The 72,089-nt window shown below is 35.3% G+C and overlaps 4 protein-coding genes across 4 annotated transcripts; all 4 read left to right on the top strand.

Moving 5' to 3' along the window:
• Positions 1–12,401: 12,401 nt before the first annotated feature.
• Positions 12,402–16,193, top strand: LOC149807546 (complement C1q-like protein 4). Its single transcript, XM_089967573.1, has 2 exons — positions 12,402–12,696; positions 13,847–16,193. Exons 1-2 carry the CDS (start codon positions 12,483–12,485, stop codon positions 14,248–14,250), a joined length of 618 nt encoding a protein of 205 aa, XP_089823699.1. The 5' UTR covers positions 12,402–12,482; the 3' UTR covers positions 14,251–16,193.
• A 12,973-nt stretch (positions 16,194–29,166) lies between these two features.
• LOC149807545 (complement C1q tumor necrosis factor-related protein 3-like) lies at positions 29,167–31,257 on the top strand. The gene is made up of 2 exons (XM_089942159.1): positions 29,167–29,442; positions 30,543–31,257. The coding sequence occupies exons 1-2, from the start codon at positions 29,178–29,180 to the stop codon at positions 30,941–30,943; spliced, it is 666 nt and encodes a 221-aa protein (XP_089798285.1). The 5' UTR covers positions 29,167–29,177; the 3' UTR covers positions 30,944–31,257.
• Positions 31,258–42,650: 11,393 nt separating this feature from the next.
• On the top strand, positions 42,651–44,680 carry LOC149807544 (complement C1q tumor necrosis factor-related protein 3-like). The gene is made up of 2 exons (XM_089942038.1): positions 42,651–42,941; positions 43,962–44,680. The coding sequence occupies exons 1-2, from the start codon at positions 42,728–42,730 to the stop codon at positions 44,360–44,362; spliced, it is 615 nt and encodes a 204-aa protein (XP_089798164.1). The 5' UTR covers positions 42,651–42,727; the 3' UTR covers positions 44,363–44,680.
• A 19,929-nt stretch (positions 44,681–64,609) lies between these two features.
• LOC149807543 (complement C1q-like protein 4) lies at positions 64,610–65,011 on the top strand. Its single transcript, XM_089957763.1, has one exon. The coding sequence runs from the start codon at positions 64,610–64,612 to the stop codon at positions 65,009–65,011; it is 402 nt and encodes a 133-aa protein (XP_089813889.1).
• Positions 65,012–72,089: the final 7,078 nt, after the last annotated feature.

Here is a 72,089-nt window from a genome sequence, read left to right as displayed (position 1 = left end):
GCTGTAAGGAAAAGACAGAACTGTTCTGACTCGAGGAACGAACTTTGTATATATATATATATATATATATATATATATATGTATGTATGTATGTATGTATGTATATATAATGCTACATTCTAAAGATACATTTAGAAAGCCTTTATATTTAAAATACACGAAATACATATAAAATTACACTTTCCCAACCAGCTTGCCAACTTCATTTGTATAATTTCTGCCTTTAAGAATATAATACAGATAGTTAAATCTCGATTACTTTATGATATCCAATGAGTATAAAATTCAATAGTTGCGATTAATGCAACAATCATTTTGAAGAAATGTATTTTAGTAAATTTAAAATAGAATACTAATTTGGAATAGGTTCCTAAACATTACGCATTATTACTTAAAAAATCGTTTATTTCCAAATTAAATCTGAACATGAAGATGGTAGCGAATTCATCTTTTACAATAATACATCACACAAATACAGTTAGACATTCCATTATATTAGAATATAAAATATAAAAACTCACAAAAATGTTGGAAAAATTAGAATTTTACCGTTACAATCTCAAATATTAAAAAGTTACCATTATTTAAAGAAGTTTGCGAACACAGACGATTCTTACCTGTAAGGAAAAGACAGAGCTGTTCTGACTCCAGGAATGAATTAATTCTACGTTAGTCTAGTTCTCTATTTATATAGTTTGTACTTTCGCTCAGTCCCGTCAGAACAAAACTCTCGACCTTTCCCAGGGAAATCGTGTGAATAATCAGCATAACTCATCCATTATTGATTTAATAATTTGCCTGTTCTGCAGCTTCCCACCAAACCTAAATTGTTGACATTTAGATACAAGCGAAATGTATTTTATGGATTTCTACACCTGCTTGTAAAGCGCGATCTTTATAAAATAGCATACAGTTTTATTACACAAATATATGAAAATTTATCTCAGTATATTTTAGTGGAAAATTACATCCAATATATTTTAATGAAAACTTACTTTTAATACAATTTAGAGAGAAAATTTCAATCTTAATATTTTTACTTAAAAATTCTGTCCTAATAGACGCACTTTGATGACGGATACATTAATATTGGTTATTTTTTACATCTTACCTTTTTTGTGTACATTTTACAAATAGCCAGTTCTTGTTATCTGCTTTACTTTAGCGATGGAACTAATGTGCATGACTTTAGCGAACAATGGACAAAAAAAGCTGAATGCAATTCAATTTTATTAAAATGTTTAAAAGGTTTTCTAAAGATAATAGCGTTAATTTCCAAGTTCATGATAAACATAATTTCATTGCCGTTTCAGTTAAGGATTTAAATGGAATTCATAGAGGTTTATTTGCTATTCATTATTGTTAATATACATCACTGAGGGAACGAGGATCATAGTAAAGATTCATTTCTAAACTCTCACTGTTATATATTCAGTCTGTTAAGCAACATAAACTATAGGATAAATCTACTTTGCTGTCGAGAGTATCAGAATGCTGTCGCTGAGATTGTCTCCTGGTGTTAAACAAGTCTCTTCCTACAACTAAACACACCTGGATAGTCATCATTTCCCATGCATTTTAAATATATATAACTAAATGGTTCCATTAAGAAATGACGTTAAGACCCAAAGGCTCAGGAAGGTAGAATAAGAGGGCTAATGTGCCAAAGGATTACAGTGTTCTCAAACCATTCATTTTGTTGTACAGAAAGATTAAAGGATATAAAAATGCACAAAGCGTAGTCATTTCATTCATTGATTTATAATTTCAAACCTGATTATAGCCATGGAGTCCAAAAACTGTCAACCTGTTGGCGATCCCAATGAAAACGGAGTTTGTTTCGCAACATGGTCGCCATATTTGCTTAAGCCAGTCCTTTTTTTCAAGCAACAAATGAGATGTAGTTCACTGTCTTTGAAAATCTCAATAACCCCTACATTTTGGATTTACATCTCTTTGAACACATGTATACAACATTTACTCTTATTTATTTGTTTAATTTGGTTTAGAAATATTAAAATTAGACATTACCATTGTTGGACGCAGACAACAGTTTTCACTGAAATACACTGTTCTAGAAATGAGAAATGGATAGCGAGCGGCCTGTTTGCTTGTATACATCAGGAGCGTTCGCCAATAATTCGACAATGTTATGGACTCCTTGGCGACAGGCAGGTTAGAAATTATTAATTAATGAATATAATGACTAAATTTTGTGCATTTTGTGTAACCTTGATGCTTTTTGCTTTTAAAATCCGTAGACGGGTACCAAAAAAAAAAAAACAAGCAGGAATGCGAATACTAAAGGTCTCTTTGCCGTCTTTGTTTTTCAACATAATCCAATCTTTTCTGATCTGCTTCACTGCATTAGAAAAGCATGCATTCCCTATACTACGATTCTATGGTCCTAACATAAGTAATAGAAAAGAGTGAGAAACATCAAACTTGGTACAATTCAACAAATATTTTCTTTTTCATTGGATACAAAGCGAAACATGTAAAAAGATCTTGAGATATTTCGAACCAAATCTCAAATAATTCCAGAGCTACAGACACAAGTCCAAGTGATTAAAGGTACGAATAAACTCCAGCAGAAATAAAAACCAAATCCAACGCCGGAAGTGCTGCCAGTGTCATGATGATGAATAAGCAGTCGTTTGTTGAATCACACAAGTACAATCCGGGAATAAATGTTTAATGTGAAATCTCATTATAATTCAAGTCTCTATTTCAAAGAATATTATTTTGAGCACTTTGTATTTCCAGAGAAGAATCACTCGAATTAAATAATTTGAATAAATAAATTCTAACCCAAAAAATCTATAGCATAAAAAATAACACAACTGATTCTGCCTCAAGATCATATAGCATGCATAAATAATTATTCCAGTAACAAGATTATATAGTCCTCTACCTGACCTCAGGTCACAATCAGTATTTTCTATAAACAAAATCTATTAACTAATGGGAAATTTTATTCTGGAAAGTTTCAGATGTTTACAAGATATATCAATCTTAAAATTAGAAGTCTATTACTAAAATTATAATATAAAATTTAGTAAGCCACAGGTATAGACGTCATTTCACGGGGAATTTTCAAATAACAAACATCCATGCTGGCATCAAAATTGTAAAATGACTACAGGGTGAAGAACGAATAAATTACTCATGTAATACAGAGAAGTCGATAAATCTTTATTCAGTTGAGTTTGCAGTACAACTCGAAGATCATGAATATTTTACAAGGCCAATCTACAGCCACCGAACGAAAACATAAAAGCAGATTAAAAGGGCATCCGATAAAGAATATATCCACCCTCTACCCAACGGGCTCGGGATTGTAGAATATGTTTGATACATCCTACTACATGTAGTTAGACGCAAATGGGAGGAAGCTACCCGTTTGCAAATAATTGTTCCGTATAGGTGGTGGGGGTGATTCAAGTAGTTGAAAGAGAGGAGAATAGGATGATTGCAACGTCGATACAACACACTATTCTGAACACGGTTTTGGTTATACGACTGGATAGAGCAGCTTCCATGAATCAAAACCTGGGTCTATTAACCCTTTAATCACTAATCCTTTGAGGTGCATTAACTGACAGACTAACGGCAACCATAAAGATGGTTGCAAGAGAAAACCAGTCTGTCCCAAATATGGGCTGGAGGATCACGATGGATCATCCTATACAAAGCATTTTGTATGTATTGCAAGGGATATGTGGAATTTCGTGGGCAGCACCCAAATAAAATTGATAAAGTACATAACCAGTGTGGTAGTGTCGCAGATAAGAAACCCAATGCTACAAATGAAACACCACTTAAATCTTGTTAACGTGAAGAGAGAAACCATTAGCGACAGTGGTTATAGAAAATATGAGATATAAGGTATAAAGTTCATTATCAAATTAGATTCCGTCATCAACAAGCATAACACCACCAGGTTCAGTAGAAAGGTGCTTCTCTAAATCTAAGTAAGAATCGCATTAATGAATCTAGTAGATGTAGAGGAAGGGTGGAGCTGACAATACCATCAAACTCTTAACGAAGTATAAAAGTTTAGAAAGTACGGCTATTGAGAATTCCTGAAACCACGATTGGGACATCTCCCAGAAATCGTGTATTTCCACGACTTTCATAAACATGTCTGACACCATAATACAATAGAATTGCCTAGGTCTGTACACAAGTATTCACGAAGAAAGCCTGTTACACCACATTGAAGTACTGGATAATAAATACTAGATTTCAACGTTCCGGAGAACTTTTAGAACTTCTGTCCGTGCATATGGAGCATTGCGTTATCTCATACAAACAAACTCTTCTTTTAAAAACTACTACTAAATTCTCATGAATCTAGGCCCGATTAGCAAACATTGTATATTCAGAAACAAGACCGCGTGATACCGTTTGGAATATTATTTCATTCATACATACAAGAGGCACTTATCAATGTTGGAAATATTGCAACATTCCGTATTCATAAATCATTATGTATGATCTTTGCAAACTCCAAAATTCCCCGATAAATCTTCTTGTTTCTCAAAGTAAATTGAATCAAATAATATCCTCCTATCTTTCCTGCACACAGATGGTTCACAAGAAAGAAGCAAAGTGGGAGCTGCCATTGGCATCATCTCGAGCCGGTTGCCCCACAAAAACTCAATTTTAACCGTTGAAATTACATCCATTCTCAGATCTTTGAACTACAATGCAACTTGAAACCTCCCAAATGGTAAATTGCGCGATCTTGTCGGATTCTCTTTCAAAACCTAAAGCCGTCCAAAAACGCAATGAATGAAGACCCGTTAACTTCCCAGCTTTTACAGAATAATAATTTGCTCTTGCAGTCTGGAAAAAGGTATTATGTGTTTTTAGCTGCATAATAGTAGCGGTATTAAGGGCAATACAAGGACAGATCAAAAACAGTCAAAGCTATACTGACTTCGAAGTTATATAAATCAGCATGTTGTCAATACTTGGCAACATATATGAAAGACAACTCCAAACATACAATTCATCACTGGAGGATGGTAGCTCTTATATAGAACGAAACACAGAAAGATGGTATTGTGGGCACGCACTCTTCAGACATTACGTAATTCTGAGAGAGAGAGGTGGGTGTATGGTGAAATTTATGTATGCAATATGTACAATAGAGACAATGTTGGCATACCTCTATTCTACTTTTATGTACTGTGGCTAAAATTTCTTTACATATCATGCTTGTGGAAATCGTAAGATTTAGTTATTAATAGTTATTAAAATTGGGACGACCAACTTTGCCAGAGTATGCAATGCCAGCTTCTGAAAGTGCAAGGAATGAATTACAAAATCTATAAAAACTAAAGACAGTTATCGCTCGTTTTTTTTTAAAATTTATCTTTGAAGTCAAGGAAGAGAAAATGACCAAATGAAGCTTGCAGTTTTTCGACAGTTGTAAGTAAGGTCAACCTGCATACTCTATAACCCATATTACACCCATAAATCATACACCAAACATACAGAAAGCAAACGTTCTTTGGAACAATATCTAAGATATACAATATTTGTTTTAAATAGTCCGGATAACTAGTGAGGAAATTACGGACATTTCTTTCTTTTATTTAAACGCTAGCCCTATGCAAAATCCGAAACTGTAAAACGCCACCTTTCAGTCGATATGTATTGAACACACATACCTGACTAATGCATAGATTATGAAGGGTAACTCTCGACCAGACTGAATTATCTGCAAGGGTTCGCTAACAGCGGAACACATTATTCTCTGGCGTATCATCTTCCACCCTGTTAGAAGCTTATTGATGTGAACTTGTTGCGGGAACATTATAATCAAGTAATACCTGATAAACTTTATTTTTAGCTTTTGTTTTCTTGTATGAAAATAATGTATTGCTACCAATTATTGTACATGCAACAACTGAAAACTTTAACGAATGCACTTTCAATAAGTCTGAAATATCCGTTTAATTACAAAGTAGAACGAGATTAACTAGTTATATTTACAGGGATCAAGATTGAATAGCTAGGAGATGTAAGCGTAAGCTAGAAAGATTACCTATTAATACTATAGCCATAAGATAAAATATTCATTTTATACTCCAAATGAGGAATGATTTATGTATTGTGATAGTGTATATCTTTTGATGGTATGATCTTATTAAAATAATTAGCGCCTCATATGACATTGCGAAAAGTATATAGCTTAAGCACAAGTCCAGAAAATGTTTCTATTTGCACGCCATTCGTCTCACCTACTAACAATCCATCACTTTTACTCTTAGCTAATGGTGTTTGGTATATGGTCTACAATTAGAGGGGATGTCTTCAGCTTCACACCAACAAAAGTATATAACTGAAGCTTTTGTGTTCCGTATGGTCTTGGATAGCCTTTCAATCTGGTAAAAAGAATTTATTTTAATCTGGCGTTTGTTCGCTTGCAGCTTCAGAATCAACTGTTTCTTTATCAACTCAAGAAGAGTTCTTGTTACACCATCTGATTATTAGTGGATGATTCTATCTCATCCACATTAACTTGGGCTAGTATGTATTCACAAAAGGAGCTTAAAGAGTACACAATAGTTGTCATCTTCCTCACTTTATTTTTCTTTTTCCATGTTTTTCTCCGTATGTGTTTGCTGAATGTATCTTTATGAACTGATAATGTCCATTTATGGATTCAATGTTAGGACAATAACTAAACGTCATACCCAAAAGACTCTCTCAAAATACACATCTGTAGGGCATGTATTTTTATATTTCGTCATTGTCTGAATCTAACGTTTGTTACTGCAAATCTGCTTTCTCCTAGTGATATACATTTCTTGGAATGGGGCCAAAACCTAACGACATGCTCTTTTTCGATCTGTCAGGCCAACTGTTTCCTACAACGTGGCCCAAGTCATTATTTGTTTCCTATTTGTCATGTACCATTAGGATATTTTGAGTGTTATCTATTCATCTTTTGTCCAACCGTATATAGTCTTCGACACATATTCTCCTGAGACGACAGACTTCAGTAACTTTATGCACTTGTCTCTGCTCCTCTTCGCGTGGCCAAGATCAAACCGATTTCGTTGCGTCTATTTGCTCAAACTCCATGGTAGCGTCTAATCAGAAGCTAAAATTATGGGATGTACTGATCTGACCATGCTTCCATTGTCTGTGAAAGTGACTTGACTGAAATGTTCTACCAACAGTAATATGTAAAATCCAGCATAACTGTAAGATCCATTCAAAATTTAGAATGGCAGTAAAACTTCACACGATAGAAGTAAGCTGTATCCATTAGTGTCTCCTAGTGTTTCTTCATCGGCGATGGCTACAATGTCATCGGAATGTCTTGTGTATCAATTTTTTAAAAAACTACTATAGTTTGCTTTTTTCTATTTCACCTACAAAAAGCGAATCTTCTTAAATGTGGGTAAAGGACCAGATAATGTCAACCATGCTATAAATGGTTGGGTTTTTTTATGTTGTTGTTTCAAACTTTCTCAAACATTGGCGTTATTAACAGTTACATACCATTTAAAAAACCAAGTCATATACAATGCAAAATTGAAGTCTTTACAAAAATACTAATTGGGTTGTTAAACGTTTCAACTGTTTCTTCCAATGTTTTAAATACAATTAGAAGTATCCGAATTAGGGCTTATAAGTTAATATCTGTTTTCATATCGTTTTATATATTCAACTAAATTCGCAATACATTACCACCCATCTTTGTCCTTTCGATATGTGCTTTAAGTCTAAAATTGCCATTACATATTATGCTTAACCCTCTTAAATTTGTTTCACGAGAGTTAAAACTACATCTAAAATCCCACATTTTTCTCAATATATCTCTCCTGCTTTAATGTAAGGTGAGTATCTTATAGGCAGACAATACTATATGTTCTATCTTTAAACACTTAAAGGCAACCTTTCTCATAGTTATCATTCCCAATCCACGACAGTCTGTAGATGCTTTAACATTAAATAATATTAATTATCAACTGTAAAAAGGATACAAGGCTTCAATTCAGTCAAAGTCAGAATGGTCGCTCCACACAAATAGATGTATCATGTTAAGGTATGGCATATATCATAGTTTCGACATTATTGTTCAGTCTGTACTTCAAGTTAGAAACATTAAATACTCTGCAATTATGATTTTATAGCATCTGTTTTTATAATGAACTTTATCCCTGTCCGTTGGTTCAGGGTATTTATTATTTATATTTATGTCCATAATAAAGCACGTCTAGTACTTGGACTGAAATTTTATGAATTTGATATTTAACGATGGTCCGTATATCATATTTACTTTGCTATCCATGTGTTTACAAATGCAGGTGATAAATTATGTCATGTCTACTATGCTCCTCGTGTATTTACAACTGCAGGCTGATAAATTACACTCACTTGTGAATATATTTGAAAACCGTGAAATTGTCTGTTTTTAACTAGCCTCATCAAATTGAAATGTAATGCTCAACAGCAGTGGCCAATTTAACTTTCCTTTTCATTGTCTGTACTCTTTATTTGGAGGGTTAAAACATTGCTTGATAATTGCAATTAAGCCGCTATGCATCAAGAAGCAATGTACGTCCATAAATGTAACACTGAAATTGTGATAGAACATTGCCATATAAAAGATTGAGACATTAACAACAGTACAATTTTATAACGTCAATGACTTATTTCAATAAAATTCAATAAAATGTGTGAAAAGGGCCAACACTCAGATAATATTGAAACAGAAAAAACATCAACAACTAAGTATTTTATCCTCCTGAATTCAAGAGCAGGCATTTATTTTACCTGAATCCCAATGTACGTTAACTATTAAATCCTGGAATATCAATACTTACTGGAACTGATCACTCTAAAGAGAAAATAAATGTTTAAATGTCTCGACATTCAAAATGACAACCCTAGTCTCAACACACCCCTTTCATCTTCATAACACAGCTGATTTCCTAGTTAAAGTAAAAGCCTCGAAACTTTGCCATATCTTTATCAGGGAATAACACTGTACAAAGATGCATAGCAAATAATGCACAAGAAGAAAGAACGAACTTGTCATCTTGTCAGCATATTAGCAGTATTGCAATGAAAACAAAGATTGCTCACTGGTCAGCAAACTGGAGAACCGTCTCATAGCCGCCAGTGGCTTCTTGTTATTAAATGCATTGAAAAGAAGCCACGCAGTGGAAAAGTAAATCTGAACGATTCTAGCAATAAAAAAAAGAAATCTACCATCTGTCAGCTTCTCAGCAGAATTTTCAGAAATGAACCTTTAATTTCTTGGAGTCAACAGCAAAATAAATAAAATGCTTCATCGTCATGTACAATTACTCTTAGCCAAACAGATTATTATCAATACTGTCTCCCGTCTTTCTGCTACCGAAAACACTGCAATCAAAACATCGACCTAATAAATTGTAGCAAGGTTAAATTGAACTAATACAGAAAAACTCAGATTGACGCCATGGTAAGTCGAAAATGTAAAATTGTGACGACCTTTTACAGTACAAAACAAGGGAAATATTGAAAACACTATTCCTACTGACTTTCATCAACAATGCTTTCATTCTTTAAAAGCAATGAGCGTCAATGGTCTACCACTGAGTCATCCAAAGCACGAACAGTCTTTTATCCAAAGAACCAAATCATAGTATAACCGCAGACCACAATTTCTGAGAGACATCGCTGTCATAGAGAAACTACGCCCACCCAATAATCAAAACGTGCTTGATCGTATGACCATTACATTTATGATATATGCAAAAGCATGATAACAACTAGCGTTTTCTCCAGTTTCATAGCAGCACCATTGGATGAGGAACACGATAGTTTATGTTTATTTCAATCCTATACTAGGGGGAGACCGAAAAACTAAACAGGATAACATATCTGCCTTGATCCGACTGGTGTACTACACACATTTCAAGAAGCCTCATTGCAGAACGCTTTTCGTTCCTGGCCACCATTTTACTGTTGTTGTCTTGAATAAAGTAGCCCACAATCAAAATTTAAACCTCGAAAGCGGAAATCAGAAGAGCAAACAAAACGTATTGAATTCGCCGACTAAGAGCTCTCAAGGATGTTTGCACAATTCTTGACTTTAACATTTGTAGAACTTTACGTTCAGTTGAACTGGATAAAGATCTATGACACTTGAGAACGGCTGAGTGTATAAAATGAAGAGAACAGGTCCAAGAACAGACCCCTGTGGAATACCACAGCATAGATTAACTGGGCTGAAGTGTATTCCATTTGCAGACACAATTTGCGTCCTTTTGACAAGTAGGACTTGAATCACAGTAAGGCTGTATCATGAATGCCAAATACATGTTGGACACGGTGAAGTAATATATCATGGTATATTATGTCAATTGCTGCAGACAAATCAAGGAGGATGAGGACTGTAATCTTTCCGCTATCAAAAGCAGAAAGAATGTCACTAACTACTTTTAGAAGAGTAGTTTCAGTACTGTGGCAAGGACGATATGCAGATTATACATTGCTAAATGGACTGTCTGAATTCAGATACGATACAAGCTGGGATAGAACAACCATTTCTTAGATTTTTATATGAATGGGAGATTAGAAACTGGGCGGTAGTTCTTGAAATCGTTATGGTCTAGTGTTGCTTTCTTCAGCAGACGCTTTACAATTTCAGTTTAGAAAAATGATGGGAATTCCCCGGATGAGAGAGGGGTATATATAACATCAGTTAGTGAAGGCAATACTGGATCTAAGCACTCAAGAAGCAGTGATATTGGAAACGGATCAAATTCACATGACTTTGTTGCACTCTTCATCAGGATTGTACGTACAAAATCCATAGAGACATGTTCAAATGCTGCTAATGGTTGACGCTGAAATTCTGTATCCCAACTGTATGGTAACGAGGAGTGAGTTGAAAGTGTGTTGTCAAGCTTATCTCTAATGGTTTGTACTGTGTCACGGAAGAAATTTGCAAACAGGTCCGGAAGATCGACTGGAGAGAAGGTAGTTGGGAGTTGTTTACATTTGTTCTTTGACATTAGCTTGTTAATAATCTCGGAGAACTCTTATATCTGTATCACTGCGATAATCTTACATGTTTCTTTTGTGTTGGGTAGTTAAATGAACAAGCTGATGAAACGTTGAACATAAATATTCTTCTTACCTAACTGCGATGTATAATATAATGTTCTTTGCTCCATTCGCACACCTTGCATATATATATCAAAATCGCTTGGCCAGTTTCTGGAACGTACTGTACCGTGCTTGCCATGATGGTTTCCGTTTTAATGTTTCCTTGACAAAATCAATCTCTTAAAGACTCAGTGTATTTAGAATGATTAAAATCAGATCTCCACTGTCTTACCTGCAGATCCGACAGCAACCACTTAGGGTCATGGTCTGGTGACCGGTATCATTACCATAATGTCATATCTTCAGATGGGATGGTAGAGATCTAATTTTTATCTGAGTGATATGTCGATGTGCGTGTGTGGTCTGTATTACATCACGTATGAACTACAAATGTTCTTTTGAATACTGTTCCGTTCAAACCTCATCATCTTTGTAAATTATTGTCTTTTTAGTCTTGAACATCATATAGATGAAGATACATGATCACGTGATCTGAATCACTTTTTTGTAGCTTTCTATACTGTTTAAAATTAATTAAAATATATTCAAATATGTAATAGACTCATTACCAGGTGATGAACAGTTTAGCGTGACAGAAAATGTCCGTTACAAATTTGTTCAACAAGCGCTCGGCCAGTTTCTCTGACGCCCTTTACCTTCCTTTGTCATGGTGGTTTCCGCTGTAATGTTTCTTTTGCAAAATCAATCTCTCATAGACCCGGTGCATTTCAAAAGATTGTCATTTGCAATATATCGATGTGGGTATGGTGTATTTTCTATCATGTATGCACTACGAATGTTGTGTTTAATAGTTTTTCAAATGAACTGAATCAGCTTTGTATAATATAAATAAATCAGTGACCATTTCAGTGTGGAACATCTTATGGATAAAGATACAGATACGAAAACAAACTTGCGCTGAATCAATTGATGTCGTTGTAGCCTTTTTGTACAGTTTACAAGTCATTAAAATATATTCAATAATATTCTCCTTTCCTGGTAATAAACATTTTAGCCAGGCAGAAAATGCCCGACCAAGTTTGTACCGAAATACTGCCGATCTCTTCTTCAATAGGTCTCGCATTGATTTACGACTGGAAAATTGCTTTGGTGATAAGATAAATATACAGCCTTTTGACAATATTTGGAAAACAATCAGTAAACAACATCTTATGCATGCGTCATTTGTAAACGTCCAATTGTTATTGAAATCTTCAACACGTGACTAGAAACTATCGTAACAGTACGTAATCTTCAAATATTATAAAAAGCTCCTATTGCACGAAACCACGCACATATCGTTATCCTTTTGATGAAGCTGGTTAAGTATACCATTTTTATCGTTCATTATTAGGATGATACTTTTCTTGATCTTCAGCCTTTTATGCACAGTAAGTTGTTCCAAAGATGGAGAGACGGGCGGCTATTTGCTGGACAGAGCGAGTGATGATGACATCAATGCTGTCAGACTTCGTTTAGCGGAAGAGAGAGAACGACGCTTACTATTGGAGAATGACGTTGAACTACTGACTCTAAGATATGCACAGCTACAAAGAATGTTGAATCAAGGTTAGTCTCCATTATCTGTACACACCGATTAGTCTGCCTTTCCTCGTGGATTACAATTCATACTTGCAGCTTTTATATCAACGAGATCTAACATGAAGGTTTTGAACACCATATTTATGTGATAGCTTGTGAGGGTATGTATAGCAAAGTGTTCTTCACTTGGTGATTTGCACTAAATTGCTTCAGGTTTTTCGTCATTTTAATTTTCGTCCATAACCAATAGTCATTTTGCGTTATTAGAAATTTCTTGCAGTCGGAGATCATTTGCAGAGAAGAATAACACATTATTAATCATATATTTAAGTCTTCATACTAATGAAATCAAAGGACATTATATTATTTATGACCATCCGGATCATACCGACAGATGTACTTTTCTTTTTGGAATCGAGGATTATATCGACAAAGCTATATCATTCAATTAGTGATTTTTACTAAGCCGATTTTGTTTCTGTCGTGATTTTAGGCCCATTACATAAATAATGTTATGCATGTTTTCGTCATTATAGTTTTGTTGCGTAAGGACATCTTTTGGAATTGAACTAGAAACATGTTTAATAATACCGTTAGTAGATTATAAATAAGGATACTTCGCCAGACCCACATTTCATGGCACTCTCGTTGGTTATATATATTGTTACCAAGCTTACCCCATCATTAATCATTTTGAGATTTGTTATCCGCGAGAAATATGTAAAAATACTTCCAAATATCGCTCATCTACGAGGGAGTGTAATTGAGCAATGTTTCAAAATTATCTAGCCTGTTTTTACTTGTTTTTACTTAAATTAAAGGGATGTGACTATGCATGATTTCAAGATGTTCTACATAGTTTCGAAATACAATCCCCAACCAGGAGATAGTGATGTGGTGGCGGAAATGTGCTGAAGGTCGGTACAAGTATGATCAACAATACCGTTTTCCTGAAGATTTCTAACAAATACTTTTTATTTAAATCGTTATTATTAAATTATTCTCCACATTAAATATTTCCATAAAAAATGTTGCCACTTTCTTTAGAGTGTCACATGAAGATAGTCAGTAAACCTTTTTTTTTTATAAGTATAGCTCCAAGACTCCTTTCTTACGAATGCTGTCGTAGTATGAAGAAGTTAATGTGATAAAGATTTTGATTTCTTCGTATTTTCAGCTATGTCTCCAGTTGGATTTGTCGCAAAACTTTCTAGCCACACGACCATCCAAAATGGCGAAGTTCTCAAGCTGGACAAAGTGGACATGAATGAGGGAAATGGTTACAATCCAGGCCTCGGTGTATTCCGTGTTCCTGTAAGGGGCATGTACATGCTTTCTATCACCGCGATGACTCGGGGAGAAGGTTTTCCAGTGCACATCATTTTGATGAATGGCGACAAAGAACTGACGCGTCTTTTTGCTGGGGACGTTGCTAGTGGTCGAATGGTTGGGGCAGTGTCAGTTCCAGCAATTCTTTCTGCAAATGACAATATTTTCATCAAAGCTTTTGTATCGCATGCAGGATTTTACGGACAATATTTTACGTCTTTTACTGGCGTACTTATTCAACGATTGGCTTAATAAATCCAGGTTTATCATAAGCCTGAAATGTTGGAGTTTCTATAAGTTTATATGTGCCATTTGATCACCTTTTGTTTCCAATACGGTAACTATCATTTCGCTTCAACTTTCACCCGAATCGTTTATGTTATAATCATTCACTGTTAATATATATATAAAAATAAATTTCATCTCTAAGGCAAATTAGAATTTGAATAACATTCATTGTCACGATCCTCCACAGCTAAATGGTAATATAATTGTTAGTCTACGGCTATCATTGATGAATCCATATACTAGTAGGCACACGCGACTATTTGATGCGCATATTGGTAGACCGGTTGTGGCCAGTGCGTAATCTCACTCAACCAGACTCTCTTGCGTCAATGGCAGAGATCTACCGCTAACTAGGCTCTACTTAAATTCTGCAGAAGTGTCTGATACCAATATTGATTGCTTATTTCGTTGTTCTCTTGTTTTCTTCTTTTAGAAGAATTTACTACCTGTATCGTAAAGTCCGTAGACACAATTTGTGCATAGGCGATAAATGTAAACATGTCTATTATATAATTAGGAAGTGGCAGAATACACTGATTCAGATTCATTTATTGCTAGTCTCGTTCAACTAGATTCTCTCGTGTATCGGAGATGTATAAATCAGCATCCCCGTGAGATTCATTTGCATTTTGACCTGAAATGGAGGCAGGAAACGGATTTTTGAGGTTACATCTTAATAAATCCAAATACATCTGCATCAGAGTGAATTTAGTTTATCCTGATGCCTAGATGTATTAAATGATGTTAATTTCGATTGGCTTTTGGACTTCCTTTTTAACGTATTGGACCCATTATTTTCTTGTACTTGCCCTTTTTCTCCAAATCTTAAACTTATTTCCTTTTTTACAATATTTTCGAATTTAAATTTTATTGTAAATGTGCTAATGCTCATAATTTTCCAGTTAATTGAACGAAATTTCTTACATTTTAGTTGCCAACGATAAGAGCATGATATAATAACCGGAGGTGTTTTCTGTAAGTGATTTATTTGCCTAGTTGATCACATTCGGAAACTTCGTATATACCTTGGTAGGACCTATGGTTGAAACAGTGTTAGCATTCTTTCAGCATGTATTATATTTCTAGATATGACCTATATTGCTGGGATCGTACTGCGTTCTAAATTTATTAGTGCATATTTTTTGGACAGCGTGTCTTGGCCTTAGTTTTTAGTAAACATTGTCTGAACATTGATTGAAAATATTCGTAATCAGTATGTACACGGAGGCTTCATCTGTAAACTATGGGCTCATTATCATTAAAAAAGCTGATTTAAGGTCAAGTCAAACTCGAGATGCTGTTTGGTTTGCTACTTGTGTTGTCTTTGACGTTGTTGTTGTTTTTGTTGTTGTTGTTGTGGGGTTTAACGCCATATTTCAGCACACGATAGGCTACGCATGGCTGCCAGTATTAATGGTGGAGGAAGAACCCGGTGTCTTTGACGTAATTAGGTCTTTATTCATAGTCCGGACGGCCAAATTTGCAACAATAATAAGCTAAATATTTTGTTTAAAATCGCAGTCTTTGACAAGAGTAACGTTTTGTTGAGTATGGTAGTTTAGAATACAAATACATAACTTCACATGGCAATATCTATAATGCGTTAGCTGCCTTGTTTCTTTAGAATGAAACCAACTTTGATAAATATTTTATTTCCAAAATTTAAACGTGAAAACTAACAAGATTGTCTTTACAATATTATTTAATGACGTACATCCAGGTTTCATTCTCTATACGTATGCTAGTATGTCATATACGTGTGTACACTACTCCATACAAATTAACATAACTATTAAATTCATTTTCAAATGTTTCATAATGTTTATCATGGTCAAAAATATATTTTTTGTGGGATATATAGGTGAGATTAATTTAGATTCTATCGCAATAATAAATGATCTATTGTTTGTAATTTGTACTTTAATTGCTTTTAATTTTTGTGCACTCTGGTATATCTATGTATGATACTAATCATTTTGCTTTTCGATAGGAAGAGCTAAAGAAATTATTATATTAAGAAACTAATGTATATATAAACAATTTGTGGATCCTAAGCAGCCTGTGACATCAAGTACCATGTTATACATATTTGGATAAAAGTGTTCTGTGTCATAAAGTCATAACCGAGGTACTGTAGCGTCTAGAGGACTAAAAACATGATTCAGTTGGACTAGGTTACAAAACCCTAGCTTGCCGCCTTATTGGTTGGTACAAAACTGGTTGCATGCCAGAAACAATACAAATTTCACGACTGAATGATGGCGATGACAATAATGTAAAGATTCAGCGTCACAAAACCACATTTCACGACTGTTGCAGACTGTAATTCAACAGAACCGATATTCATGCAGAAGTGAAGACGAAACTGCTTGATGAAGATAACGTACATGTGCCCGAGAAGTACACTTATAAAAGCGTGAAACAAACACACCCTTCTACTGCAATATGTTTTTTTTTTTTTTTTGCACGGACTTGCAGACGTAGAGTTATTAAGTGAAGTATTAACATTTAAGCTGTGTGTCAGGAAGTGAGTTCTCAATCTACATTTTAAAACTCTGCATGCTAAACTCAGTACTGATGACTTGATTTCCCAAAGGGCCAAGTACTATTTGAATTGCTTTGTCTTCTGAAAAATAAAGTACGCGACACGAAATCATCTGAATAATCTGATCTCGAAGATACTAACTACATTAATTGGACTTGTGTCCTTTATCATGCAAACTCGTATTGAGAAAATTGGTCACAAGTGTTCAGAATGACACATCCAGTAAATATACACATACCTGGATGAAACGGCTTAGGACCGATGTGACTGTGCGTTTTCACACAACCAATCTAACAATTGAATCCTGGTTTACCTGTAAGTAATGGAAACCCACAAAGAAGAACGCGACGTCGTTTTTGTTACCAATCAGGACATTGACTCTGATCTAGAAAAAACCTGTGAGTATGATGCTAATAATTATCTTGTACTTTTTATCTGGGCCTCAGCCGTAGTTAGCAGACACATGTTCAAACAAGATTCAGTTGCTCATTTGTCTCCAAGTGCTTGTAGGAGTCTGTGTCTAATTTGTTTTCGGCGCTAGTTTCTATGATCCTGAATGGTCCAGACATCAAAACACAAACTACAAGATGCTTATTCAGAATACTCTCACTCTCTTGCATCCAGCCTCGGCTAACGTTGGTACGTGAGAAAGCCTGCCAGTAGCTTCTCGTGGGTCGGTGGTTCTTCCCTGGGTTTTCCAGGGTTCTTCCTCCACCAATTATACTGGCCGCCATGTATAGCCTATCTTGTGCTGAAAATGGCGTTAAACCCTACAACAACAACAACAACAACACTCTCTTGCAGCTGTCGATCTCGGATGACAGTTATTTTGACAGGGACTATTAAGCACAGCCAAGAACGACAAACACCACTTCCTTTGTATATAGGTTTCATGGTTCAAATGAAGTCTTGCAAGCGTGATCTAGTGAACACTCTTTATCACCTTGTATTGTTTCCACCACTAACCTTAGTAACATCATCTAACGACACTATGAGATAGATAAAACTGTCCTAAACAAAAAGAAAACTTAGTACACTTGCTAAATGGAACATAATTCCAGTTCAATAAGTGCACGTGACTTATTGCAATATCAAAGTGATGCGATCAGCTGAGATGTATAGACTACAAAGCAATACTCATGGACACATCCAAGATACTGTCAAGAGGACTAGGGCTCACCTACCAGTATTTGCCATCATTATGCCACCTTTTTCCCTGTGTAGAAAGAAAAAAAGAAAAAAAGCACATGTTCCAAATGAAGAAGGACCTAATAAAGCTGACTGTTAGATTTAATTACTGTTATTCTTCACATAAGTCAATTATTTTGTTATTTAATTGAGTAAGTCATAAATATTTATTTTTTTGTTTCAAATTTTTCTTTATCAACAGTTACATACCATTTTAAAAAGTAGTCATATACAATACTAAATTGAAGTCTTTACATAAACTACTTGTTGAGCTGTTAAACCTTTTAACAATTTCTCCCAATATTTTATGTAAAATTAGAAGCATCCGAATTAGGGCATATAAGTTAATAAGTGTTTTTTCTATTGTTTTCTATATTCAAGTAGATTCCTAATACATTGCCACCCATCTATGTTCTTTCGCTATGTGATTTAAGTCTAAAATTGCTATTTAATAGTATGCTTTACCCTATTAAATTTGATTCACGAGAGTTAAATCTACATCTAAAATCCTACCTTTTCTCAATATATCTCTCCTGCTTTTATGTAAGGTGAGTATCTTATAGGCAGACACTACTATATGTTCTATCTTTAAACTATTCAAGGCATTCTTTCTCATAGTAAGCATTCCCAATCCACGACAGTGTTTAGATTCTTTTACATTATATAATATTATTTATCAACTTAAAAAAGGATACAAGGCTTCAATTCAGACAAAGTCAGAATGGTCACTCCCCTCCCTGCCTGCACGCACACACAAATGCATGTATCCTGTTAAGGTATGATATATATCATAGTTTCTACATTATTGCTTAGTCTCTGCTTCAAGTTAGAAACGAAACATTAAATACTCTGCAATTATGATTTTATAGCATTTGTTTTTAAAATGAACTTTATCCCTGTCCATTGGTTCAGGGTATTTGTTATTTATATTTATGTCCATAAGAAAGCACGTCTAGCACTTGGACTGAAATTTTATGAATTTGATATTTAACGATGCTCCATATATCACGTTTACTTTGTTATCCTTGTGTTTACAAACGCAGCGTGATATATTATTTCATGTTTACTATGCTCCCCATGTGTTTACAACTACAGGCTGAAAATTACACTCACTTGTGAATATATTTGAAACCCTTAACATTCTCTTTTTCAACTGGCCCCATCAAACTGGAATATAATTTCCCACAACGGTGACCAAATTAACTTTCCTTTTCATTGTCTGTACCCTTTATTTGGAGGGTTAAAATATTGCTTGATAATTGCCATCAAGGTTAATCCACCATGCATCAATATGGAAATCAAGAAGCAAGGACGTTTCTATCCATAAATGAAAACTGAAATTATGATTGAACAGTGCCATACAAAAGAGGGAGACATTAACAACAAAACAATTTTATAACAGCAATAATAAACAGAACGGCAAACAATTAAAAAAGAGACAAGAAAGCAGTAGAAGAAAAAACGCAAACAAACACAGAATAATTCGCCTACAATAGACCAACGATAGGGGACAACCTCCAAAAGATACTGATGAATTCAGCCAGAAATGGAGACTTTCAGGCAGAGTTACTAAAAAACGAAAATGGGAAACACAAAGAGTACTTTCTCATAAAGCTACAGTTTTGTTCCGAGGAAAATATTGATTAAAATGCGTAAAAATTTCAGTGCAAATCTAGAATCTTTTATTTTGAGAGGAACACGTTTCATTGCCAATCTTGCATGTAAACGACTAAAGTAGTTTAACTGAAATAAGACAGAATAGTGGCAAAATAATGTATTACGACACAGACAAGTCATTATCAGTAAACTAGACGACAAAAAGAATGTCGAAGTAAGAAAAACAGATTGGCCATATAAGCGAGTCAAACTTTAAACTGAGAGATGACAACATTCAACAAAGAATTTGACAATGACCCAACCGAAGAACACACAAATGTCTTATGACTTATATCAATAAACGTTCATAAAATGTGTGAAAAGGGCCAACATTCAGATGAAAACAAAGCAGAAAAAAACATCAACCACAAAGGATTTTTTCCTCCTGCATTCAAGATTTGGCATTTATTTTGCATCGATCGTATTATACGTAAGCCATTAAATTCTACTATGCCAATGATTTCTGGCACTGATCACTCTAGGGAGAAAATAAATGTTTAAATATCTCGACTTTCAAGATGACAACCTAAGTCTCAACACACCCCTTTCATCTTTATAACACAGCTGATGTCCTAGTTAAAAGTAAAAGTCGGGAAACTTTTCCACATAATTATATATTGATTTTAATGAATGTAACCTCCATGTACATCAGTATCCCACATGATATATATATATATATATATATATATATATATATATATATATATATATATATATATATATATATATATATATATATATATACATGTGTGTGAGTGTATGTATCTTGGCATCCGTCCGTCTACGAGAGACGATGGCATAGCTCCAAAGTACGCTTTTGCTTATCCTTCTTTTTAGCTCTCTTTTCAGCTTGCTTTATTCTTCTCTTTTCCTCTGCGTTTTGAACTCCCTGCCTGACAGCTAGACGCCAGCTGGAACGGTTGTTTGCACAGCTCTCCCAGTCGTTGACATTGATGTTTGCTGTCTTCATATCCTTCTTGCAAACATCTTTGTAGCGCAGATGTGGTCGTCCAGTTGGTCGTGCACCTTCTGCTAACTCCCCATATAACAGGTCCTTGGGAATGCGACCTGGGTCCATTCTCTTGACATGGCCGAGCCAGCGAAGGCGCCTCTCGCTGAGTATGGAGAACATGCTGTTCATGTTGGCGCGTTCTAGAACCTCTGTGTTGGGTACTTTGTCCTGCCACTGGATGTGCAGAATGCGCCGCAGACATCTCAGGTGGAAGCTGTTGAGTTTCCTCTCGTGTCTTGCATAGGTGGTCCATGTTTCGCTGCTGTAGAGAAGTGAGCTGAGCACGCACGCTTGGTAGACACGCAGTTTGGTCTTCTCTGTGAGGTTGGGGTTGTTCCAGACCCTCTGGTTAAGTCTGGCCATCACTGCTGCTGCCTTGGCAATCCTGCCGCCCACCTCAGAATCAATGGAGAGTGAGCTGGAGATGTTAGACCCGAGGTATGTGAAGTTCTCGACAACTTCCAAATTGTACCCATCGATGGAGACAGAGGGAGGGGAGTCTGTGTCCTGTGCCATGACATTTGTTTTCTTCAAACTGATGGTCAGTCCAAATTCCTTACATGCATGGGAGAGGCAGCATACCAGCTGCTGAAGTCCATCTTCCGTGTGTGATGTCAAGGCTGCATCGTCGGCAAAGAGCAATTCACGGATGAGTACCTCTGTGACTTTAGTCTTAGCACGGAGACGGGCGATGTTGAACAGCTTGCCGTCAGCCCTGGTATGGATGTACACTCCCTCGCTGCAGTCCTTGAATGCGTACTGGAGAAGCATGGAGAAGAAGATGGCAAAGAGCGTCGGTGCAAGGACACAGCCTTGTTTGACTCCGCTAACGACTGGGAATGCTTCAGATGTTGCGCCATTGAAGCACACTGTGCTGTGCATGTTCTCGTGGAACGACATAATGACAGCAAGCAGACGTGGGGGGCAGCCGATCTTCTGCAGGAGTCTGAAGAGTCCACTCCGACTAACCATGTCAAACGCCTTCGTCAGGTCTATGAAGGCAATGTAGAGGGGCATCCGCTGCTCGCGACACTTCTCCTGCAGCTGACGTAGTGAGAAGATCATGTCTACAGTTGACCTGCCGGCTCGAAATCCACACTGGGATTCTGGGTAGACGCGGGAGGCTAGGATCTGCAAGCGTGCCAAGGCAACACGGGCGAAGGCCTTTCCGACGATGCTGAGGAGGGAGATGCCCCGATAGTTGTTGCAGTCGCTACGGTCTCCTTTGTTTTTGTACAAAGTGACGATGTTGGCATCACGCATGTCCTGTGGGATGTATCCCTGTTCCCAGCAAAGGCAGAGGAGTGTGTGTAGGGGCTGGAGCAGTGCTGGTTTTCCGCTCTTGAGGACTTCAGGCGGAATGCCGTCGCTTCCAGGAGCCTTCCCACAGGCAAGGCAATCGATGGCTTTTCCGAGCTCTTCCAGGGTGGGCTGTGTGTCTAGCTCCTCCATGACAGGCAGGTCTGGAATGGCGTCCAGGGCAGTTCCAGTGACATTGTTTTGGGTTGCATATAGCTCAAGATAGTGCTCAACCCATCGTTGCAGTTGTTTCCCCTGGTCTGTGATGACTTCGCCCGTCTTGGACTTGAGGGGGGCGGTCTTGTAGCTGGGGGGGGCCTGTCGCTTTTTTGATACCCTCATACATTCCTCTTGTATCCCCGGTGTCAGCAGCTGTCTGTATACTGTTGCAAAGGTTCAGCCAGTAGGTGTTGGCACAGCGGCGGGCGGTCTTCTGGGCGTTATTCCTTGCAATCCTGAGGGCTTGTAGTGTTCTGGGGCTAGGTGCAGCCTTGTATGCCAGAAGGGCTTTCCTCTTTGCCTCAGTCACGGGCTCCATCTCCTCCCAGTTTGCCTCATACCAGTCGACATTCTTTCGCTCCCTCTTCCCGTAAGCTGTGATGGCTGATTTGTACACAGAGTCACGGATATGGGACCACATGGAATCAATGGTGTCATCAGGTGTCACTTTGGTGAGGGCTTCCTTCAGTTTGCTGATGAACTGCTGTGTTTTCTCTGGGTTGCTTGCACAGTAGGTGTTGATACGTGGGTGACCCTTCTTCTTGGCGTGGTGCAGCTTCTTGGGTAATATTCGCACCTTGCTGGCCACCAGGGAATGGTCCGTGTCACAATCGGCACTGTGGTAGCTGCGGGTAAGGAGGACATTGGCCAGTTCTGCACGCCTGGTGATGACGAGGTCTAGCTGGTGCCAGTGGCGTGAACGTGGGTGTCTCCACGACACCTGGTGGATCTCCTTGCATTTGAAGAAAGTGTTTGTCACACATAGGCTGTGGGAGCAGCACATCTCCAGCAGTCGCTGACCATTCTCGTTGATCTTGCCCCTTCCGTAAAAACCGAGACAGGTGGACCAGGCCTCATGGTCAGCTCCCACTCTAGCATTGAAGTCTCCTAGTAAGTAAAGGCTTTCATTGTTGGGGATACTGGATATTGCCTGATCCAGAGCCTCATAAAACTTGTCTTTCTCCTCGTAGGTGGAGTAGAGGGTTGGGGCGTACACACTGAAGATGTTGACCGGGCCTAAGGATGTTGACAGCCGGAGGGCAAGGATTCTCTCAGTACCTGATGATGGAGGTTCAATGAAGGCGATTAGCGTGTTCTTGACGGCAAAGCCTACACCATGCTGCCTAGGTTCATCCAAGGGCTTCCCCTGCCAAAAGAATGTGTAATTGGCTTCCCTGATGGTGCCGCTGTCAGCCAGTCGGGTCTCCTGGAGGCAGGCAATGTCGATGTTCAGTCGGGAGAGTTCTCTGTCAATGACGGCAGTCTTCCGTGCATCGTCGATCTGCTGTAGGTCAGTGGTCAATCCAGGACACATGGTCCTGATGTTCCAGGTTGCAAAACGAAGAGTTGGAGTCTGTTTATTTCTTCTTTTAGTCTTTCCTGGTGCAGAGTTTTGTGGCCCACTTGTCGAGATGGTTCTCTAAGCTCCACGCACCCAGTGAAGCAGGCAGGCCATGGCGGGCAGCACCTTACTGACTGGGGGCTGCCCAGCTTGAGGCGGGCGGTAGCTGTCCAGTGAGACCTGATGATCTCTCCCACCGTCAGAAGTAACCCCTGGCGCCAAGCTCTACCCCAATCGAGCTTTGACTTAGAACCGGTAAACTGCTACTTCTCGTGTTGTGCCGACGCCGTACGACGACGCTGGAGTGTCCTCTCCAGTGGAGCTATGAAGCCTGGGCAGGGTGGTATGGAGAATCAGCTGTTGCCCATGCAGCAGATCCCCCCTCTCCACGCAGCTGGTGTGCCCAAGGGAACGACGAATGCCGATACAGCTTGGCACCAACGGCGTCGCAGGAGTTGCCGGAATGACGTTGAAGTCAATGTCATACCGCCTTAGGGACTCCATCTCCGGATTTTCTGTCGGGGTTTACTCCCTTAGCCTTTCCCATGAGTGGGTATAGCCACAAGGCAGCAGAGGTTTGGAATCGGAGTTTTCCTTCTCCTAGATGAGCTACCATCCAAGGTTTACGAGTCCCATCTACCCGAAGCAACTGGTTTTAAGGCGCCAGTGGGCCGCCTTCACTCCTTCTCCTGTTAGTAGAAAACATGGTCTGCCGGGCTTCAAATCTAAGCCACTCGCGAAGGCCAGGAGCTGGATTTTAGTTGACAGAGGCAGTAGGAGACGCAGGCCGTATGGGGCATTTTGGAGGATTGGGGCGCTCGTATATATATATGTATGTATATATATATATATATATATATATATATATATATATATATATATATATATATATATATATATATATATATATATATATATATATATATATATACGTATGTATTTGGTGGAGTGGGCGAAGAAATGGGCACTAAAGAAGCCCAGTGATTTTTTTATGCAGAGGAAAGACTTAAGTGCAGTGCTTGATATTCACAATGGATAAATATGAGGTTCATAGACACTGCACATACTATAAAATAAATTAAGAAAATCGTGGAAAAAAATGAATGAAATATTGATGTAATTTCGTACAAACCACAATAAGAGCACCATTTGATTAATATATTGACCAATGTAAATAGAGTAACGTTTGGGATAAATACCCAGTATTCTTTCAAAATGATGAAATGATGACTTCTGACAAGTTAAATACGATAACGACGTCAATAAATTTATATAGGAATGAGGGGAAGAGCTCACTGATCAAATACATTTGTATTAATATTTCAACATTTTTACTTCTTTAATGCTTAGCTGAAGTCTAGAAAGGATCCCTAAATTAAATATGCCAAACAATGGCTGGCAGGAAGGTCTTTGTGGGTCTAAAACTATTTTTGAGAGCAGGGTAGACAACACATGACGGCCAATATATTTAGTGCATGAGGAAAGCGTGGAAATCCAAGGAAGAACAACCGCAGACGGAGGTGAGATGTATGTGGTCTGTAAAGAGCCTTGAACCACTGGGGACCGAAGACAGGAAGGGGATCTAGGTTCATCAGGGTATAATCTGCCAGAATATGTCACATTTCTTTATTTTTGAATATCTGATACGGTTTGTAACTATACTACACAAGATACCTTAGTTATGTATGCCGATACGAACATTGATTGCATTTGGATGTCGTGGACACTATGACGTGGGTCATTGTCCAGATGGCATATCGATGTAAGATATTTGTAGAACATTTTTGAATTGCATCTGATGTAACAAAACGTGATGTATTCCGTTAGATTTGAACCTGGAAAACCCACATTTTCTTCCTGTTAGCCACTTTTTGCAATATTTATTTTTCGTGTTCTTGTTGGTGACCATTATGTATTGTGGGGGGGGGGGGGGAGGAGGTCATGCAATAAATGTAAGTAACCCTATTTTACGTTTGATAATGAAAACAATAAAAGGTAACTGTAATTTTGACAAATATGCAGCTAAAACAGGATAAGTACAGCATATGGTACAAAAAAGAAATTGGAAAATTAGGGACCTACTACTGACCATCGAAGGGGGAGGGGCGATATTGCGGCCTAGGATTTTGTTTAAGCAGAAATCACTATGGTTTATATCTCTTTAATCATTAAGCATCGACTTTAAATTTCCTAGATATTAAATATAAAGTGAAATATAAATAAAATAAGGTCAAGAAAAGAGAGGAAATAAGTGTTTTAAATATGATAATACCTTCTCCAAAATTAAAGTTATTCGATAATTGTATTGAATTGGTAACATTAAAAGGTTAATGTAAGCTCCCACTGCCAGTTCATGCACTAAACAGCTTTGGTCGCCGATGCTCTGAAAATTTGGGTTTTTATTCTTTTTTATACGTTGTAGCAGCATTTGGCTTTTACTAATTCATCAAATTGTCTCCACATGTTTTTGGTAACTATTTATGATCAACGAATTCATTTAGTGTTAAATTCTGTCAATACTATCAGATCTTGAGATATTGGCACTCATGTCAGTCCTAAATATAAACATAGATAAATGAATGGAAACGAAAATAGGTGTCACAAGTAATCAATGACAATTAACATAAAGATACATATCATTTTAACGATGTTGTGAAACAAAAAGCAGACTTATATTTAACATTATTAATTATTACTCATATTATATGTAGATGCGTTATCTTAAATATATCACTTTTGGCCATCAGCTTGAAGCCTGCTTTGTAGCTATGATGTATTTAGTCCTCAAAAATAGTTGCCATAACGGAGGAGAAAACATCTGGTTTATTTATGGTAGATATTCTTTATTATACGCTATCGTGGATAACATTTACGTATATATTTAATTAATTGCGAGGAACGTCTTTAATTTGTATCTGTGTCATGTAAATCTCATTTGGGGCCAAGGTCTACTCCTCTCAAACCATATACCTATGTTATTTTTACTTTATTAACCTCGTGTTTACAACTGCAGGATGATAAATCACATAAACTTCTGGAACTATTTGAAAACCTGGAACTTGTCTTAAATAACCCCATTAAACTGGGAAAATATGATCAACAAAGGCTAAAAAATTAACGTCTCCAGTAGTTTCGTTTTAATTGAACTGAAATGAAGTCTTCAAACGGAAATTAAAATCTGAACTAATCTGTTAATAAAGTCGATTAAATCCACCAATGCGTCAGGTTCGCAGCAGAAATTTCAAAAACAAACCTTGCCTTTTTTGACACAGCATCAAATAATTAATAAAACGTATTATGACACTATGGTTTTAATATAAATAATAGAAAAGAGTGACAAGTAGTAAGCTTTGTAAAATTCAACAAATAATTTGTTTCCCTGAAACATAAAGTGAAAATGTAAGAACGTATGGTATTGCGAGTAATATCCCAAAAAATGTTAGAATTACTAACACAAACCTTAATGAATAAACTTCTGGAGAAATTCTAGTGGTATTCCAAATTTCTTCCAAACGCTGAAGGTGTTGATGTTAGTGAAATGGCCTGGAGTCTCTAAAGTACTAATGTACCAATAGCCTGCATTGTACTGATGTGCCAACAGTATTTTGTTGAATCACAGTAGTACAAACCAGGGTTTCCTTGTTTGAATGCACTATAATTGCCAGTTAATGTCTATTTCAAAGAATCTTACATAGCACATTGTATTTGGAGAGAAGAATATTTGAATTAAACAATTACATAAAAAATTATACATTGAACAAATCCATGATTCCCTATCAAGATTTTACAGCACGAAAAACTAATTTCCCAGTAAGCGAGATTGTAAAGCCCACTACTTTACTTGGGTAACAATTGACATTTTCAAATAATAAAATATTACTAGATGGAACATTCCATTCTAGAAAATTATATGACTTAAATTATTATAAAGAACATGGTAAACAATGTTCCTGACACAGACTAAGACACAAATTTCCTTCTATTCATAATTATCCTACTATTAAACCCACGTTCATCGAGAAAATATTAGCTACGTATTAGATGTTTACAGAATTTAAAACAAAATCAACGATTCTGGTCAGGTAGACTAGGTCAGCTACAAAATACAATTTTAAATAACCCATAGCATATAATAAATTTTTAAAAAATGCAATTAAATATACATGTCACAAATATAATAATATTCCTGAACGATGTATAGCTACTCCAAACAAAACCAGTCAATAACCAAGTATTACTCTCATCCAGCTTCTACCCAAAACATTGGGGATAAAAGATGCAAGACATGCTAAAACATGATAACAACTACTGTTTTCTCCAGCACAGTCACGAACGGAAAAATGAAAGTAGTACCATCTCAAGCCAAACAATGGCTTTATGTTTAATAAGATGCGAAACATTTTCAACCCAGTATGAAAGAAGACCGAGAATGACGTATCTGCCAAGATCCGAAAGGCAATCTAAACAATTGTCAAGAAGCCCAGCCACAGAATATATTTATTCCCCCTGGCCATTATTTTAGTGTCCTTATGCTGACTGAAGTATTACACAACCAAACCTGAAACCACGAAATCAGAAGACTAAAGGAAACTAATTGGATTTGCCTCCTCAGAACTATGTGCCCCTGAGATTGTTGCACAATTGGGGGCTGTAACATTTGTAGAGTTTTAATTTTAATTGGCAGAACTAGCCTTATTGTGCTGATCTGCTAATAATTGCACTTCATATTTACTGCTTTGATTATTACTTGTATTATAGATGTTATCAGGAACGAAGTTTTGCGTAGCCATATATCTGTAGCATTGCGATGATCTTAGAAGTGTCCTTTGTTCCAGTCAGTTAAAAGGGCCAGTTAAAGGAAAATTTAACGAAAATAGTCATCTTCCTCATTTGTAAGATATGATTTGCCGCAATGTAAATAGTTCAAAGTAGAAAGTGTGATGGTTTTTGTCAGATATATTAGCGTTAGATACTTGAATAATGTTTTCACCAAAATAAAAAAAGCCATAGATTTTTGTTACGTTGTAATTATGAATTGTTCCTGTTGCGCACTTTGCAAAAGGGATCTGTAGATCTCGAAAGCGCTTGGACATTTCTATACAGACTTGTTGCACATGCGCTTTGTCATGATCGATGATGGTATCGACCATAACACTTCCGTGACAAAGATGGTGCATTACAATAGATTGTTATATATCAGCTTTGTAAAAAAAAAATCTTGTATTCCTTCCAGTCATGAAATTTATGTATACATATTCACTCACGACAACGTGCTCTAAATCATTTTGTGTCATTACAGCTTTTTATAGGGTTTCAAATTCTTTAAAATATATTCAGATACCTAATGGACTCATTTTGCGCTGGTTACCATTTTAGTGAGACAAAAAGTGTCCATGACAAGTTTGTTTTGGATAACTGCCTCTCTCCCTGAACATGTCTTGATTTACGATTGGAAAATAACTTAGGTAATATGATGCAGTAACAGTCGAAAGTTTCCCAAAACAACTTTTTCAGTAACCGACATTCTATGCATACGTCACCTGCAAACCACAAATTGCTATTAAAATCTTTAACACTTGAGTACACACAAAGTGGTATAAAAAGCTCCGTCTCGATAGCCGTCTCGATAAATGTTAACCTTCTGGTGGAGCATTTTCTGTATACCATTCATCATTATTAGGATGAAACATTTCTTGATCTTCAGTCTTTTATGTACAGTAAGTTTTTCCAGAGAGCAAAAGACCGGAACATCATTGTTGGATGGCGCGAGTGATGGTGATATCAACGCTGTCAGGCTTCGTCTAGCAGAAGAGAGAGAACGGCGTTTACTACTGGAGAACGACTTGCAACTACTCACTCTACGATATGCACAGCTACAGAGACTGATGAGTCAAGGTTAGTCCCCAATAACTGCACCCATCAATTAGTCTGTCTTTCCTTGAAACACCAGTAAGACAATTCCGTGCTCCTTGTTGGTTCCTTTTACTTCTTGAAGCCAATATATATCAGTGGGATTCGACATAAAGTTTTGACCACTCTATGTGTCCGGTCGGTATCGGAAACGTGTTTGCCACTTTCTCATCGGTTGGGGTTGTTGTTCATCATTTTGATTTTCACACATAAGCACTAGTTATTTTGCGTCATTAGAACTTTCTTGAAAAAGACAATCTTTTGCAGCGATTAAAGACACATTATTAATGATATCTATCTTTATTTTATACGAGTGAAATCAGATAAAATTATGCAGTTTCTGGCCATCGCTTGCATATTGACAGATATATTTTTTTATTGGAAAAGAGGATTATGGCATGAAAGCTATATCCTTCAAAAGCTTTTTTCACTAAATTGGCTTTGTTTGTTTCTTTGTGTTTTTGTTGTTTTTATCCTTTAATCATTGAGCGAAAGCGTAAAAGTATGCGTTGACAATAGCAAATAGTACTCGCGCGTGATGTTGCTCAAATTATCGAATTTATTTATCTATTTTTAAATTAATGTGATATGACTTTAGATAATATTGAAGATGTGTTATAGTTTAAAATCTCAATCCACAGGCAGTAGATAGAGAGGTAAATGTATAGATGCGGGTAAGGATAATACATATGAATCCACAGCAAGGTTCTGCTGCTACTTTCAAACCTGTTTATTGTTTGTAAATCTTTTCATATAATTTACTTCTTCTAATTAGATATTCGCATGAAGAGTGATACTACTTTATATTAAAGTGCCTCATGTTGAGAGTCAGTATTTTCTATATTGTTCTTGATGTTGTTGTTGTTGTAGGGTTTGACGCCATTTTTCAGCACACGATAGACTATACATGGCGGCCAGTATTAATGGTGGAGGAAGAACCCGGGAAGTCTCCGGAAAGAACCACCGACCCTCGAGAAGCTACTGGCAAGCTTTCTCACATACTCACAATTGTACTTTTCAGATCTATGTACGTAGTATGAGACGGAAATGCCATAAAGTGTTGTTGTTTTTCTTTGTATTTTCAGCTATGTCTCCAGTCGGATTTGTTGCAAAGCTTTCTACACACACGACTATCCAAAATGGCGAAGTTCTGAAGCTAGACAAAGTGGATATGAATGAGGGAAATGGTTACAATCCCGACCTCGGTGTATTCCGTGCTCCTGTAAAGGGCATGTACATGCTTTCTGTCACTGCTATGAATCGAGAAGGTGTTCCAGTGCATATCACTTTAATGAATGGCAACAAAGAACTGGCAAATCTATTTTCGGGGGACATTGCTAGTGGTCGAATGGTTGGAGCGGTGTCAGTTCCTGCAATTCTGTCTGAAAATGACAATATCTTCATCAAAGCTTTTGTAATGCATGCAGGATTTTTTGGATATCACTATACGTCCTTTTCTGGGGTACTTATTCAAAGATTGGCTTAATAAATCAAGGTTTATAAATAACCTGAAATGTAGTATTTTGTAGAAGTTAAAACGTTCCTTTTCATAAACTTTTCTTTCTAATACGATGGCTTAGATTTTGCTTCCAATTACATCCAAAATATCCTATTGTGATTATTTACTGTTTATAAATATGAAAATAAACATTTTAGGGAAATTATTATATGTAGCACATTCATTAAATTTGAAACAAATGTACACAATGAAAATGATAGTTGTAATAACGGAAGAATGTTGTTTTTACTTCAAATCCAGCATTAATCATTCTTTTCAGTATAAATATTTATCACAATGTATCCTTTAGGTTTTATTTATTTTTTGCGAGAAACAATCATTAACCCTCTGCATCAACATTAGTAGAATTCCTAACTCGTAACCAACTCTGATTATAGATTTTTATTGTATTCGCTTACGATCTTTTTGAAAGTAGGAAATAAAGCATAACCAACAGCCCAAATGAGAATATAATCATGTGAATGATAAAGACCATCTCATTAAAATTTATAATATACAGGAATAATAATGGTCATTTAAGTAACACCAGTGATCTTTCCTTTGATAAATATCCCAAATTTACCATGTCACCATAAGCTCCTGAGGAACGCTTAATTGAAGAAACTGTCAAGACGTGTTCTCTCGTGATATCAAATATTTTACTTTGAAAAAAATTAACAGAAATGTTAAATTGCAAAAGAATATATTTTAAATTGTAATACCAGTTTGCTTGATTCTCATATACATAAATATTCATGTTTGAAAATGTGTGCTGTATAGATTTTACTGGTTTGTGAAGTTGTTAAAGGGTGCTCGAACCCACGATAAGTATGTATGATAAGTGACAGTAGCTAAATACTACCAGTCTGGACTGTACAATATATCTTTTTGTAGCAGAGAAGTGATAGACCATCCAGCCCAAAGAGGTACGTTTCCAGCTTCCGAATGAAAATCAACTTAACAGTTCCATGAGATTAGCTTCTGGAAAAGACATGATGATAAAGCAGTCGTTTCCAACCGTTTTTAGCCGCGGCCCTAACAAATGATTTTTCTCTGCCTCAGGACCCAGTTTCCAAATTTTAATAAGATTTCTCACCCTCAAAAACTCCGGGCGACTATCCGCGACCCAAAAGAACGTCCTAGCGACCCTGATTTGGGTCACGACGTGGGGGATCGGAACCACTGCCGTCGAGCCAGGTATTTTGACAGATGTATAAGGCAGAGCAATGGTCTGGTAGACATGATCGTAAAAGATATTCACATTGCACGGCCTTTATATGATAATAATTGCTTCGATTGCATGACAACTGTAAGAAATAACCTGTGTCTGTTTCACTCCCTCCCACCCCACACCCAAGGCGAATCCAGTGGTTGGTTAGTTTTTCTCTCCTGTCTGTATTTGCGTATGTCTAAAGCTCGTTAGCACAAATGCGTAAGAACTAATTCAACTTGATAAATGAACTATGGTGCGCTTCATCAAATGCACCTATATGACCTTATTCAATTTTCACGTCCTTTCGGTAATTCCTATAATTATTATCACTTTTCCGTTATACATCGACTTTGGTTTTGGAATGAAGACACACTAGAAGGATGTACCAAAATGGCTGAACATGACAAGATGTAATGTGTACACACCGATAATAGTTGATCCGATTTAATTCCTAGGCTATTTAGCTACAAATTCAGTGTATGTATGTGTGAGTGTGTTTGTGTGTGTGAGAGAGAGGGAGGCAGATAGAGACAGAGAGAGAGAGAGGGACAGAGAGAGGTCTTGGCTATGTGAAATGTTTTGAATGGTAGTAATCGCATGCGTACAAAAATGTAAGACTATGCATTGATATTTCTTCGTTATGAAGAACACCAATCCCAGTAAGCTGCCTCATTTTGTTATGCTTTCTATAACACTCTACGTCTTGCAGGTCACTACGCTGTACACGATAAAAGTTTATTTACTAAGTGTTCAAAGGTCACACATAAAGCAATATAAATAAAAATTTATTACAAACACAGAAAAATGTCACTAAATCACCAACAATATGTATATAAGTAATTGTACATATAAGTAAGAACTCCTTCCCTGTACGTGACCTATTCGACACAGCCGAATGCACTGTTGAAAAGCACATTGATACATGCACGTAGATATGTCATATTCATAATCTTTAAGCATATTGATTAATGGAGCATTCATGAAGATCGTAACATCCAAAACAATGAAACGGAGTACCTTCTTCAAAAATATGGAACTACTCATATATCTTACCTGATTAGTTTGTAATTTAGCAAAAGTTTTATTTTTCTTGTTATAAAACACATTCTTGCATTGAGTGAAGTGCCTTCATACACTCATGTACAGTACCATATATATATATATATATATATATATATATATATATATATATATATATATATATAAAAGATATCAGCTTTATTTAAGATAATTAGATCAATTCAAGTTTGCTTTGGTGACGTGGGGTACGGCACAACAACACACATAACTTATTTAGTGTCGAGGCATTTTCCAAGTAAGGAGGTTGATATCCTAATTCAGATATATATATATATATATATATATATATATATATATATATATATATATATATATATATATATCCCTTACAATATTAGCTCTCAAATAACCATATTTTCAATCTTTCTTTTCTATAAATCTGAAGCAAAAGGTATGTCAGTTTGCTACAAACAACGTATCACCCCTGAAAGTACTTACACACACACACACAGAGAGGTTGATATCAGCTTATTTGTAAGAGAAGTGTTTCCCTATATTTATGACCAAGACCAATCGATGCATACACATAGGTCGGAATATGGAAGTTTTCTTTGCGTAAAAATTATATGCTGGAAACACAGCACATTTCATAATGTAATTATTTAATCTTACACCGGTATTTTCCAGCCTTACCACCATTTCAGAAGAAATTCAGGTATGGCAGTATGCCACTTCTTACTTTCAGGAGAGTGATTGGGTCATACACATATAGTTCAAGTTTGTCTTAATAGGGTTGCGTAAAATTTGTTGTATTGGTAATTAGGTGCCTTTTTGTGTCCAATGCATCAGAAGAGATTAGACGCGACAGTTTTATCGTCTGTTCCCATTGTTCTTTCCGTCTTAATTTCGGGAGGTTCCTTTTTCATGGCCCTGACATTAGGAGCAATTAGACTTAATGCATGACTATCAAGAAATTATCAGTGGATAAGTCAGGTGACACGCGATTTTGTTATTAGGATCTGACGATTCTGCTTGTGTATGTGACAGACGGACACGAAATAGGGACATCATGTCTGCCTGAGTGCAGTATTATCGAAAACATTCTCAATACAATGCTTGTTTTCGGGATCATAACATACTTTGTAGAAACGATATCAGTGCAAATGCGATAAATACAAAACAATTTGAAAATGTTGACCTCGATGTGACAAAAAAACATGCACATAATGGTCTCGACTTGTGTATGTTACTGTACGAAAATTTTGAGGTGAGCCCCAACCGGAGACAATACACTGACTGTGGAACACGTATTTGTTCAGCGTATCAGCTACCATAAATTATTTTCATGTGAATTCGATGTTTACGATTTTGAACATAGAAAATCTTTTACGTTTTGAGGGAATGCGGTTTGTATAATAAATTGTGACCAATGTTTGGCATTTTTATTATTTACATACACAAAGAATGTTTTGCCTTGGTACAGTAGATCCAAACACCATAGACAATCCGATCAAATCAAACCATTGGCCTAGATGTGTCAGGACAAATTAGTACGTTTATCTCCTGTAGTTATTATTGCACCTTTGCATTATTTCCACTGAAACTAATTATTATTTTAGTGCAAGATATGGAAGAAGCAATTCTAGAAATGTGACATTGCAATCTCTTGCGCCCTAAAAAGGTATTTTCCACAAACGTCCTCACAATATCAAATTAAATTCTTGATGTTTCAAGATTTCTACAGATTTTAGACTATGATCAAAAGTAAACATATATTATTATTATCATTATTATTATTATTATTATTATTATTATTATTATTAAATGTTGCATTGTTTGTTAGTTTTTTCTCCATGATTATATGTTGAAATATATGATTGTAAATTAGACCTGACCATGGCCAAAATCAAGTTCATTTTGTCCTTGATCAGTAACTTTGAATTTTGTAAACAATTTACACATGGCTAATATTTCCCTATGAATTAAATATTAATATTAGTAATAAAGATAAACATGTTTACTTGGGTCAGGTACAATATTATTCTACAAATGAATAACCTGTTGTACCTGATGTGTACCACATCGTTTAATATAATCTTAGTAATGGATTTTATCTGATTACAAATTTGAATTTTTATGAACGAACTTTGGACTTTCATCCTGGCTCTTCCTCTGTGTCTATATTGATATATGTGCACACATACATATATATATATATATATATATATATATATATATATATATATATATATACACGCACACACATATATATATATATATATATATATATATATATATATATATATACACACGCACATATATATATATATATATATATATATGTGGGTTTGTGCATGTGTGTGTTTGGTAACTTGAAGAAACATTCATTTTTGTATTTCACATCTTAGGAGAATCATTTGTATTGCTGTTCAGTATTTGAGCTGGAATGGCTGTCAGAATAAAAAAGGAATTGCTTGCTTGTCCTTTTTAAAGGAATTTTAAACTTTGTACATACAATATCTAATAATAAGAAGCACAAGAAGTTGTAAAGTGAATCATGTTGTACTAGTAAACGTACTAGTAACAATACTACATGGTTAATTCCCAAACATATGAGTTAACAATACCCTATTTCCCACCACTGATTTAGTGATCTCTAAAACCTGATTAGCAACAATACTACATAGCTCTCCACCAAACCCATGTAGTAACAATGCCCTATTTCTAGGCATTGATTTGTTTTCTTCAAATTCTGATGTAGTGACCATACTACATAGCCTTCCCCCAAACCCATGTAGTAACAATACCCTATTTCTAGGCACTGATTTGTTTTCTTCATAATCTGATGTAGTAACAATACTACATAGCCTTCCCCAAAACCCATGTAGTAAAAATACCCTATTTCTAGGCATTGATTTGTATTCTTCAAATTCTGATGTAGTGACCATACTACATAACTCTCCAACACACCCATGTAGTAATAGTACCCTATTTCTAGGCAGTGATTTTGTAATCTCCAAAGCCTGATGTAGTAACAATACTACATACCTCTCCACCAAACCCATGTAGTAACAATACCCTATTTCTAGGCACTGATTTGTTTTCTTCAAAATCTGATGTAGTAACAATACTACATAGCTCTCCCCCAAACCCATTTATTAACAATACGGTATTTTTAGGGCACTGGTTTTGTGATTTCCAAGCCAGATGTAGTAATACTACTACATAGCTACCCCCCAAACACATGTAGTAACAATTCCCTATTTCTAAGGCACTGATTTTGTGATTTCCAAACCTGATGTAGTAACAATGCTACATAGCTCTTCAGCAAACCCATGTAGTAACAATACCCTATTTCTAGGGCACTTGTTTTGTGATTTCCAAACCTGATGTAGTAACAATACCACATTGCTCTCCGATGACATAATATTAGTTGCAAATGTAGCATTTCTACATTGTTATACTTGAAATCCTTTTGTAAAAATGTTGTTCCTAGGAGACTGCATTGTACTGAAGCTGTCATCAACAAGCCTGGTTTAATAGTATGGCCAGTAATAATACAGTCTAGTTGAGATTGTTGAAGGTGCTATTTATATATGATATTCAGTATATTGAAGTAATTGCACACAACATTTTAATCATCATGAAATATAGATATTTTCAACAGTAATGTAATGCACAATTTCTTTCTCATGTAATAGAATTAAAATGTCACTAGCATCTCATGCTGTTATTTCTGGTAGTTCTTCCATATAAGGCAGATATTTGGGTAATTCTTTCCTTAGGAGGCTCTTAGTTTCATATAAATTCTGTTCTGCTCTTCCATCGATCTCATTTGAACATATAGCCTACGCATAGCGATTGTCTCCACTAATACGGAGGTTTGCCCTCATCAATTTTCTAAAAAGATAAAATACTTTATTTGAAAACATTGCAGACACTAGCATGGAAATTTTGTTAATGCTATTGTGATCCACCATGCACATAGCATACAATATGACCTTTAAAACTATATGTGGTTATAGGGTGCTCTCAACAACTTCCAGGAGCTTACCCAAGAGCATCACTGGAGAATGGGAAGACCCAAGTGTGTAGTTATGAAGCCTATTACGTATGCCATCTTTCAGATCTCAACCTGCATTTCTTAAGAACCTACATTATGTATGTATGTATCAGCATACATATAGATGGATGGACAGGCTGGATCGTAAAAGTGTGTGTGTGATTTGGATTTTTAAAGCAGCTTTAACCATTTTTCAGTCATATCGCTACAATGCCCACAGTGTGGCAGTTTATATAGATGTTGGGGCATGATGTCCCACCCAGTCACTAATGAACGGGAATTGATACGATGTTTAATGTTATACAAACAGACACATACATACGTACATCTATCTTTATATACATACATACATCTATCTTTATCTATCTTCATATATATATATATATATATATATATATATATATATATATATATATATATATATATATGAACCATTTCGATGGTGGCGTGGACGAAGGGTAGAGGCGCGGAAGTACCCTTGGGATTTTTTAAGCAGAGGAAACACTTTAGTACAGTTCTTGATATTCACAATGGATAAATGTAAGGTTCCTAGACATTACATATACAATAAAATAAATTAAGAAAATCGTGAAATAAATGTATGAAATATTGATGTAATTTCTTCCAAACCGAAATAGAGCACCATTTGATTATTATATTGACCAATAAATATAGAGAGCGTTTAGGATAAATACCCAGTATTCTTTTAAAATGATGAAATGATTACTTCTGACAACACATGACAGCCAATATACTTAGAGGATGAGGAAAGCTTGACAATTCAACGAAGAACAACCGCGGACAGAGGTGTGATGTGTGTGATCTGTAAAGAGCCTTAAACCACTGGGGACCGAAGACAGGAAGGGGATCTAGGTTCATCAGGGTATAATGTGACAAAATATGTCACACTTCTTTATTTTTGAACATCTGATACAGTTTGTGACTATACTACACAACATTCCTTAGTTCTGTATGCCGACACGAACATTGATTGCATTTCGATATTATATCGATCTAAGATATTTAAAGTACATTCTTGAATTGCGTCTTATGTAATAAAATGTGACGTATTCGGGTAGATTTGAACCTGGAAAACCTACATTTTATTCCTGTCAGCCACTTTTTGCAATATTTATTTTTCGTCTTCTTGTTGGTGGCTTGGGATACCTTTCTAGTATGTACTGTGTGTGTGTGTGTGTTTGTGTGTGTGTGAACAGGTCATGCAATACATATTAGTAACCCTATTTTACGTTTGATAATGAAAACAACAAAAGTCAACTGTAATTTTGACAAATATGCAACTAAAATAGGATAATTACAGCATATGGTACATAAAAGACATTGTAAAATTAGGGACCTACTACTGAGCATCGAGGTGGGGGGGGGGGCGATAGTGCGGCCTGGGGTTTTGTTTAAGCAGCAATCACTATTGTTTATATCTCGTTAATCATTAAGCATCGACTCTAAATTTCCTATATATTAAATATAAAGTGAAATATACATAAAATAAGGTCAACAAAATAGAGGAAATATGTGTTTTAAATATGACACTACCTTCTCCAAAATTAAAGTCATTTGACAATTGTATTGAAATGGTAACAAAAAAAGTTGAATGTAAGCTTCCACCGCCAATTTATGAACTAAACTGCAATGGTCGCCGATGTTCTGAAAAGTTTGGCTTTTATTCCTTTTTGATACGTTGTAGCAGCATTTGGCTTTTACTAATTCATCAAATTGTCTCCACAGCTTTCTGGTAATTATTTATGATCAACGAATTCATTAAGTGTTATATTCTGTCGATACTGTCAGATCTTGGCACTCACGTCAGTCCTAAATATAAACATAAGTCATTGAATGTAAACGAAAATAGGTGTCACAAGTAATCAACCACAATTAACGTAAAGATACACATCATTTTAACGATATTGTGAAACAAAAAGCAGACATATATAACATTATTGAATATTAGTCATATTATATACAAATGTGTTATCTTAAATATATTATTTAGGCCATCAGCTTGAAGCCGGCTTTGTAGCTATGATGTATTTAGTCCTCAAAAACAGTTGCCATAACGGAAGAGAAAACATCTGGTTTATTTATGGTTGATATTCTTTATTACACGCTATCGTGGATAACATTTACATATATATTTTATTAAGTGCGAGGAACCTCTTTAATCAGTATATGTTTCATGTAAATCTCGTTTGAGGCCAAGGTCGACCCTTATCACACCATATACCTATGTTATATTTACTTTATTCGCCACTATTTGAAAACCTGGAAATTGTCTAACTAACCCCATCAAATTGGGAAAAAATTATCAACAAAGGCTACAAAATTAACGTGCCCGTTGAAGCCATTACCTCTTTGTTTAAAGTTTAAACTGTTGCTCGATAATTGCAATAAGGGTAAGCCATGCATCAATATTTCATTCAGTAAGTAAAGACATTACCATTTGTTAAAATGAACGCGGAACTATTGACAAAACGTTACGGCATAAAAGAGAGACATCAGACCCATATCTCAACACTCTCCTCTTAGCTTCATAACACCCCCCTTTTCCTGGTATGAAGTAAAACCCGTGAAACTTTAACACATTATAGTCTGCTTATCTCAATAGATGTAACTTCCCTATCCACGACTATCTTGCATGATCTTGAAATAGAAACTTGCGGCAAAAATAGCAAACAATAAACGAGAAGAACTGACTAACTTGCCATCTTGTCAAACAATTGAAACTAGCATTTAAACTAAATAACTTCGAATTCAATGGAAAACGCTACCTGCACATTAACGGCACTACCATGAGCACATAGATCGGTCACTTGCATTTAAATATTTTTATAGGTAAAGATGAAGGCAGACTCTTAGCCACACTGATGTATATTCGATTCCAGTAGCTTCGTTTTAACTGAATTGAAATTAAGTCGTAAAACGGAAATTAAAATCTGAACGGATGCGTTAATAAAGTCTATGAAATCCACCAATGAGTCAGGTTCGCAGCAGTAATTTCATAAACAAACCTTGCCATTTTTGACACATCAAATAATTAATAACAAATATTACGACTCTATGGTTTTATTATAAATGATAGAAAAGAGTGAGAAGTAACAAGCTTTGTAAAATTCAACAAATAATTTGTTTCCCTAAAACACATAGTGAAAATGTAAGAACGTATAGTATTGCGAGTTACATCCCAAATAATCTTAGAATTACTAACACAAATTTTTTTAATTAACTTCTTGAGAAATCATAGTGGTATTCCAAATAATTTCCAAACGCTGAAGGTGTTGATGTTAGTGTAATGGCCGGGAGTCTCTAAAGTACTAATGTACCAATAGCCTACACTGTATTGATGTGCTTACAGTATCTTGTTGAATCACAGTAGTATAAACCAGGGTTTCGTTGTTTAAATACACTTTAATTGCCAATTAATGTCTCTTTCCAAGAATATTACAGAGCACTTTGTATTTGCAGAGTAGAATATTTTGAATGAAACAATTACAGAAAAAAATGATAATTGAACACATCCATGATTCACTATCAAGATCTTACAGCACGAATCAATAATTTCCCAGTAAGCAAGATTGTAAAGCCTTCTAATTTACCTGGGTAACAATTAGCATTTTCAAATAAAAAATATTCCTAGATGGAACATTCAATTCAAGAAAGTTATATGATTTAAATTATTATAAAGAACATGGTAAACAATGTTCATGACGCAGACTACGACACAAATTTCCTTCTATTCATAATTATCTTAATATTAAACCCACGTTCATCGAGAAAATGTAAGCTACTTATTAGCTGTTTAGAGAATTTAAAAAAAAAATCAACGATTCTGGTCAGGTAGACAAAGAACTTGACTTTCCACTAGGTCAGCTTCAAAATACAATTTTACATGACCCATAGGATATGATACATATTTAAAAAATGCAAATTAAATATACATGTCACAAATATAATAATATTCCTGAACGATGTATAGTTACTCCAAACGAAACCAGTTAATACCAATTATTACTCTCATCCAGCTTCTACACAAACCATTGGGGAATAAAAGATGCAAGACACGCTAAAACATGGTAAAAACTACTGTTTTCTCTAGCACAGTCACGAACGGAAAAATGATAGTAGTACCATCTCTAGCCAAACACCGGCTTTATTTTTAATAAGATGCGAAACATTTTCAACCCAGTATGAAGGAAGACCGAGAATGACGTATCTGTCAAGATCCGAAAGGCAATCTAAACAATTGTCAAGAAGCCCAGTCACAGAATATATTTATTCCCCTGGCCATTATTTCAGTGTCCTTATGCTGACTGAAGTAGCACACAACCAAACATGAAACCACGAAATCAGAAGACTAAAGGAAATTAATTGGATTCGCCTCTTCAGAATTATGTGCCACTGGGATTGTTGCACAATTTTTGACAATAACATTTGTAGAGGTTTAGTTTTAAGTGGCACAGCTAGCATGTTTGCGCTGATCTGCATTAAGCGCTAATACTTGCACTTTATCTTTACTGCTTGGATTATAACTTGTATTATAGATGTTATCAGGAACGAAGTTTTGCGTATCTGCAGCATCGCGATAATATTAGACATGTCCTTTGTTCCAGTCAGTTAAAAGGGTCAGTTGAAGGATAATTTAAAGAAAATAGTCATCTTCCTCATTTGTAAGATATGATCTGCCGCAATGTAAATAGCTCAAAGTAGAAAGTATGATGGTTTTTGTCGGATATATTAGTGCTAGATACTTTAATAATGGTTTCACCAAAATAAAACAACAGATTTTTGTTACATTGTAATTATTAATTGTTCCTGTTGCACACTTTGCAAATGGGATCTGTAGATCTCGAAAGCGCTTGCACATTTATATACAGACTTGTTGCACATGCGCTTTGTCATCATCGATGATGGTATCCACCATAACCTTTCGGGGACAAAGATGGTGTATTCAAATAGATTGTTATATGTCAGCTTTGTACAAAACAAAAAAAATCTTGTATTCCTTTCAGTCTTGAAATTTATGTATACACATTCACTCACGACAATGTGCTCTCAATCAGTTTGTGTCATTACAGCTTTCTATAAGGTTTCAAATTCTTTAAAATCTACGCAGGTACCTAATTAACTCATTATTCGTTGGTACACATTTTAGTCAGGCAAAAAATGTCAGTTACAAGTTGTTTTGAATAACTGCCGCTCTCCCTCATTATGTCTTGTCTTGATTTACGACTGGAAAATAATTTAGGTGATAAGACACAGTTACAATTAAGAATTTTGCAACGCAACTCTCTCTGTAACCGACATTGTATGCACACGTCACTCGCAAACCACCAATTGCTATTAAAATCTATAACACTTGAGTACACACAAAATGGTATAAAAAGCTTTGTCTTGATTGCCGTCTCGCTAAAAATTAACCTTTTGGTGGAGCGTTCTCTGTATACCATTGATCATTATTAGGATGAAACATTTCTTGATCTTCAGTCTTTTATGCACAGTAAGTTGTTCCAAAGAGCAAGGGACCGGCATATCATTGTTGGATGGCGCGAGTGATGGTGATATCAACGCTGTCAGGCTTCGTCTAGCGGAAGAGAGAGAACGACGTTTACTATTGGAGAATGACGTGCAACTACTGACTCTACGATATGCACAGCTACAGACAATGATGAATCAAGGTTAGTCCCCAATAACTGCTCACATCAATTAGTCTGTCTTTTCCTGAAACACCACTAAGACAATTCCGTGGTCGTTCTGGGTTCCTTTTACTTCTTCAAGTCTTTATATCAGTTTCGACATAAAGATTTAACCACTCTATTTATGTGTCCAGTCGGGAGCGGAAACGTGTTCGCCACTTTCTGATTTTCACTAAATCGGTTCGGGTTGTTTTTTGCATCATTTTGATTTTCAGACATAAGCACTAGTCATTTTGCGTCATTAGAACTTTCTTTAAGAAGACAATGTTTTGCAGCGACTAATGACACATTATTAATAATATCTATCTCTATTTATACGAGTGAAATCATAAAATTATGGTGTTTCTGGCCTCCTCTTGCAAACCGACAGATGTACTTTTCTTATTGGGAGAGAGGATTATAGCATGAAAGCTATATCATTCAAAAGTGTTTTTCACTAAATTGGCTTTGTTTGTTTGTTTGTGTTTTTGTTGTTTGTATCCTTTAATCATTAAGTGATGTGTTATCCATAAAAAAACGTAAAAGTGTGCGTTGACAATAACAAATAGTATACGCCGGTGATGTTGCTCAAATTATCAAACATATTTATTTATTTTTAAATTAATGTGATATGACTTTACATAATATTGAAGATGTGTTATAGAGTTTAACATCTCAATCCACAGCCAGTAGATAGAAAGGTGAAGGTGTAGATGAGTGCAAGGATGATACATATGAATCCACAGCAAGGTTTTGCTGCTACTTTCTAACCTGGACGTTGTTTGTAAATCTTTTCATATTAGTTACCTCTTCTAATTATATATTCGCATGAAGAATGCTGCCACTTTATATTAAAGTGCCTCATGTTAAGACTCAGTATTTTCTATGTTAGCTTCTCTTAATGAAATATTTGTTCCTGTGTAAGTATAGCACAATGCCTCTTTCTTTACAATTGCAATGTTCAGATCTATGTACGTAGTATGATACGGAAATGCTATAAAGTGTTTCGTTTCGTATTTTCAGCTATGTCTCCAGTTGGATTTGTTGCAAAGCTTTCTAATCACACGACTATCCAAAATGGTGAAGTTCTGAAGCTAGACAAAGTGGATATGAATGAGGGAAATGGTTACAATCCCGACCTCGGTGTATTCCGTGCTCCTGTAAAGGGCATGTACATGCTTTCTGTCACTGCTATGAATCGAGAAGGTGTTCCAGTGCATATCCGTTTAATGAATGGCAACAAACAACTGGCAAGTCTTTTTTCGGGGGATATTGCTAGTGGTCGAATGGTTGGAGCGGTGTCAGTTCCTGCAATTCTGACTGAAAATGACAATATCTTCATCAAAGCTTTTGTAATGCATGCAGGATTTTATGGATATCACTATACGTCTTTTTCTGGGGTACTTATTCAAAGAATGGCTTAATAAATCAAGATTTTTAATTCACCTGAAATGTAGTATATTGTAGAAGTTAAAACATGCCTTTTGATAAACTTGTCTTTCCAATACGATAGCTATGATTTTGCTTCCAATTATATCTAAAATATCCTATTCTGATTATTTACTGTTGATAAGTTAGAAAATAAACACCACGTTTAAGGGGTATTTTAATATGTAACACATTCATTAAGTTGAAACAAATGTACACAAGGAAAATGACATTTGTGATAACTGAAGGATGCTGCTTTTTTACTTCAAATCGAGCATTGATTCATCTTTTAAAAATACATTTTTCTCACTATGTATCCTTTAGGTTTTATTTATTTTATGCGAGAGACAATTATTAACCCTCTGCATTCACAACTCAACATTAGTAGAATTCCTAACTCGTAACCAACTCTTATTATAGATTTTTATTTTATTCGCTTACGATCTTTTTGAAAGTGGGAAAGAAAGCATAAGCAACAGCCAAAATGAGAATATAATCATGTGAATGATAAAGACCATCTCATTAAAATGTATAATATACAAGAATAATGAAGGTTATTTAAGTAACACCAGTGATATTTCCTTTGATAAACATCCCCAATTTACCATGTAATCATAAGCTCCTGAGGAACGCGTAATTGAAGAAACTGTCAACCCGCATTCTTTTGTGATATCAAATATTTTGCTTTGAAAAAAATAAACATAAATGTTAAATTGCAAACGTATATATTTTAAATTGTAATATAATTTGCTTAATTTTCATATTCATAAATATTCATATTTGGAAATGTGTGCTGTATAGATTTTACTTTTGAGTGAGGTTGTTAAAGGGTGCTCGAACCCACTATAAGTAGGTATGATGAGTTACAGTACTGAATACTACGAATTTGGATTGCAGAATATATTTTTTGTAGCAGAGAAGTGTTAGATCAGCCAGCCCAAACAGGTACATTTCCAGCTTCCGAATTCAAATCAACTTAATACTTCCATCAGATTAGCTTCTGCAAAAGACATGACGATAAAGCAGTCGTTTCCAACCAATTTTGGCCGCGACCCTAACACATTTTTTCTCTGCCTCAGGACCCAGTTTCCACATTTTTATGACATTTCCAACCCTCAAAAGCTCTCGGCGGCTATCCGCGATCCAAAATAACGTTCTAGCGACACTGATATGGGTCACGACGTGGGGGATCGGAACCACTGCCGTCGAGCCAGGTAATTTGACAGACGTATAACGCAGAGCAATGGTCTGGTTGACATGATCGAGAAAGGTATACACATTGCGCGGCCTTCACTGATAATAATTGCTTCGATTGGATAATAACTGTAAGAAATAACCTTTGTTTGTTTCGCTCCCACCCCCCACCCTCAAGGTGCATCCAGTGGTTAGTTAGTTTTTCTCTCCTGTCTGTATTTGCTCATTTCTAAAGCTCTTTAGCACAAATGCGTAAGAACTAATCCAACCAGATAAATTAACTATTGTGTGCTTCATCAAATACAACAATATGACCTTTTTCACATCCTTTCGGTAATTCGTATAATTATTATCACTTTTCCATTGTACATGGACTTTCATTTTGAGATGAAGACACACTAGAAGGATGTACCAAAATTGCTGAACATGACAAGATGAAATGTATACACACGAGTTGATCCGATTTAATTCCCAGGCTGTTTAGCTACGAATTCAGTGTGTGTGTGTGTGTGTGTGAGAGAGAGAGAGAGAGAGAGAGAGGGGTCTTTGCTATATCAATTGTTTTGAATGGTAGTAAACGCATGTGTACAAAAATCTAAGACTATGCATTGATATTTCTCCTTTATTAAGAACACCAACCCCAGTAAGCTGCCTACTTTTCTTATGCTTTCTATAACACTCTACTCTTGCTCTTCACTACGCTGTACAACGATACAAGGTAATTTACTCACAGTTCAAACGTCACACACAAAACAATAGTAATACATATTTCTTATAAATACAGAAATGTGTCTTTAAATCACCAACAATATGTATATAAGTAATTGTACAAATAAGTGAACTCCTTCCATGTACGTGACCTATTCGACACAGCCGAATGCACTGTATAAAAGCACTCTGATACATACACGTAGATATGTCATATTCATAATCATTAAGCATATTGATTAATGGAGCATTCATGAAGATCGTAACATCCAAAAGAATGAAACGGAGTACCTTCTTCAAAAATATGGAACTACTCATATCTTAGGTGATCAGTTTGTTATTTAGCAAAATTTGTGTTTTTCTTATTATAAAATACATTCTTGCATTTAGTGAATGCCTTCATACACTCGTGTACACTCCATACATATATATATATATATATATATATATATATATATATATATATATATATATATATATATATATATATATATATATGCATATATATATATTAGATACCAGGTTTATTTAATATAATTAGATCAGTTCAAGTTTGCTTTGGTGTAGTGGGTTACGGCACAACAACACAAATATAGGTATTTGGAGTAAAGCGCATGGCCCAAGGAAACATTACGGTATCTGACTGAATGGAAAGATGATAATGGTAAAATAATGTTACTAGTAAGGAAGTTTGTATCCTAATTCAGCAACACACACACACACACACACACACACACACACACAAAATACATATATATTAGCCCTCAAATAACAGCGTTTTCAATGTTTCTCTTCGATAAATCTGAAGCAAAAGTTATGTCAGTTTGCTACAAACAGCGTGTTACCTCTGAAAGTACTTACACACACACACACACACACACACACACACACACACACACACAGCTTGATATCAGCTTATTTGTAAGAGAAGTGTTTCCTGTCTAATTATTACCAAGACCAATCGATGCGTACACATAGATCAGAACATGGAAGTTTTTGTAGCACAAATTTTTTATACTAGACACACAACACATATCGTAATGTAATTATTTAATCTTACTCCGGTGTTTTCCAGCCTCAGCACCATTTCAAAAGAAATGCAGGTATGGCAGTATGCCACGTCTTACTTTCAGGAGAGTGATTGGGTCATACACATATAGTTTGTCTAAATAGGCTTGTGTAAAATGTGTTGTGTTGGTAAATAGGTGCCTATTTCGTGTCCAATGCATCAGAGGAGATTCGACGCGACAGTTTTATCGCCCGTTCCCATTGTTCTTTCATCTTAATTTCGGGATGCATTATGCTCATGGCCCAGACATTAGAAGCAATTAGACGTAAAGCATGACTATCAAGAAATGATCAGTGGATACGTCAGGTGACATGCGTTTTTGTTAATAGGAATTGACGATTCTGCTTGTGTATTTGAACTTTGCCAGACGAACACGAGATAGGGACATTATGTCTGCCTGAGTGCAGTATTATCGAAAACTTGAAGAGACGAGATACATATGCCCTGTGTGCAACAAGTTGTCATTCTCAATGCAAAGCTTGTTTTCGGGATCATACCATACTTTGTGTTAACGAGATCAGTGCAAATGCGATAAATACAAAACAATTTGAAAATGTTGACGTCGATGTTATACAATAAAACATGCACAAAATGGTCTCGCCCTGTGTATGTTACTGTACGAAAATTTTGAGGTGAGCCCCAATCGGAGAACATACACTGACTGTGGAACACAATTGTTCAGCGTATCAGCTACCACACTGAGACAAAAAAGTTTTCATGTGAATTCGCTATTTACGATTTTGAACATAGAAAATCTTTTACGTTTTGAAGAAATGCGGTTTGTTTAATAATGTGTGACCAATTTGTGAAATTTCTATTATTTACATACATAAAAAATGTTTTGCCTTGGTACAGTAGAAAACATACACGAATGACAATTCGATCAAATCAGAGCATTGGCCTAGATGTGTCAGGAGAAATTAATACGTTTACCGCCTGTATTTATCATTGCATTTTTGCATCATTTCCACTGAAACTAATCATTATTTTAGAGCAAGATATGGAAGAAACACTTCTAGAAACTTGACATTGGAATCTCTTGCGCCCTAAAAAGGTCTTTTCCACAAGCGTCCTCACTATATCAAAATAAGTTCTTGATGTTTCAAGATTTCTACAGATTTTAGACTGATCAAAAGTAAGCATATAGCATTATTATTATTAAATGTTGTACGAACTTTGGACCTTCATCCTGGCTTTACCTTTGCGTCTCTCTCTCTCTCTCTCTCTGTGTGTGTGTGTGTGTGTGTGTGTGTGTGTGTGTGTGTGTTTACTTGAAGCATGTTTCATTTTTGTATTTCACTTCTTAGCAGAAGCATTTGTATTGCTGTTCAGTATTTCATATGGGTGGAATCACTTATTCGAATTATATACTGGAAATAGAAAACTCTTTTCAAAAATATTCTTGAAATTAATTTGGAATTATAGTGAATTCAGACAAGGACATCTATGTTTATATTATTGTGATTAATTGGAAGACTGTTAGTATATCATCACACTTCATGCTACTGATGCATTAGTACATTCAAGACAACATTCAAATCAACGCCTTTAGAACTAGATCTTATTTAGAACACCACTCATTAGGACTCGTAATTTAACATTCTGGACTAGTTATTGTTTAACTCTTCTACTGAAATAAATTATTTTTTGAATTTACACAGCTTGGTGGTTTTTACTCTTTTCTATTACTTACATTTTACTGTATATATTTTATGTGTATTAAAGGTATTATTTTTCAAAATATGTTGTGCTCTTATTCATTGTTACATTTTAAAACTTTACTTTTATTTGGCATGATATACCTATTACTGTGCTGAGGTTCAGTTAAGGGCTATTACATACATACCAGCTGATCCCCGTATATGCTCACCCTGTAGTATACAATAGGCTTACCGTAGCCAAAAGGAAATATTGCGCACTGATAGTGTGAATGCGTTTTGACATATATTCTGCTGATAGAAATGCTCTTTAACCTAGGAGCAGCAAATAAAAGCGTCATGGATAATTAATCCGCATCTCGAAAAGCATTGGTCTGGATGTATCAAGACAAACTAGCAAGCTGACCTACTGCGGTTATCTTTAAAACAAATTACCAAATAGCGAAGCATTTCCACTGGAACTATTTTCTGTAATAGAGCAAGATATGGAAAACCAGGTCTAAAATGTTGACATTGGAATCCCTTGCGCCACAAAAGCTTCTTTTCCTCAAACATCCTCAGTAAGTTAAAATATATGCACCAAACATAATGTAAATTGATATAATTCGATTATAAAGCAACGTGCTTTTTAACTTTTATAAATAACAATAGATAGCATTATCATTCAGGTTAGAGAAATTTAATTCGTATTCTTCAGAGACACCTATCGCTTTGCCTGTAAGAACTAACCCATTTATCATTTCGACCATACATATATCACAGAACTCCTTTGAATAATCAACAACAGGTCCAGAATAATTGTTGTCCAGTAAGCACTTTCTATTTCCGTTGTATAAACCAAGGTTTCCTCTCAAATTATTAAAATATTAAAAACACCTGCAGGCTGATTTCAACGTTTGGAGAAAGAATCCGAACAGGAAGGAAACTAAAACAGAAATGAATCGCACTGCTCATTTCTCTCATTATATCCACCTTCAAGAGTCTATTACAACTATATGTCGCGATATACCCCATGTGAAAGATCTTACTATTGAATATAATATCTCAAAATACCTATTCCTAGGACCTATCCCATTCAATCGAAATTAGATTAATTCTTATAAGACCCCATCTGACGTAAACCCGTCCGTAATGTATCATGTTTACCATTAATATTCTCTCCTTATATACACCTTTGATTAGGATAACAATAAAAATCTTTATTCCGCTGAATTGGCAGTACAACTCGAAGATTACAAACATTTTACGTGGCCAATCTACAGTGAATGAACAAGAGCATAAATACAGATAGTTTCCACGCCGATGCAACAGACTACTTGACCTCAGGTTTTGTCCGATGCCTGGTTAGGACGGATTATATCAATCAAGACCGGTTTCTGTTTCTGTAATCTCGAATCCTGTGACTTATTGGACTACTAGAATGACGGCGGACGCAAATATGGCAAGAAGAGGAATCTGGTCCGTACAATTGTGAACTGAAGGGTCCTTTATGATCGTTCTTCAGATAGAAAGTCGCTTGTGCAAATTACAATGGATAAGTTTAAACTAGCGAATGAGTTTCATAGCCAGTACCTGTCTGAGCATGCATCTAAATAAAGAGTGAAGTTGATAACGTAAATAATCAGTGTGTGTGTGTGTGTGTGTGTAGTAAATAAAAAATCAATGCTACAGATGAAAAACCACATTAATCCATCCCACGTAAATAGCATTTCTCCTCCGACAACAGTAGTTAGTTATAGCAAATGTTAAGACATCAGAAAGCTGTTCTTTTGTCGAGGATCCCGTAAGAGTATGTTACAAAAAGAGCAGTATACCGCTGACTTCAGTGGAGATGTGCATTATCTAAGCAAACTAAGTATCGAATCTAGTAGACGTTCTGAAGTATCATACAAATCATGTAAGACTCGTCATTAAGTTTGGAAGTCTTGAAAATCTTGACACTGGAGAGCCCCCGATACTGCGTTAGAGACATCTCCCTGAAACACCGTACTTCTACCTCTTTCATAAATATGCCAGACACCAAAATACATTTTAATAGCTGAGGTTTGTAGGCAACTATTGACGGAATAAGTCTTCTATTTAAAGAACATCAACCATTACCCATCTGTCTTCATGTGATCTTTTTAAAAGAAAATGCTAGATTTCAGCTCAATTTTTTTATGATCGTAAACAATATTTTAAGAAATACTGACACGGCTGCTGAAAGAGCTATTATCATTATAAATGACAAACGCTTCGAGGTTCTCCATCAAACAACCTGATTTTAGCGACGTTATTGAAGATTTATCAGCAGATTTTTGTTTAACTTGGCAAGTTTGACAGTTACCATACAGCCGACTCTCTACAAATTTTAACGAGATAGAGAAGAAAAGATACAGCTATTTCAAAGAAAAACTTTAAAGAAGAAGTTATGTATCCTAAGAGAACAAAATACCAAACCATTCGGCATTCCTAAACATGTCAGCAAGCCATGTATTATTTTATTCTTATAATGAGGCAATCGAAGAACATTTGGTAAAATTAGCATAGAATATAGGACAGACAATAATGTTTGTCATTTTAATGGTAAGTCGTGTGCCTACTGTTACGAGTATATGCTCTTAAACTAAGAGAAAAGAGTGACGACAACAAGCTTTGTAAAATTTAACAAATAGCTTTTTTCCCTAGAACACAAAGTGAAAAAATGAGAAAACATGTACGGTATTGCGAATTAAATCCAAATTGTAATCCAAGAATTAAAAAACACAAGTCCTATCAATGAAAAGTTCTAAGAGAATTTCAGTTCAAATCCCGATGAAATTCAAGATGGAAGGCAATATAATAATCAGCATTGTACTGATGTGTCAGTCTCTTGTTGAATCAAATAAAATCCGTATAAATTTATGTGAATGTCGTTGTCGAAGAATTATATCAGGGCACCTTGTATTCCAGAGAAAATAATCACTTGAATTCAATGATTTGAAGAAAATAAAAATTCAACAAAAGCTCGTTACAACATAATACAACTTAACATGGCAAACGTTTTAAACCGAACTGGTAAAATTCTCAGTAACAAGATAGTATAGTTCTGCTTTACCTCATGTCACATTAACGTTGTCTAAAAATGACCATCACATAATGGAAAATAACTTTCTAGAATGCTCTTTGTTTACTTAAAACATAATAACCTATTGAATTCTCTTTGGAATCTCCAAAACTCTGACCTAAATCAACATGTTTACATAAATGAAATTGAATAAGTCAATCAGGTCAAACAGAACTGAACTCATGTTTGGACAAGGTCAAGTCCAATAAAGAATGTAACATTACAATAACATAACCGAATAATTAAAAAAATGAAACTATAAGACAAATAATTAAATTAAATATACATAACACTAACTATAAACTACCAAACGATTATACTCATCCTTGTATCTGATTGTCTGCTATCCATTTCTTCTGCTCGACTTATTTTGGGAAATTGGAGACGATCTTTGTTGCAGTGACTATTTTCCAATACACTTTAAACGTAAGACGCCAAAAATCAAAGGCTTAAGTAGAGGTGAAAACTGAACAATGCAGATTGTGTAAAGCGTCAGTGCCACTGCGATTGAGATTTAAATAGTTGATTGTTTAGAGAACGTATTGGACCCAATATTCATACTTACAAAGATACATTAACATATTGCTGGACAACAGAAATAATAAAAACTTCGGCATTCCGTAGCGTGTCAGCAAGCCATGTACTTTTTTATTCTTATAATAAGGCAATCGAAGAACAGGAAAAATCCTTAGAAATGTTAGTACCTATCCAACAGCCGAAAATCTCAATAAATACCGTATACAGGAGTTATAGCTCGTTGTACCATTAGAGAGAGTTAAAGAAGAATTTGTGTATCCTATGTATCAAGGACGCAATCTCGCCCATTTGGTAAAATTAGCATATAATATAGGAATAACAATAATTATAAAAATATATGCACAGCTGTATCAGTACTCAAAAATATGAAGAATTGCTCACGGCCTCGCCGTATATTTCAAAAATATTTTCAGAGGCGCTCTTCAACAAGTCCTCTGAAAACGTTTGTCGTTTTAAGATCTAAATTTTTAAAAAATAATTTAATATCTGCTACTAATGCTAAAGATTCTAAAAAATATTTCTTCCAGAAAACTATGAGACACACTTGATTCAATCCATGACTCTTCAGAAAGACTTGCTGATTCCCATCAATGAACTATTTTAACTAACCGATACAGTTTTGAATAAATTATTATATATATTTTCAAAACAATTTGGGAAAATGGCATCGTGACATCTAAGCGAGAAGGATATTACCTAAATCTGAAAGGACCATAGCGACCTTTTCAGCTACCCTTCCATAACTCTAACGATTTGCAATTACAAAAAAAAATTAAATGAATCATTATTGATAGACTCCATTAGCATCTTGAGTCCAGCAAACTATCACGCTTTAAATATGATTGAAACACGATAGACGCACATTTGACCATCTTATCAGGCTTTAATGATTTAATTGGGAAACGATGAACGAGAAATAACATACAGTAGACGTATTTCTTTACCTTGCTAAAGCCCATGACACTATACTGAAGTACTGACTGATGAAAGAGATATTACTCATAGGTCTAAGTGCCCGCCCGTCTAACTTTCTGTTTATTTTTAACTGATCGATTAAACCACTCCGGTAGCCTAGTGGTTAGAGCGTCCGCCTCGGATACGGGAGGTCGTGGGTTCGATCCTCAACCGAGTCATACCAAAGACTTATAAAAATAGTACTAACAGCTGCCTCGCTTGGCGCTCATCATTGAGAGGTTAGTGTTAAGACTAGTCAGCCTGGTTTCAGGATAATGTGACTGGGTGGAACATCATGCTGCATGTCTGCGGCATGATGATGTAAGTTCCACATTGCCTGAGAGCTATGCAGGATGAAGGTGTTTCTCCGGGTAGCATATAGCCAGTCGCCTTTTCGACATGAAGTTTAATAGTATAGTAAGATGCCTTAACCCTGGATATAGTGGTTACTCTTTGATCTGCAATAAAATGTACCATCTAATTTGAAGATGGAAGTATTTTTTATCGAAACAGTTGACCTAGAGATTTGTAATTTTGTGTCATGATTTTGAGTAGCTCATCTATTTGTATTTCTACTTACAAAGAATCCAATCGTTCCTTGGTTTAGTTTAGGTCCTTATCCCCTCTTAATAAATTATATCCCGGTAGTACTAATGAACGGGCATTGATACGATATTTAATGTTATACACACATATCTCTCTCTCTCTATAAATATATATATATTTGAAATGGCTGAATAGATAATCAACATTCAATTTAAAGTACATCCCTGCATCAAAGACAAATACAGCGTGAGAAGAAACCATAGTGTGGTATTTTGGAGTCTTAATTCTCTTTGGACTATTAAAAATCCTTAATTCTCATTGGACTATTCAAAATCCTTAATTCTCATTGGACTATTCAAAATCCTTAATTCTCATTGGACTATTCAAAATCCTTTTATTTAGAACTGCAATATTTAGCGAGAAAACAAACTCTGAAAAGAGTATTTAAACTGACTTGCAAGCAAGTACACATCCATGTCTGATATAGTTTGAGGATCATCAGAAATAATTAATAGAAACAAATGATAGTGGTTGCTACAGATTACTGTACGTTTTGTATAGAGTATATAATGATGCACATAGCGTAAATAGTATTGTGGTCCAAAAGTATAACGTCCATCTACAAACATAAACGTATCGGGTTCGTTTCGGCGATCTAGCGAACTGTTTTTCATCATATATTAAAACCTTTTGCATCCTTCCACTTGATAAAGATAGTAACCCGTATTAATTTCATTTTCCATATTGATGTAACAAGATAACCGGGTTGGATTTCGAATTTATAACATAACACTTCTGATGGTAATACAAGTACAATTGTTCATGATGAATAACTTGAATGAGAAAAGAATTATGATTAATACGTGCATGTATAAGATCATAATATTCGATAAAGTAACGTAATACGCACGAACCTAATAATACAACAAATTTAAATAATAAAAGGCCTTACATAGTACAAGGACAAAGGTGAATTATCCACAGTAATTTCACAAGAAGAAAAGAATGATGTGTTTTACTCAAATAGTAAAAATTAATTCACTCATATAGTGACAAATGAGGTATTTTACTCAAATAGTAAAATGATGAAAACAAAACGACAATTATCATACGAAATATCTTTACAATCCCAACACACTGGGTATTACAAACCCCAAAATTAGCCCACGGCTAAAGGATTACATGTATGGACTTACACACTCAGTCACCAGCACACATGGCTACCAGTCACACTGGTCTATCATGCAGTCAGTGTTCCAGGTAGTCACCGACCACCATTCAATTCCTTGGTCAATCAAGCAATCAGCGCCCACCAATGGGTCAGCAACGCCCGATCATATGCTACTTAACCAGCAACTACCATTCACTCAGCTCTATGGCTGCTATGGTTCAGATTTACAGTTGATATGGTCAACTTCTATGATTAGCTCTAGAGCTGGTACCACGTCGACTCGATCACTCCGATATCTCTTACCACTCTGGTCACTCGGGTCAGCTATACAGCTGCGACTCCGATCACTCTGGTCACACTGGTCATCACTCCGATCACTCTGGTCAGCTGAACATACCTCTAACACCGTGTACTATGCATGACACGGGCGAATACGATACAACGTAATGACGTTCTAAACGGTAAGCTATACAGATTAGCTTATCGGCACAGTAATTACAAAACAATAAACAGGTTCAGAAGTGACCCTACCCGTACCCGATAAAAATTCTACGGTATTAAATGTTTCTTTAAGATGCAACTTTACTTTGCTAATATAAATCGCTTGCCAAGTGACAAACAAGAATAGAAAATATTTGCATTATACTACGTAAGCCGAAGCAACATGGACAATATACAAAAATAAACGTGGTAGTACAACAGTTATAACTTACACACAAGAAATTAATAAATAACTTACATACATCTACAGATGAAGATGTGCAAGTCCTTAAGTAGACCGCTCACTGACGGTTAGGCATTTAAACACAGACGATGCAGTCATACATCATCTATGCGCTGGAAGTTTTCGGTTTTTCCCATCGAAAGCACTTCGCACGTGCGTCATATGATGAACCGAACTCACTGTTTCGAAATATTGTACAATATGCGAAAATCACCATTAGGGTATCGTTGTACACAAGAAACGAAACCCGAGTACATGTATTTAATAAATCAATCTTGTGTCAATGAAAAAACTTAATAGTTCCCACGTTTGTATATTTTTGTAGAAAATTATACGACTAATTAATGAGAGTCACATGTAATAATTGTATTTTCCAGATTTATCTAAACAAAGTAATAGCACCACAAATTAAACTTGTATTCCTCATTTCTTTCTTTCTTACTTTATTAATAAGTGAACACAGTATGATACACATTGTCGTTAGATGTTGTATTCTTCAGCATTCCGTTTGAAGATGCAATGGTAAAAATTACGAGTAAGATGATCATGTGACTTTGTACAAGCAGTGATAGTGTCTCTTGAAGCAGGTACTTTAATAAGAACGTTTAGTATGTTTTACATCAAAATGCAGTTGCTTCACAGAAAATCATTACAGAAAGGAGCAAATGAACAACTTGTTACAAAGACATATGCTGGATAAACGCTGGTACATTGCATTACAGTCACGAAATGTATTTCATATAATTAAGTTCAATAACCTATACAGTTAAACGTTCAAAGTAATAAATAATATATGGTACTCCAATGTCGATTGAAAACGAAAGAAATAGCTAATTTCAGGAAACTCATTTCCGCATTTTAGCTTTAAATACATCATGTTTCCAATCAAACTACAAACCATGAACAGCACAATTATATTCCATTTTGAGGCTGAGATTTGCTGATTATGTGTCTATAATTTTTTGAAGTTGTAAACATTTACATGCATGCACTTTATAACATAAGTTTACTTTATCAGAATAATTATCGTAAAGTGCTTTTCATATCACTAATACCGAAACTAACCTATTTTTTTTATTAAGAATAGCAAACTGTATAATAAATAGCATCTTATTTTTATGCACTGGCACTACCTTCTTTGCGGCCAGTTTTAGATCCTGGATAATTTTCTTTTTAAATCCTCCTGTCCAGAAAATACATTTTCAAAAAGATAAAAAGATTTGTTTTTTAAAAAAAACTTTTCACTACCTTGTTGGGCTCCGAATGGGCCGGGGCTCAAGGACAAATGACCCTTTAGCTCCGCCTTTTGTTCTTGCCGTGAGTGTCATATCGGGCTCTACCAGTAGAACTAGCAACCTTCAGTCACTTTCCTTCGGACTGAATGAACTCAGAAGTTGCCTATGTATTGTCTGATCAAAACGAACTACGCCCAAAGAGCAAGTGATACTATTTGAGATTATACTAGATAAAGTGTCTTAGATAGGTACTTCGAAAGAATAATTTATTTGTATTTCAGTGACGTCAGAAAAGTGGCAGGGGTTATTTTTTATTGGCATACCGACCTAAGATATTTTGTTTTGTAAATTCACGATCTTATCAGATGTAACAAGTTGCGATATATTTGGGTAGATTTGAATGAGGGAAAACTACATTTTCTTCATGTTGACGACATTTGGCAACACTCATGTTCTGTCTGATTCTCATCACATCGGTGACTTGGATATCGCTCTACCATCGTGTATGTGTATGTTTGCGTATGTGTGTGTATAAGGTACTACTCCTGTTTGAGTGTGATAAGTTGAAGAATAACGAAATAACTGGTATTCTGAAAAATATGCGACTAAAACAGTACAGTGAACAGGTTAATCATGTTCAAAACAGAAACTGCATACACACACATATATATATATATATATATATATATATATATATATATATATATATATATATATATATATATATATCTCGTATATGGACCATTTCGAGGATGGGGTGGGCGAGGAATCGGAGAGGAGGAGGCCTTGGGATTTGTTTTAAGCAGAGAAATTACTGTGGTGCAGTTCTTGATATACAAAAGGGATAAATATAGGTTTCCTAGACGTTACATATACAAATAAAAAAATAATATAGAGTTAAGAAAATAGTGAAAATAAACGTATCAAATATTTATGTAATTTCTTCAAAATCAAAATACTAGCACCATTTGATGATTAGTCTTTTAAAATTATACAATAATGACCTGACTAGTTCAATACAGTAACGACGGCAATACATTACTATAGGAATGAGAGGAAGAGCGCACTTTAACAAATACATTTGTATTAATATGTGAACAGATTTACTTCTAAAGTACTTAGTTTCATTCTTGAAAGGATCCCTAAACTGAATATGATAAAACGTGTCTGACAGGAAAGATTTTTTTTGGTTTAGCACCATTTCTGAGCATGAGATAGGTAATACGTGACGATCAATATCTGTAGTGGAGGAAGAACACGAGAAGCCACATGGAAAAACCACCGTACCACGGGAGGCTAAAGGCATGATTTCTCATATACTCACGTTGGCCGTGCCGAGACTAGAAACAACGCAAACTTACGTAAGATGTGTGTGATCTCTAAAGGCAAGTGCCTTAGACCAATGAGCCACCTGGGACCGCAGACAGGAAGAAGATTTAGATTCATCAGGATTTAATCTGCCTAAGTATCTCACATGTCATTTCTTCAACATCTGATACGATTTAAGACTATACTTGATAATATGCCATTGATCTGTATGCTGACAGGAAAACTGAGTGACACTGGCATATCAGTGTCGCGAACATAACGGTGGGTGTCATTTTCCAGATGGCATACGGTTGTAAAATAGGTTTAGTATATTCATTCTTGAATTGTATCAGATGTAACAAAATGTCATCTATTCAGGTATATTTGAACCTGGGAAACCTACATTTTCCTCCTGTCAGCCACTGTTTGCAATATTTATTTTTCGTCTTCTTGTTGGTGACTTGGAATAACTTTATATTATGCATTGTGTGTTGGGGGGAGGTCATACAATAAATATAAGTAACCCTATTTTACGTTTGGTAATAAAAACAACAAAAGTTAACTGTAATTTTGAAAAATATGCAACTAAAACAGGATAATAACAGCATATGGTACTTAAAAGACATTGCAAATTTAGGGACCTACTACTGACTATTGAAGGGGGTGGTTCGATAATTTGGCCTGGGGTTTTGTTTAAGCAGAAATCACTGTGTTTTATATCTAATTAATCATTAAGCATCGACTTTAAATTTCCTAGATATTAAATATAAAGTGAAATAGAAATAAAATAAGGTCAAGAAAAGAGAGGAAATAAGACTTTTAAATATGACAATACCTTCTCCAAAATTAAAGTCATTTGACAATTGTATTGAATTGGTAACATAAAAAGTTTAATGTAAGCTTTCACCGTCAATTCATGCACTAAACTGCTTTGGTCGCCGATGTTCTGAAAAGTTTGGCTTTTCTTCTCTTTTTATACGCTTTAGCGCCATTTGGCTTTTCCTAATTCATCACAGTCTCCACTACTTTTTGGTAATTATTTATGATCAACGAATTCATTAAGTGTTATGTTCTGTCGATACTGTCAGATCTTGGCACTCATGTCAGTCCTAAATATAAACATAAGTCATTGAATGTAAACGAAAATAGGTGTCACAAGTAATCAACTACAATTAACGTAAAGATACACATCATTTTAACGATACTGTGAAACAAAAAGCAGACTTATATTTAACATTATTAATTATTACTCATATTATATGGAAATGTGTTATCTTAAATATATCATATTTAGCCATCAGCTTGAAGCCTGCTTTGTAGCTATGATGTATTTAATCCTCAAAAATAGTTGCCATAACGGAGGACAAAACATCTGGTTTATTTATGGTAAATATTCTTTATTACACGCTATCGTGGATACCATTTACATATATATTTAATTAAGTGCGAGGAACCTCTTTAATCTGTATCTGTGTCATGTAAATTTAATTTGGGGCCAAGGTCGATCCTTATTAAAACATATACCTATGTTGTGTTTACTTTATTTCCCACGTGGTTACAACTGCAGGATGATAAATCACATAAACTTCTGAAACTATTTCAAGACCTGGAAACTGTCTTAACTAACCGCATCAAACTGGGAGAAAATGATCAACAAAGGCTACAAAATTAACGTGCCCGTTGATTGCACTACCTCTTTGTTTAGACATTTAAACTGTTCCTCAATAATTGCATATGAGGATTAGCCATGCATCAATATTTCATTGAGTAAGTAAAGACATTACCATCTGTTAAAGTGAACGCGGAGCTATTGATAAAACTTTACGGCATAAAAGAGAGAGATCAGACCCATATCTCAACACCCTCCTCTTAGCTTCATAACACCGCCCATTTCCTGGTATGAAGTAAAACCCGTGAAACTTTAACACATTATAGTCTGCTTATCTCAATCGATGTAACTTCCCTATCCACGACTATCTCTCATCATCATGAAATAGCAACTTGCGGGCAAACATAGCAAACAATAAACGAGAAGAAATGACCAACTTGCCATCCTGTCAAGCAATTGAAACTAGCATTTAAACTAAATAATTTCGAATTCAATGGAAAACGCTACCTGCACATTAACGGCACTACCATGAGCACATAGATCGGTCATTTGCATTTAAATATTTTTATAGGTAAAGATGAAGGCAGACTCTTAGCCCCACTGATATATATTCGACTCCAGTAGCTTCGTTTTAATTGAATTGAAATTAAGTCTAAAAACGGAAATTAAAATCTGAACGAATGTGTTAATAAAGTAGATGAAATCCACCAATGATTCATGTTCGCAGCAGAAATTTCAAAAACAAACCCTGCATTTTTTGACACAACATCAAATAATTCATAACAAATATTACATCTCTATGGTTTTAATATAAATAATAGAAAAGAGTGAGAAATAGCAAGCGTTGTAAAATTCAACAAATAATTTATTTCCCTAAAACACAATGTGAAAATGTAAGATCGTATGGTATTGCGAGTTAAATCTCCAATAATCTTAAAATTACTAACACAAATCTAAATGAATAAACGTCTGGAGAAATTATAGTGGCATTCCAAATAATTTCCAAACGCTGAAGGTGTTGATGTTAGTGCAATGGCCTGGAGTCTCTAAAGTACTAATGTACCAATAGCCTGCATTGTACTGATGTTGAATCACAGTAGTACAAACCAGGGTTTCCTTGTTTGAATGCACTATAATTGCCAGAAAATGTCTCTTTCCAATAATATTATAGAGCACCTTGTATTTGCAGAGAAGAATATTTTGAATTAAACAATTACAGACAAAATAATACATTGAACACATCCATGATTCCCTATCAAGATCATACAGCACGAATAAATCATTTTTGCCAGTAAGCAAGATTGTAAAGCCCTCTAGTTTGCCTGGGTAACAATTAGCATTATCAAATAAAAATATATTACTAGATGGAACATTCCATTCTAGAAAATTATATGCCTAACATTATTATAAAGAACATGGTAAACAATGTTCCTGACGCAGATTACGACACAAATTTCCTTCTATTCATAATTATCCTAATATTAAACCCACGGAATTTTAAAATAATCAATGATTCTGGTCAGGTAGACAAAGAACTTGATTTTCCACTAAGTCAGCTACAAAATACAATTTTACATAACCAATAGCTTATAATAAATTAAAGAACAAAAAATGCAAATTAAATATACATAACACAAATATAAAAATATTCCTTACCGATGTATAGTTACTCCAAACAAAACCAGTTGTAAGGGCGCGGGGAGGTGTTTTCTCTGGTAGGTGTCCGGCTTAATTTGGTTTTCATTATTTAGGGGTTGACCGCCCTCGATGTTATTGCCCGGTTCGAGTAAATATAAATATAAGTGGTGAAACGTATAGGTGAAATAGACACAGATCTGAGCAGTTATATAGAACAAACCAACACGAGCCCTCGTACATGCAAACAAACAATTTAATCAATTACATCAGGAATATATTCTCTTTGTAGTAATAAAACTTTCACCGAATTACAAAGAACATGCAAATAGATTTTAAGAAAATAGCCGATCTGTTTACTGATAGATTTAGTTCATCATAGGATCGAGTGAACAATCGAAGTCAACGTCTTGTACGATTGCATGACCTGCTCGTCCTCATTTTGTTCTGCTTTCACTGTAGCTGTTCAGAACCTTGGATCTCAGGATTATACTTTCCACCATCCGTCTCAGGATGCTCTTAGAATACGTTTCAGAAATTAATACGTCACAGGACTGCGTCACAGGATTATACGTCTCGCTGCACTTCTCTCTATATTTCTCAGTATATGTCTCAGGATAACGTCTCAGGATAATACTTCCCAGGGTAACGTCACATCATACGTCCCAGGATAATACGTCTCAGGAACTATTTTCTCCCTTTGCTTTCAACGTTCCTCCCTCTAATCGGCAAATTAGTTCATCGGTTCCTTTCGACAATAGTCCCCTTTGGACAACAGTTCTTTTACGAGGATTTTTTCTTGCAAATCCCTCGGAGCCTTCTCTGCTTCCTCTCGTAGAAAAGCTTAGACTCATTAAAATTTCCGATTTGGGCGATATCAAATCCTAGAAAATTTTGTGTGGAAAACACGCCCCTTATTTAACGTAACCAATCAGAATCAAATATCTATGCCGCCTTTTCTCAGAGGCGCTAAAATCGGGGTCAGCTTGACCTGGTAGTTTGAGTAACAGAGTTTCTGCGAATTCTCAATTGTGAAAACTTTACCATGAAAATGAAGTTTACCGTGTCCGTAAAAGTCCATCTGGCTGCTGTATAAACAAATGCTTAATTAAGAATAAAATTATCTCTCTAAAGGACAATACCGTACACGGTAGTATGGCGATATGATACGCGCCTGTCTCCATAAACCTAATTAATGGTTCTCTGGTCTCAAAAAATGTATTCTTGTTAGATCGCCAGAAATTTGCCCCTTCACACCAGTTAATACCAGGTATTCCTCTCATCCAGCCTCTACCGAAAACATTGGAGGATAAAAGATGCAAGAAATGCTCAAACATGGTAACAACTACTGTTTTCTCCAGCACAGTCAGGAAAGGAAAAGTGATAGCAGTACCATCTCTAGCCAAACACCTGCTTTATTTTTAATAAGATGCGAAACATTTTCAACCCAGTATGAAGGAAGACCGAGAATGACGTATCTGCCAAGATCCGAAAGGCAATCTAAATAATTTTCAAGAAACCCAGTCATAGAATATCTTTATTCCCCATGCCATTATTTTTGTGTCCTTGTGCTGACTGAAGTAGCACACAACCAAAACTGAAACAACGAAATCAGAAGACCTAAGGAACCTCCTCAGAACTATGTGTCCCTGAGATTTTTGCACAATTGAGGACTGTAACATTTGAAGAGGTTTAATTTTAATTGGCAGAACTAGCCTTATTGTGCTGATCTGCTTAAACTTGCACTTTATCTTTACTGCTTGGATTATGACTTGTATTATAGTTGTTATCATGATCGAAGTTTTGCATAGCTATATATCTACAGCACTGCGATAATCATAGACGTTTCCTTTGCTCCAGTCAGTTAAAAGGGCCAGTTGAAGGAAAATGTAACGGAAATAGTCATCTTCCTCATTTGTAAGATATGATTTGCCGCAATGTAAATAGTAGAAAGTGTGATGGTTATTGTCGGACATATTAGTGTTAGATACTTTAATAACGGTTTCGTCAAATAAAACAACATAGATTTTTTTACATTTTTCGCATTTGGAATTATTAATTGTTCCTCTTGCGCACTTTGCAAAAGGGATCTGTAGATCTCGAAAGCGCTTGGACATTTATATACAGACTTGTTGCATATGCGCTTTGTCATGGTATCTACCATAACCTTTCCGTGACAAAGATGGTGCATTCAAATAGATTGTTATATATCAGCTTTGTACAAAACAAAAAATCTTTTGTTCCTGTCATTCTTGAAATTTATGTATACATATACACTCACAACAATGTGCTCTGAATCAGTTTGTGTCATTACAGCTTTCTTTAAGGTTTCAGATTTTTTAAAATCTATTCAGATACCTTATGGACTAATTATGCGCTGGTAAACATTTTAGGCAGACAAAAATTTAATGTGATATGATTTTACATAACATTGAAGATGTGTTATAGAGTTTAAAATCTCAAACCACAGCCAGTAGATAGAGAGGTGAAGGTTTAGATGCGGGCAACGATAATACATATCAATCCTCATCAAGGTTTTGCTGCTGTTTTCTAACCAGGAAGTTGTTTGTAAATCTTTTCATGTTAGATATTTCTTATAATTAAATATTCGCATGAAAAATGCTGCCACTTTATATTAAAGTGCCTCATGTTGAGAGTCAGTATTTCTATTTTAGCTTCTCTCAATTTAATATTTTTTCCTGTGTAAGTATTGCTCAATACCTCTTTCCTTACAATTGTAATGTCCAGATGTATGTACGTAGCATGAGCCGGAAAGCCAAAGAGGATTTGTTTCTTTCGTATTTGCAGCTATGTCTCCAGTTGGATTTGCTGCAAAGCTTTCTAATCACACGACCATCCAAAATGGCGAAGTTCTGAAGCTAGACAAAGTGGACATGAATGTGGGAAACGGTTACAACCCCGCCTTCGGTGTATTCCGTGTTCCTGTAAAGGGCATGTACATGCTTTCTGTCACTGCGATGGATCGAGGAGACGGGTATCTAATGCATATCATTTTGATGAATGGCAACAAAGGACTGTCAAGTCGTTTTTCGGGGGACATTGGTAGTGGTCGAATGGTTGGAGCGGTGTTAGTTCCTGCAATCCTGTCTGTAAATGACAGTATCTTCATCAAAGCTATTGTAACGCGTGCAGGATATTACGGAGATCACTTTACGTCCTTTTCTGGGGTACTTATTCAAAGAATGACTTAATAAATCAAGGTTTATAATTCACCTGAAATGTACGAGTTTGTAGAATATAACAAGTACCTTTTGATAAACTTTTCTATCCAATACGATAGCTTAGATTTTGCTTTCAATTACATCCAAAACATCTTATTGTGATTATTTACTGTTCATAAATACGAAAACAAATTCCACGTTTTTTGGTAAATTAGAATTTGTAGCACATTCATTAAGTTTGAAACAAATGTACACATTGAAAATGACATTTGTGATAACTGAAGGATGTTGTTTGTTTTACTTCAAATCGAGCATTGATTCATCTTTTCAGTATAACTTTTTCTCACAATATATCGTTTAGGTTTTATTTATTTCGTGCGGGAGACAAGTATTAACCCTCTGCATCCACAACTCACATTAGTAGATTTTCTAACTCATAACCAAATATATCTGATTATAGATTTTTATTTTATTCGCTTACGATCTTTTTGAATATGGGAAGAAATACATAACCAACAGCCAAAATGTACGCTCTAAAATATAACCATGTGAATGATAAAGACCGTCTCATTAAGAATTATAATATACTGGAATACTAATGGTCATTTAAGTAACACCAGTGATGTTTCCTTTGAAAAATACCCCTAATTTACCATGTAACCATAAGCTCATGAGGAACGCGTAATTGAAGAAACTGTCAAGACGTGTTCTCTCGTGATATCAAATATCTTACTTTGAAAAAATGAACAGAAATGTTAAATTGCAAACGATTATATTTTAAATTGTAATATAAATTTGCTTAATTTTCATATACAGAAATATTCATGTTTGAAAATGTGAGCTGTATAGATTTTACGTTTCTGTGAGGTTGTTAAAGGGTGTTCGAACCCACTTTAAGTAGGTATGATGGGTTACAGTAACTAAATACTACCAATCTGGACTGTAGAGTATATTTTTTTTGTAGCAGGGAAGTGATAGACTACCCAGCCTAAAGAGGTACATTTCCAGCATCCGAATTAAAATCTACTTTACAGTTCCATCAGATTAGCTTCTGCAAAAGACATCACGATAAAGCAGTGGTTTCCAACACATATTTTTTCTCTGCCTCAGGACCCAGTTTCCACATTTTGATAAGATTTACCACCCTCAAAAACTACTGACGAGTAACTGTGACGACCATCCGCGATCAAAAATAACGTCCTAGCAAACTTGATATGGGTCACGACGTGGCGGATCGGAACTACTGCCGTCAAGCCAGGTATTTTGACACACGTATAAGGCAGAGCAATGGTCTGGTTGACATGATCGAGAAAGATAATAAAATTACGTTTCTTTTCCTGTCAATAATTGCTTCGATTGCAAGATAACTGTAAGAAATAAGCTCTGTTTGTTTTGCTCCCACCCCCACCCCCAAGGTGAATCCAGTGGTTGGTTACTTGTTTTCTCCTGTCTGTATTTGCGCATATCTAAGCTCGTTAGCACAAATGCGTAAGAACTAATCCAACCAGATAAATAAACTATGTTCCTCTTCATCAAATGCACCTATATGACCTTATTAAATTCCTATAATTATTATCACTTTTCCATTGTACATAGACTTTGGTTTTTGGATGAAGATACACTAGAAGGATGTACCTAAATGGCTGAACAGGACAAGATGAAATATATACAAAGGGATGATAGTTGATCCGATTTAATTTCTAGGCTATTTGGCTACAAATTCAGTGTGTGTGTGTGTGTTTGCGTGTGTGTATGTGTGTGTGTGAGAGAGAGAGAGAGGATTTGGCTATGTGAATTGTTTTGAATGGTAGTAAACGCATGTGTACAAAAAATTAAGACTATGCATTGATAGTTCTCCTTTATGAAAAACACGAACCCCAGTAAGCTGCCTAATTTTGTTATGGTTTCTATAACACTCTACGTCTTGCACGTCACTACGCTGTACAAAGATAAAAGCTTATTTACTCAGTGTTCAAACGTAACACATATAGCAATGTAAATAAATGTTTATTACATATACAGAAAAATGTCACTAAATCACCAACAATATGTATATAACTAATTGTACATATAAGTGTGAATTCCTTCCCTGTACATGACCTATTCTACACAGCAGAACGTACTGTAAAAACGCACATTGATACATGTAGATATGTCATATTCATAATCACTACGCATATTGATTACTGTAGATATGTCATATTCATAATCACTACGCATATTGATTAATGTAGATATGTCATATTCATAATCACTACGCATATTGATTAATGTAGATATGTCATATTCATAATCACTACGCATATTGATTAATGTAGATATGTCATATTCATAATCACTATTGATTAATGGAGCATTCATGAAGGTCATAACATTCAAAACAACGAAACGCAGTACCTTTTTAAAATTTGAAACTACTCATATATCTAACCTGATTAGTTTGTAATTTAGTTAAATTATGTATTTTGCTTAATTTAAAACACATTTTTGCATTTAGTGAAGTGCCCTCATACAGTCCTGTACACTACCTTATCTCTCTCTCTCTCTCTCTCTCTATATATATATATATATATATATATATATATATATAAGATATCAGGTTTATTTAACATAATTTGATAAATTGAAGTTCTGTTTGTGTAGTGCGTCACCACACAACAACACAAATATGTTATTTAGTGTCGCGGCATTTCGAGTAAAGCGCCTTGCCCAAGGACACATTACGGTATCTCACTGCATGGAAAGAAGATAATGGTAAGTCAATGTGTTACCAGTAAGGAGATTTGTATCCTAATTCAGTTATATATATATATATATATATATATATATATATATATATATATATATATATATATATCCCTTACAGTATTAGATCTCAAATCGATAAGGAGAAGTAACCGCATTTTCAATCTTTCTTTACTATAAATATGAAGCATAAGGTATGTCAGTTTGCTACAAACAACGTGTAACCTCTGAAAGTACGTAAACACACACACATACACACACACACACACGCACGCGCGCGCACCCTGCTTGATATCATATTATTTGTAAGAGAAGTGTTTGCCTATAATTATCACCAAGACCAACGATGCATACAGATAGGTCGGAACATGGAGGTTTTCGTAGCGTACAAATTTCATACTGGACACAGAACACGTGTCATAGTGTTATTATTTAATCTTACACCGGTGTTTTCCTGCCTCACCACCATTTCAGAAGAAATGCAGTTATGGCAGCATGACGCGTCTTACTTTCAGGAGAGTGAATGGATCAAACACATATAGTTGAAGTTTGTCTAAATAGGGTTGCGTAAAATTTGTTGTGTTGGTAAATAGGTGCCTTTTTTGTGTCCAATGCATCAGAAGAGATTCGATGCGATAGTTTGATCGCCCGTTCCCATTGTTTTTTCCATCTTAACTTCGGGAGGTTATATTTTCATTGCCCAGGCATTAGGAGAAATTAGACTAAAAGCATGGCTATCAAGAATGTATTAGGTGACACGCGTTTTTGTTAATAGGGACAGACGATTCTGGTTGTATATTTGAACTTTGCTAGACGAACACGAGATAGGGACATGATGTCTGCTTGAGTGCAGTATAGTCTAAAACTTGAGGGGGAGAAATACATAGGCACTGCGTGAAACAAGTTGTCATTCTCAATACAACGTTTGTTATCGGGATCATAATATACTTGTATTAACGATATCAGTGCCATTGCGATAAATACAAAATAATTTTCATAGTGTTTACCTCAGAGATGTCACAATAAAACATGCACATAATGGTCTCGCCCTGTGCATGTTACTGTCCGAAACTTGTCAGGTGAGCCCCATCCGGAGACCATACACTGACAGTGGAACACATACTTGTTCAGCGTATAAGCTACCACACTGAGACAAATTTATTTTCATGTGAATTCGAAGTTTACGAATTTGAACATAGAAAATCTTTGACTTTTTGAAGGAATGCGGATTATATAATAAATTGTAACAAGTTTTTGACATTTCTACTTTTTACATACATAAATACTGTTTTGCCTTGGTACAGTAGATACAAACACCACGAACAATCCCATCGAATCAAAACATTGGCCTAGATGTGTCAGGGCAGATTAGTACGTTTATCTCCTGTAGCTATCATTGCATTTTTGCATGATTTCCTCTGAGACTAATCATTATTTCAGAGCAAGTTATGGAGGAAACACTTCTAAAAATTAGACATTGGAATCTCTTACGCCCAAGAAAGGTCTTTTCCACAAACGTCCTCACTATATTAAAATAAGATCTTGATGTTTCAAGATTTCTACAGATTTTAGACTGTGACCAAAAGTAAGCATATATTATTATTATTATTATTATTATTATTATTATTATCATTATTATTATTATCATTATTATTATTAAATGTTGTATTGTTTGTTAACTTTTTCTCCATGATTATATGTTGAAATATATGATTGTAAATTGGTCGTGACCTTGCCCAAAATCAAGTTCATTTTGTCATGATCAGTACGTTTGAATTTTGTAAACACTTTACACATAGCTATTATTGTCATATGAGTTAAATATTAATATTAGTAATAAAATTAAACATGTTTATTTGGGTCAGGGTCTGGTACAATAGTAGTTTACAAATGAATACCCTGTTGTGATTGATGTGTACCACATTATTTAATATAATCTTAGTAACGGATTTTATCTGTTTATAACATAGAATTCTTAACAACGAATCTTGGACGTACATCCTGCATCGTCCTTTGTGTCGAATATATATATATATATATATATATATATATATATATATATATATATATATATATATATATATATATATATATATATATATATATATATAACAAATGTTTACTCTCAAATTATTGAAACATTTAAAACAAAACTGTGGCTGATTTCAACATTTGGAAAAACAATCCATAACTGGAATGAAATCAGAATAGGAATGTGCCCATTTCTCTCCTTATATACACCTTCAAGAGTATATTACAACTAGATGTCGCAATATACCCGACGTGAGAGATATTACTAGTCAATGTAATATTTCAAAATACCTAGTCATGTGAGCTAACCCATTGAATAGAAATTTGTTAATTCTTCAATAACCCAACTAACCTAAACCCGTCCGTAACGTATCACGTTTTCCATTAATATTCTCTCCTCATATACACCTCTGAGGATACATCTATAAAGCTATATTCCGCTGAATTAGCAGTACAACTCGAAGATTACAATCATTTTACATGGCCAATCTACAGTGAATGAACAAAAACCTAACGGCAGATAATTTCCACGCCGACGCAGCACATACTTGACCTCAGTTTGAGTCAGATGCGTGGTTAGGACGGATCATATCTATCGAAATCGCTTTCTGTTTCTATAATCTCGAATCCTTTGAGGTATTTGACTATTTAGAATAACGGCGGACGCAAAGATGGCTGCAAGAGGTATCTGGTCGGTACCAAGTGTGGAAGAGAGGGTCCTGATAGATCGTTCTGCACATAGAAATTCTCTTGTGCGAATTACAAGTGATAGTTGGAAACTGGATAAGGAGTTTCATAGCCAGTGCCTGTGTGAGCATGCGTCTAAATAAAGAGTGAAGTAAATAATGTAAATAATCCGTATGGGTGTAGTAAATAATAAACCCAATGCTACAAATAAAAAACCACATAAATCCAGTCATGCAAAGAGCATTAAGCCACTGACAACAGTAGTTATAGCAAATGTTAGTCATAAAAACGCTATCACGTTCTTTTATCGAGGAACCCGTAAGATCATATTACCAAAAGAGCAGCATACCGCTGATTCCAGTGGAAATTATCTAAGCAAAATAAGTGTCGAATCAAGTGGACGTTCTAAAGGATATTACAAATCACATAAAACTCTTCATGAAGTTTGAAAGTCTTGAAAATCTGGACATTGGAGAACCCTTGATACTGCTCGAAAGAAATATCTCAGACATTTCGTGTTTCTACATCTTTCATAAATATGCCAGACACCAAAATACATTTTAATAGCTGAGGTTTGTAGGCAAATATTGATGTAAAAAGTCTTCTTTTTAAAAAAAAACATCAGTCATTCACCGTCTGTCTTCATGTAATCTATATATAACAAGGCTAGATTTAATCTCAATCATTTTATGATTGTAAACAATAGTTTAAGAAATACTGACACGGCTGCTGAAAGAGCATGCATCATCATAAATGACAAACTTTCAACAGGCGAATTCATAAACAGGGCCAACACAGCGGAAACGTAGAATTATTGAAAGTGACACTGACAGTCAGTAGAAATAGGAAATATGAACATAAACGATATCAATGAAATGTGGTTAAGGTTAAATTGTTTAATTACCTATTGTTCCTTCATTATTGTGACGTTTCTGGCTCGAATCGTACGGTTGCTATCGATGCAAATGGCCGCCCTGTTACTGTTCATGACAACGAACGCTACAAATTCAATGTTTGCATGCACATTATTAAAAATATTTTGAATGTTAACTATCAGCCTTGTGTTTTCATTTTATTAATGTTGCTAAAGGAAACATATATATATTAATATGAATGAAGTGTATAGGAAATTATGAATAACTACAGAACTTATTTCTTTTAGAGCGTACATACATGCGAGGGGTTGTGAAGAGTTCACTCCCCTAAAGTGCGCTGTTTGTGGCCGTCAGCTTTTTCTCCCATATAAAATGAAAACTTTGATGTGGTATAAATAAAATATATGTATAGCATGTACGCTGTATCAATGATATACCACTCGTTGTATACATTTTTCATTAAAAGGAAATTCGGGCAAGCCTCGTTTCCTCTTAATGAAAAATGTATACATCTCGTGGTATATCATTGATACAGCGTACATGCTATACATATATTCTATATCTATATATATATATATATATATATATATATATATATATATATATATATATATATATATATATATATATATAATTGTTTATTGGTGGTAATTTACAATGTAAAACTTTGCAAGCAATGCATATGAAACCCAATGACGTCATTATACATTAATTGTATACCGGATCAGTTGCATATTCTCAAAACACAATACAGTACATAGCAGCACTGA

Source organism: Sinohyriopsis cumingii, chromosome 1 (genome assembly GCF_028554795.1).
Source record: "Sinohyriopsis cumingii isolate HCF-2022 chromosome 1, ASM2855479v2, whole genome shotgun sequence".
NCBI classification, from domain to species: Eukaryota; Metazoa; Mollusca; class Bivalvia; order Unionida; family Unionidae; genus Sinohyriopsis; species Sinohyriopsis cumingii.
The sequence above is the reverse complement of the archived record's forward strand: the minus strand, read 5'-3'. Positions and strand labels throughout refer to the sequence as shown.

Excerpts from the sequence above, each read along its gene's own strand:
- LOC149807546 (XM_089967573.1), top strand. The coding sequence starts at position 12,483 with ATGATACTTTTCTTGATCTTCAGCCTTTTATGCACAGTAAGTTGTTCC. Across the intron at positions 12,697-13,846 it reads ACAAAGAATGTTGAATCAAG|CTATGTCTCCAGTTGGATTT; the intron begins GTTAGTCTCCAT and ends TCGTATTTTCAG.
- LOC149807545 (XM_089942159.1), top strand. The coding sequence starts at position 29,178 with ATGTTAACCTTCTGGTGGAGCATTTTCTGTATACCATTCATCATTATT. Across the intron at positions 29,443-30,542 it reads ACAGAGACTGATGAGTCAAG|CTATGTCTCCAGTCGGATTT; the intron begins GTTAGTCCCCAA and ends TTGTATTTTCAG.
- LOC149807544 (XM_089942038.1), top strand. The coding sequence starts at position 42,728 with ATGAAACATTTCTTGATCTTCAGTCTTTTATGCACAGTAAGTTGTTCC. Across the intron at positions 42,942-43,961 it reads ACAGACAATGATGAATCAAG|CTATGTCTCCAGTTGGATTT; the intron begins GTTAGTCCCCAA and ends TCGTATTTTCAG.
- LOC149807543 (XM_089957763.1), top strand. The coding sequence starts at position 64,610 with ATGTCTCCAGTTGGATTTGCTGCAAAGCTTTCTAATCACACGACCATC.